Source organism: Helianthus annuus, chromosome 5, assembly GCF_002127325.2.
Source record: "Helianthus annuus cultivar XRQ/B chromosome 5, HanXRQr2.0-SUNRISE, whole genome shotgun sequence".
NCBI classification, from domain to species: domain Eukaryota; kingdom Viridiplantae; phylum Streptophyta; class Magnoliopsida; order Asterales; family Asteraceae; genus Helianthus; species Helianthus annuus.
Genome location: NC_035437.2, coordinates 29,548,802 through 29,620,890, shown reverse-complemented (window position 1 = coordinate 29,620,890; position 72,089 = coordinate 29,548,802). Strand labels below are relative to the sequence as shown.

At 38.4% G+C, this 72,089-nt stretch overlaps 2 protein-coding genes and 1 long non-coding RNA gene across 3 annotated transcripts; 1 reads left to right on the top strand and 2 right to left on the bottom strand.

Moving 5' to 3' along the window:
• Positions 1–40,514: 40,514 nt before the first annotated feature.
• On the bottom strand, positions 40,515–40,894 carry LOC110938863. The gene is made up of 2 exons (XR_002591762.2): positions 40,832–40,894; positions 40,515–40,749 (listed from the first exon to the last, which is right to left on the bottom strand). It is a non-coding gene; the product is annotated as an uncharacterized LOC110938863 (long non-coding RNA).
• A 7,485-nt stretch (positions 40,895–48,379) lies between these two features.
• LOC110940633 (probable WRKY transcription factor 17) lies at positions 48,380–49,739 on the top strand. The gene is made up of 3 exons (XM_022182184.2): positions 48,380–49,026; positions 49,129–49,257; positions 49,378–49,739. The coding sequence occupies exons 1-3, from the start codon at positions 48,518–48,520 to the stop codon at positions 49,529–49,531; spliced, it is 792 nt and encodes a 263-aa protein (XP_022037876.1). The 5' UTR covers positions 48,380–48,517; the 3' UTR covers positions 49,532–49,739.
• Positions 49,740–50,985: 1,246 nt separating this feature from the next.
• LOC110943185 (putative glycine-rich cell wall structural protein 1) lies at positions 50,986–51,813 on the bottom strand. The gene is made up of 2 exons (XM_022184940.1): positions 51,682–51,813; positions 50,986–51,171 (listed from the first exon to the last, which is right to left on the bottom strand). The coding sequence occupies exons 1-2, from the start codon at positions 51,811–51,813 to the stop codon at positions 50,986–50,988; spliced, it is 318 nt and encodes a 105-aa protein (XP_022040632.1).
• Between the last annotated feature and the right edge of the window lie 20,276 nt (positions 51,814–72,089).

Here is a 72,089-nt window from a genome sequence, read left to right as displayed (position 1 = left end):
TTTCACGTGCGGAATCCGTGAACGAACGTGACCGAACACACGATAACGTACTACTAATGTGATTCCATTGCTAAATTTGACGTGTACGGTACAAGAATCACAAATACACAACTTTCTCTCTCTACTTTCTCTCTCTAGAAAGTCTTCTCCAAGTCTTCTACTAAAATCTCCAAGAACTTACTAAAACTATGACATAACACCCTATTTATATGGTCAAGGCTTTTAATGAAAGTTCACATTAATTACAAGTTTGCCACCTTGCCATTTCTAACTAAATATGACGTTATGCACTTGATTCCTTCCGGCTTTTCACTACGACTCGGATTGACGAAGGCGATAGACAAAATATGCATCAACAGAATGCAACCCTTGGAAAACAAGGAGACATTGCAACCACCATACACTCTTCTATAAAGGGTAAAAAGGTCCAAATCACGCCACAATCCATCTCCGAAGTCTTTCAACTCGATGATCAGGCAGGTAAAACTTCCTTCACTAAAAACGAGTTGCACATTGACTTCATTGAACGAGGGTATGAAGCCACAATGATGAAGAAACTTACCTTAGAAAAAGGTTATTTTCATCCTGCAACCAGATTCCTATTTCATACCCTCCTACTATGTGTTTCAAACAAAACCACTACTTTTAATGAGATCCCTATAAAGATTCAAACTCTGGGATATGCAATTCTTCAAGAAGAAAATTTTAACTATTCTCGGGAAATCTTTAAAGATTTGGTTAATAATGTTGAAACCAAATCATTCTTACTGTTTCCAAGGTTTTTAAGTTACTATTTTGCAAAGAAATTCAGTAAGGATGATTTAGCTTTAATAAACCATGGTGAGATAACTGTAATAAACTGCCTAACATCTGAAACTTTTTCACGAAAAGTTTCACCTTGCAAAACACAAGCAGGGGTGCCTGAACAGAATTTAGCAGCTACCACTGCTCCTCAGGTATCTGCTGCTGAGCCTACTGCTCTAGGTGATCAAAGCAGCAGACCAACTGTTTTGAAACCCACACCTACTAATCCCAAAAAGCAAAACAAAAAGAAAAATCCAAAACCCCCCAAACCAATCAAAACGGCAACTCTGGAGGATGAGATACCAGAGTTAATGCCTGTGACAACACAAATGTCACAAGAAACCACTGCTGCTCCTTCCTCACAGCAGTTGGTATAAATATCTCAACCCATAACCATAACTCCTCCTGCTTCTTCACAAAAAGAACAGGTTGTACACAAAGGGCCACCACATTATGATGCTCTGGATACACTCGTTTCCATTATCCACAGCTCAATGCCCGGGGAAAATCCTTTTTCTACACCCACCATCACATCCACAATTCCACCAAAAACACAACTACTGTTGGATGCAATCGATTTGAACCAGGCATTACCCAATCCTTCTCAATCACCTGTTAATGAGAATATACCTCAACAATTGACTGAGCCTGATGTATCATTCTTTGCTAACCCACCAACACAACCTGAGGAGGTTAAACCCCTTGAGTTACAAGTAACTCTTGGTGGTAATCCAAGTGAAGCAGCCACTACAACGGTTGAACCCACTGGTTTACAGTTGGACAGTGGTTACATCAATAAGACTTCATTGGAGGCAATTCCTTTTATAGCACCTCTGCCAACCACCAGTGGATTTATTTATCCTCCTGGCAACATCAAAAGGTTGTCAAGTGTTGAAGGAAGAAGACCCCAGTACCAAGAAAAAGGGGCATCAGTGGTTAATATTTGGAGTAAACTCCCTACCTCTACCACTGATAAAACCACTGTTAGTGGGAAATCAGATGACCCCATTAAATTGGGTGATGGTTTAAAGTACCAGAAATTGACGGCTCGTGTTGAAAAACTTGATAACTCTGTTGCAGAACTCAAAGATATGCTACAACAGTTGTTACAAGTACAAAAGGTACAATCCACTGCTGTTCCATCTCCAGCACCTACTCCACAACAGGCATCTGCTACCAAAGAGCTCTGGAATCTATTTCAACCTTTTCTCCATCAACAAGCAAAAATAGCAGATCAGCAACATGAAAAACATGTTCAACAGCTGCGAAATGCAATGGAGTCAAGATTCAAAAACACCCAGGCAGATCTAAAGGCTCTCAAATCTCAGATCCTGCACACCACTGGCACTGCTCCTCCACTAGTTTTCTTCATTGATAAACTTCCCGAAGATAATGCCAAAAAGGGGGAGAAAATTCAGGAATGGAGAAGAAAGGGAATAGAGGATGGCCTCTACATTGCACCAGAAAATTCAAATATGACCAAAAAGATCCCTCTGCCAGATGGAAGCAAGAAAATTGATGTGACCACAAATGCACTTGCAGAAGCAGTTGCATGTGTAAAAAGGGATAGAGAGGCCAAAAAGAAAGCCAGGGTTGATTATCCGGATCAGGGTACTTCAGGATCAAGAGATGATGAAAATCTTATTGATGAAAAGAAGAAGCCTACAAGAAGAATCAGGCTACCCAAATCCATTCCAACCAGACGTTCAAAGTCTGCTCCAAAACCACCACCTAAAACAGCTGTTGTAACTCCTGTTGTATCTACTGTTGTTGGTACTTCAGTGGTTTCAACATTTGCTCCCACTTCAACACGCACTACCTCAACACACACTACATCCACTGCCTTATCTCCATCACCACCAAAAACAAAATCACCTCCTGCCAAAAGGCAGAAGACAGCAGCTGTTATAACATCTGCTGTAAAGACAACAGTGGTTGGAACACCAGTTGTTTCAACAACTGTTAGTCTATCACAAACCACTGCCACTACAACCACCATTCCATCCAAAACATCATCAGTCCCTCCTTAAATAAAGAGGAGAAGGCTAATTCTTAAAGATGATGTCACTTCACCATCCCAAACTTCTTCAAAATCTTTAGCTCTTGTCACAATACCAAAACCAGTTCCTCTTTCTTCAGTTCCAATGCACAAGCCCTTACCTCCTGCAGGTGTTCAATTTCCTCTTGAACTGGAAGCTGTTAGAGAAGAAATAAAATCCTTTTATTATGAGGATGACCCTGCCAAAAGGAGTTTGCCATCAATCAAAGGATATCCCTGGCCCAAAAATGTTGATGAATATTTGAAGATAAAGGCCAAGCAAGCAGAGGATCTCTCGAAAAGAAACACACAAGGGAAATCTGACAAAGAAATTTCTAGATACTACCAATATCTGCTACACAAGTCAGTTCCCTAGAACGTTTTGCAAAGAATGTCAGTCAACAAATTTCAGAAAGAGCAGCTGAAACTTTGAAGAAAGACTACATTGAAAGCATTATGATTCACAAAAGATACAAAGGAGAGAGACACATGTACAAAGAGTGGACTGTTCCTGAGCTTGAAATTGAAGCAGCAAGAATTTAAGACATGATAAAAAGGAAAGTCACTCACACTCCTCCTGATTGGGCAAAGTTTAGAAAGAATGTACCTGACAAACAGGTAGAACTGAAAAGAATGAGAGAAGAACTGGTTGCTGCTGAATATGGTAACAAAAGACAAGTTGCAAGATGGAAAGAAGATGTGGTCAGGACAACCTACAAAAGGTTGGAGGAATTAAGAAAGAAAGATCCAAAAGTTCCTCAAAAGCCTGACTATCCTGAAGCAGAGGTTTCAAAAAGACCATCAAAGCTGCAAGTCAGGAGAGCCACTGCTCCAACTGGTACTGCCATCTACAAAAGAAGGATACACAAACAGTTGGGAGCTGAAACCATCCAAGAGTTGATAAAAGGAGATGACCTTGTAAAAGAAGGCATAAAGAAAATGATCATAGAAACTCTTAGGTTGGGTCAATATGCACAAACTGCTCAGCCAGTGATGAATAGGCCAGCCTCACCAAATACTTCAGCTAATAAACATCTCCCAAGAAACCCACCAGGCTCAAAAATACAAAAGTGGGAAACTGACAAACAGACCTGCGTATTGACTTTACTCAGGTCTGGTGGAGAAGTGAAGAAAATATCAAGGGAACAAGCTCTTGGCCTGAGTCTTGAAGATTTGCAGGATCTCCTTGATCTTCCACTTAGCAGGGATGATGAAGACACAGATGCCCTTGACTTTGAACTACAATTTAAAGGTCAGATAAGGGAGCTGTTAATGAGGCAATAAAATATCCACAATAATGAAGAGTTTTGGCATTATCTGTTCCAGGGGGAGATTGTTGGGATTGAACCCTATCAGAGGAACAGATAATTAAAGCCAAAACTGGATCAGAGCAGTGGATCCAGAATAAGCAGATGTTTACATACAAGTCTCTCCCCTTGAAAGTGATTACAACAACTGATGACCTCCTATTTGCTGATCTTGCAAAGTGCTGACCTACAACTGCTGCTCAAGTAAAAGATCTGATGGAAGACTAAAGTCCTGCTGATTCAATCTACTGCTTTGAGTCAAGCACTGCTAATCCGGACAAGTGCTGCTGGGTTCATAGCAGTAGAAGGTTGCAGCAGCTGTTCTAGAGTCTGTTTTGTAATAGAATGTATTAGCAGTAGTTAACACAAGCAGTGTCTGTATAGATCAAAGGTTAGAGTTTGTTAGGAGGTTAGATGTCACTTTCATGGTGACGTCAGCTAAGATGCTCAGTAGTTTGCAAGTGCCTATAAATAGTTCAGTACTTTGTACTGTTCTATTAGCTCTTTTGCATCATTCGTCTTCTTTGCACGAACAAACAACTGAGCTCTGGCTGAGGGGGAGTTTGCATTCATTCATCAATCATTGTAATCGTTGTTGAAATAAATTCAATCTTTCGGTTCATTGTGTAAAGATGTTTGATCAAAGTATTACTCTCGTTTGATTGTATGCAAAGTTTGTTTTCATCTTAATTCCGCTGCACACTCATCCACTCTCATCTTAATTTCAAACACAAAATACAATCAAAATCAAACTCAGATCCAACAGGTGGTGGTCTACCGGTACTGAAGTGGTCAAAGGGTCAGTGTACTATCCTGATGACCAGCATACAAATGGTGGAGGAATGGGCTGCCACCTACCCACAAGAGGGTGACACCGGTGCCGATGCTCCGGCGGGATATATCACTCTGTGGGCTGAGTTTTTTAACGATGGCAGCCTCCAATTGCCGGTGACGGTGTTTGTTGCCGAGGTGTTAGAATACTATCACCTTCATATTTCCCAACTGAGTCCATTTGGGATGTTTCGAATCAGGAACTTCGAGTACACTTTCCGTGCCCTTGTTTTGGACGTTACCGTTGAGAATTTTCGGCGGTTCTACCAGTTAACGGTGAACAACGGTTTTTTCTCTTTCAACCAAAGGTATGGGAGTCCCAAGCTGATGACCCCTCCGAAGGGTCTTACCAAGTGGAAAAAGAGATTTTTCTATGTTAAAGCCTGTGCGGTGTATGCCAATATGACCTTTAGGAACGTGAATGTGGGCGTTACCGCGGAAGATATTGCTCTCCCCACCGCGAAGACTGTAGATTGGTTCTCTAGGCTGCGGCCTATTGAACTTAAGAAATTGGACAACAATCAGTTGTGGTTGATGATGCTTACCAGGCCGGATAGGAAGGCAAGGCCTGTTATGCGGGAGAAAAGTGGTGGTAAGCATTATCACCCTTTATTCGGTTTCCTTGCTTCCTTTTCTTGTTTTACTAATTTTGTATGTGTTTTATCAGAGAATGCGGTCGGCCTGTGGAGGATGTTTGAGCCAGATTTCGAGGGCAAAGTTAATTTGGAGATTGTTGGCAATTTCCGCATTCCCCCACGTAATGTGTTGAACGCACCGATGCCAGAAGGCAAAGGTATCTTCTAAAATTTTCTTCTTAAAGTTCCCCCTTGGAATTTGGTTGCCTGATTGTTTAAATGTAGGTAACCTTGGGGATTTAGGGAAGTCTGAAGTGAAAACTAGTCCTAGGAAACATGTGGATAGGAAGCAAGTCAAGAAACCCGCGCAGGGTCGCGGTAAGGGAAAACCTGAGGGTTCTGTTGCCCCTCCTTTGGTGCCACAAGCCGCAGGTATCTCTCGTTCTTGTTACCGCAGATATACCGATTACGTGGTAGTATCTGACACCCTTGAGGGTTTGGGTGTTCCAGGTGGTGGTGCGGCTGCAGGTGGGACTGCTGCGGGTTCCACACTTGCTGGTGAGAAGAGGAAACCCGAGCCGAAAGTTGCTGGTGCTGATAAGGTGAAACGTCAGAGGCTACAGGCCAAAAGGTCCATAGGTCCGACGCAAAAGAAGCCTGCGGTCACTGCTGGTAAGTGTATAACTTTTGCAAGTGTTTTGTATGCACAACTTGTTTTCTGATAGTTATTGCTTTCTTTGTTTTGTAGAACCGCAAGATAAAGATTTTTCTATCTTTGACGCTTCTTCGTCTCCCCTGCGTACCACGGCTGCGGATGCGGGGGTTACGAAGGAATCTGCGGCACCTTTTGTCAAGGTGGTGCCTGATCCGACCGTACAGGCGGAGAAGACTGTAGAGAAGATTGCGGCCTAGATTTTTTATACCGTTTATTCCTCTAACAACCTGATCTCTCCAAATGATGCTGATGATTTGGATTTGAGGTTTTCTGATGCTGGGAAACAAAAATCTGGTGCTGAGCCGCAGAAGTCTCCTGCTGCTGAGAAGGTTTCTGGTTCTGCTTCTGGTGGTGCGGGTTATGATGGGCCTCCGATTCAGCCTGGGGAGTCTGAACTGGAGTATTATTACCGCACCTATACACAGGATCGGAGTACGAGCTATCACCGACCCCCCTGGACTGTTATGCAGGGGGATGATATTTCGAATGATTTCTGCTTGTAAGGAGATTCTGGGTGGCCTGGGCACCCCATTTGAAGCTGATTGTGCCCGTTCCGCACCCCGTGAACTGCGCATCAACCAACTTTCCACCATGCTTGTGGGGAGTTCCATAGTGGCGAATGCCATTCTGGAAGACTACAAGGTGTTGGGCCGCAGGGAGGAGGAAGCTGTGCGCTTGCGGGCCGAGGCGGAGGAGTTGGCGAAGGTTGCTCGTGTGGGTGCAGAGCAGCTTGAAAAGGATAGGGCTGCTTTTGAAAAGCAGAAGCAGACCGAGGTGTGGGCTACGACTGCTGAGCTTAAACAGGTTCGTACTCTTGCTAAGTTACTTTCTGATGAACGCAAGAGTTGGAACGAAAAACTTTCTGATGAGCGCAAGAGCTGGAAAGTATCTTGGGCCAAACAGAATGAAACATTGTTTCGTGTTCGTCAGGAGTTGACGAATGCCAAGGCAGCGAATGTTGCTTTGGGCAAGGAGAAGGCTGCAGCCGAAGTGATTGATGTAAAGGTCGTGGAGGCAGAGGCCCGGTTAGCAAAGGCGCTTGAAGAGGCCAAAGAGGCGGGGGCCCGTGCTGCAAAGGCTCTTGAAGAGGCCAAGGAGAGGGAGAGCCGCGCTTCTAAGGCTCTTGAAGAAGCGAATGCTGATCGCGGCCACTTGAATCAGATTGTTGGGAGCCTTCAGGTATGAGTAGCCTTTTCAGTTGAACTTTCCTTTTACTTTCTGAGTATGTTTAGTGATTTTGTACATACTGTGTTTCTTGCTTTCGAAAGGCTGAGGTGCAGACTCGCGAGGCCCAGCTTGCGGAGATTACTACCCGCGTGACAGTAGCTGAAAAGCGGGCTAGCGAGGCTGTCGAGGCTAGAGATGGGCTTACCTCTTCGTTTAACCAGCTTGAGGCCGACCGTGAGTGGATGCGGTGTCACGGTATTGCACATGTAAGTATCTGGTGCCTTTGTATTTATTTGGGTTAGCACGTGATAATCTTATTGCTTTTTTGTTGCAGATTGTTAAAGCTATCCTGGATGCGCCTAAGACTGCAACTGGTATAGACTTGATTAAGCAACGTGCCCGGGATGCTGGTTTTAAAGCTGGTTATAACCGCTGCATCGGCCATATAAACATCTTGTCTAAAGGCAGCTACACTAATGAATGATCTGGGTTTCGTGATGTGGACACCGAAGCGCTTCTCGAGGCGGCTTGTGCATCGTTTTATGACATGTTTATCTCTGCTGTTGAGAAGCTTGATGAATGCTTAGAGGCGGCAGACTATGTAGACCGCTTATGGATGTTATATGCTGATGCGGAAGAGTTGGAAGAGGAAAATACTGCTGGTGACGGCCAAGATGGCGCGGGTACCAGTGGTATAAAATAGGACTAGGTTGGCCTGCGTGCCCCTTTTTGTTTTCCTCTTTGTACATGTTAGACCTTCATGTAAATCCGTTGTGCACAACGTAGGTGCATGAATTTTTTGAATATAAAGTTTAACTGTTCTTGCTCAATCTGTAGAAGTGTTTTTACTTCTTGCATGTTTGAACGTGTGTATGCAGAACTCTACCCGTTGTAAACGGGGTTGAGTGTACTCTATACCTTTGTCGTATGAGTATTAGTCAATTCCGTTGTTCGCCCTGTTAGGGTTTAGGAACTGTGTAAGTTTTGTAAAACCCGTGTGTGTATCCGGCCGGATAGACACTTAATATTTTGCCTTTGCTGGCCTATTACAATATTTGTGTGTGGTTAGCACTTTGTGTGGGTATCGCGAATGAAGATTTTGCCAATCTGTTTTTGCGGATACCGCAAAGTGGAACACGCATTTGTAATAGTAGTAACAAACAATATTGCATTAAATCGCTCGTTTATTTATATGCAAATGGCCTGCGGCCCGATAGGATACATGGAAATGTAAAGAACATGGCTTACATGTAACAGCGTCGAAGCTGTTGTGCATTCCATGTGCGTGCGATAGTTTCGCGTTCTAACGTTTGTAGTTTATACGCGCCTTTGCCCAAGACCTCTTTGATGAGGTAGGGTCCTTCCCACTTGGGGGCCAGTTTTCCCGGGCGCTCAGCGTTAGATGCTTTGTTATCGCGAAGGACGTAGTCTCCCGGGTTAAATGTACAAACCCGCACACGTGAATTGTAGTATTTTTCAAGCTTAGTTTTGTACTTGGCCTCGTTGATGGCAGCGTTTTCGCGCCTTTCTTCTAGGAGGTCCAAGTCAAGTCTACGTGCTTCATTGTTGGCTATTTTGTTGATAGCCAGCATTCGAGGTGAAGGAAGACCTACTTCCGCGGGGATTACCGCTTCTGAGCCATAGACCAGGCTGAAGAGTGTTTCCCCGTTGCTTGTTTTTGGGCTTGTTCAGTGAGCCCATAAGATGCTTGGGAGTTCATCGACCCAGCCACGCCTGGCTGTTCCCAACCTTGCTTTGATGCCTTCGACTAGACTTTTGTTGATACTCTCAACTTGGCCATTCCCTTGCGGGTGCGCCACGGAGGAGAATATGTGTTCAATATGTAGTTCTTCTAACCAATTTCGAAATTCGTCAGCGGCAAAGTTGGTGCTGTTATCGGTAACGATGCACATTGGTAGACCGAAACGGCAGATGATGTGTTCCCAAATGAATTTCCTCGTTATCATCGCAGTGGTTGAGGCAAGTGGTTTTGCCTCTACCCATTTTGTGAAATAATCGACAGCTACTATGATAAATTTGACCGCCCCTGGTGCGTCTGGGAATGGTCCGACCACGTCAATTGCCCATTTTTGAAAGGGCCATGCGGTGGTGACCGGGATCAAGTTGTTCTTCGGGCGCAAGGTCTTGGGGCATGCCGCTGACAATTAATACACTTGCGCAATTCTTTGACGGCATCCAGGTGTATGCCAGGCCAGTAATACCCAGCATTCATGATTTTAGCCACTACCATGCGTGGCCATGCATGTATGCCACACATTCCCTCGTGTATCTCTCTGATGAGGTATGTGGCATCTTGGGGGTCGACGTAGCGTAGGAGTGGGCCTAGGTATGATTTACGGTATACGATATCGTCTCCCATTTGATAATGGCACGCTTTGTATTGCATCTTACGTGCCTCTGACTTGCTTTCGGGAGTCACACCTGATTGCAAGTATGCAATGATTGGTGTCATCCAGGATGTTGTGCCGTACTGGATGACATTGACTTGGCGCAGGGGTACCGAGGGATTCTACAGAATTTCAATGCGTATCTCCTTTGCCAAGTGCTGGAAGCGGGTGGATGCGAGTTTTGATAATGCATCCGCGGATTTATTTTCACTTCTGTTGATATGACGAATATTGAAGGAAGTGAATTTTGATTTTAGTTGCAAGGCTTGCTCGAGGTAGAGGATCATGATATCCCTTTTTGCGGTATAGTCACCTGCGCACCTGCCCTGCAACTAACAAAGAGTCGACGTGTGCTTCCAAATGTTGTACGCCGAGCTTGACTGCTAGACGTAGCCCTGCCAATAGAGCCTCATACTCTGCCTCGTTATTTGTGCTTTTGAAATCAAGGCGGATTGCATAGGTAAGCTCTGGGCCATCGGGGCTGACGAGTCGCAGACCTGCGCCCGCACCTTCTTCGTTGGACGCACCATGGGTAAAAAGTGCCCACTGAAGAAGATGGTGGTGATGCAGGGTTTTGTTCTTCTTCGCATTCTTGGATGCGATTTGCTGGTACCTCGGTGACGAAATCTGCCAGGACCTGGCCTTTGGTTGCGGGGCGCGGCTTGTAGTTTAGCGTGAGTGCACCCAGCTCAATTGCCTATTTTGCTAACCTCCCAGAGATGTCAGGTTTGGATAGGATCGGGCCGATCCTGTTGTTGGTTAACACCGTGATGACATGATTTGCGAAGTAGCGTCGCAACCGTCTTGATGCATGTACTAGTGCTAGTACCAACTTTTCCATTATTGAATATCTTGTCTCTGGGTCGTTGAGCATCTTGCTGATGTAGTAGATGGGTGTTTGAACTCCCTCCCGCTCCACTATTAGTACCGCACCTACCGCATTGTCTGCGGCGGATAGGTATAATATAAGTGGTTCACCTTTGCGTGGTGCGGTTAGAGTTGGGAGTTGTATCAAACACTCCTTCATTTTCCGGAAGGCATCTTCAGCCTCTGCGGTCCATTGGAATTGTTCTTTCTTTAGACAGTTCCGCATGGTCTTGATGAAAGGATAAGACTTAGCTGCATGGTTTGCTAAGAATCTATTTAATGCAGCTAGCCTGCCGGCTAGTCGTTGCATCTCTTTCATCGTTGAAGGCGATGACATGCGCTCGATCGCCTGAACTTTTTCCGGGTTTACCTTACATCCATCTTTGGTTACAATGAATCCAAGGAATTTGCCTTCTTCCATTCCAAATGAGCATTTCCCTGGATTGAGCTTCATATTGACGCTTCGCAGAATTTGGAATGTTCTTTCGATATCAGTGAGCATGGTATCCTCTTCCATGCTCATAACGACTAGGTCGTCCATGTAGATTTCGACACTTTTGCTGATTTGCCCGCGGAAAGTGTCGTTCATCAGTTTTTGATAGGTTGCGCCCGCGTTGCGCAACCCAAACGGCATTTTTGTATAGCAGTAATTTCCGGTAGGGGTGCGGAATGCCGTTTTGTCTTCATCCTCGATTGCCATATGTACCTGTTGGTAGCCTTTGTAACAATCGAGGAAGCACTTCCATCGAAATGGTGCGAGGTTATCGACCTTTTCGTCGATTTCTGGAAGTGCGTAACAATCCTTGGGACAGGCTTTGTTGGGGTCTTTGTAATCGACACACATGCGCCAGCCCCCGGATGGTTTTTCTACCATGACTGGGTTGGACAATCAAGTCTGGTACTTGACTTCCCGCAGGATGCCTGCGGAGAGCAGTCCTTCGACCTGCTCATGCATCGCCTGGTTTTTTGCGGATCCGAGGTGGCGTTGGCCTTAGATCACCGGCTTGATACCTGGCAAGGTATTCAAGAAATGTTGCGCGATTTTGCGTGGGACCCCAGTCATGTCTGCGGGTGCCCATGCAAAAATATCTTGGTTCCTGAAGAGAAGCTGCTTCAGGTGCGCTCTGGTGTTGGGGGACAAGGCTTGGCCCAACGTGACCTTTTGTTCTGGGTACCTTGCGTTGAGGACCCATTTTTCTGGTTGGTTGGGTGTCGGCCTTGCTATCTTGGTCGGACGCAGCTCGTCCGACGTCATGACTTCCCTGCGTGCATAGATTATCGCGACCCCTGTTTCGGTTGGGAACCGATTGCAGAATGGGGTACGGACGTAATCATGTTGAAATCGCCTTGGGATTCTCTCCCAAGGAGCACGTCATATTTGGAAGTATGAGGTAAAACCATGAAGTTTACCTCTTCTGTTCGTGTGTGCCTTCCGCTGGTGAGGCGCACAGGAAAAGTAATTTGGCCCAGGGGAAAGACAGTTTACCCTGCGAACCCAGCCAACGGGTAATCCACTGCTTGCAACCGATCTTTGTCTTCCTGATCGAACTGGTTGAAGCACTGCTCATATATGATGTCAGAGGTACTGCCCGGGTCGATGAATAATCGCTCGGTGCAGTAATGAGCTAGTTGGCCTGTAATAACGACGGCGCGTCTGTCGCGCGGACCGCCTTGGACTTTTGGGAAAACGACTTGCTCGTCTTTCCAGTCATTGTCCAGTCTTCTCGCCGCCTTGCGCGGCCTTCCTTTGCCTCCGTTGATCATATGGGTTGAGGCCACATACATGGTCCTCTTCCCTGAGGAGGTGCCCTCGCCATGGGGGTGATGCGTTTGGTGGTTTTTTGCCCACTGGGCAACAAGTGTTGCAGTTTCCCCTCCTTTAGGGCTCGCTCAATCTCCAGTCGGAGACTGATGCAGTTGTTTGTTGTGTGGCCCGAGTCCTTGTGATACTCACAATAGAGAGTGAGATCTTGATTTTTCTTGGACTTCATTGGTTGGGCCGGTCGCAGGTACTGCGCGTCCGTAAGAAGGACTTCGCTTGGCGACCTAGTGATCTCGGTCCAGTTGTGGTCCCGAGATTCTTTCTTTGACGCCCGGTTATCCCGTTGGGCGTTAATTGTTGCCCTTGCGTCAAACTGGTTGGTACGCGGGAAATAAGGTTTGGAATCGCTGTCGTGATTCCCTGTGTCCCGGTTGCGCTTGGGCTCGTAGCGGGAGGTTTGACCTTCCGCTTGATGTTGTGCCTTTGCGAGGTGCGGTTTAAGGGACCGCTGAGTCTAGGCGTATGTCTTGACCGCAGTCATGACATCTTCCCATTTCTTCGGCAAGCCGTCTTTGCCCGAGATAGTCATAACCATCTGTTCATCTCTGACGGCTTTGATGAAGTGGTTATGTGCCATTTGGTCAGCCACGTCGCCTATCTCCAGGCATTCTTTATTGTACTGAACGACGAATGCTTCGAGAGATTCGTCGTCCCTGCGCAAGATATTCATGACGTCCATCGAATCACGTTCGTGACATCGCTGCTGGCTGAAATGTGCGAGGAACTTTGCATGTAATTCCTCAAATGAGGCCAGTGATCCTACTGGCAAAGAATCGAACCAAGCCCTGGGCATACCCGTCAGGGTCTGGGGGAAAAAATGACACCAGGTGGGCTCGTCCCACCTTCCGTTGCACCCTGCGCCCATGAAAATGTTCATGCGATCGTCCGGGTCGGGCGAACCGTTGTATTTCCCAATGTTGAATGGGAATTTTGTGGTGGTGACATGGGCGTGGGCGATTCTTGGGGCGAATTTAGAGTTTTCGGCCGCGGCTCTTGGCCTGTAGGGTTGGTTCTCGAGGCGCTTTGCAGCGCGGAGGTATGTGTTTCGGGGGTGAGTGGGAGGAGAATAGTTGCGTCCTCCCGGTCTGCTGCTAGTGGCATGAGAATCCCCGCAATATGTATGGTCGTCGGGTCGGTACGGCCATATCCTTCGTGTTGGGGCTGCGGTCCCAGCCGGCTTTTGATGCCGGAACCGCGGTGGACTGTGGATTGCCGCCTGTTATCGCCTTGGGGGCCCAAGCGGCTTTGTATTGGGCCTCTGGTACGAGACCCATATGAGGAATCGTCCGCATTAACTGTGCGGACCTCACAGTAAGAGGATCTGCGGTCTTCACGCCTGCTTCTGGAGGCTGGACGTGAGGGTACCCTGCCATCGTATTGTAAAATACGACCCGCAGGTGTATGTGGTGCCGGGGTAGGCCCGGCCTGTAGTTGTGCTTCAGCGCAAGATCGGTTATATGTTGCGGCCAGCAGGGCTGCCTGCTGGTCATACCAGGTATGAGGGCCCATGTCTGGAGGGATCACAGATGCGTACTGTGATAGGTCGTGTCAGAACGTTAGGGATGGACCCCTTTGCGTTGATGTGCCAATGTGGCCAAGATTTAGGTATGGGGGAGCGGTCCCCACATTCCCTGGGTTGGTGGGGTTTAAGTTATCCCCAGCAGTGTTGTTTAGTCGATCTGACATGATCTTTTGAGAGGGAGAGGGATGGTTAAAAAAAAGTGCTAAGAGTAGAGGTGGGCGCCAATGATGAAACAATGGTTAACCGGGCAGGGTTAACACACTGGTCTCGTCAAGAAGGGTTAATCCCTTCCTCTCGAGGATCGCTGGCTGGATCGCCTGCTGGTTGATCTCCTGCACAAGGAAACAAACCGTGACTCGCAACAAGGAGGATGGGGTGGGGGGTGCTCCTTGTTACCACTCTCCGGCGTGAGAATCAGTAGTCTGCTTGGGAAGCAAAGTATGATAGTAGTAGTAGTGAGAGAGTTGTGAAGAGATACCTCAAACCTGGTTTGGGGTTGGTATTTATAGCCGAGGAGTGAAGGAGGAGGTGGATGGATAGACTGACGACATGCTGCACCTTTGCAGGTGTCTCAGGCCTGTCGGTTGTGGAGGTGAAGCCACATCAGCCTGTCGCTTACGTAGACCTGACAGGCGGCTGCCATTGGTGCTACTTGCTCTGCAGTGTCAGTCCCACTTGCTGAGTGTACAGGATGCGGTGCGGGCCGCATCGCTGCTTGCGGTAACTCTAGATGTTCCCGCGTCTCATTCTTTTGATCAAGAAATACGCGAGATGCGGTGCCAAGCCGCATCGTCGCCTGTGGTGACTGTTGCTGTTATCCAGCTCCCTTGTATTGATAGAAGTGTTCACTGGATATGGTGCTAGGCCGCATCGCTGTGAGTACTTCCGTTTTCATACACCAGATGCGGTGCCATGTCGCATTACTATACCGTTCTCATATTCCAGGTAAGTCCTCCTCCATCATTGGGCAGATTGGATTCAACCACTGTGTTCGCGCGTTCCCGCACGGACACAGGTAAGTTATTAGCTAGTGGGGGTTTTGATAAGGGTAATGGTCACTCGCGGTCGTGCTGACGCGAGATCTGGGACCATACCCCTTCACCAGGCTTCATAGCAACGCTGGCTGGGCAACGCCAAACCAACGCTGGCACGGAGTGGGCTAGCCAGCGTTGGCTGGCTTCCCCCACCCAACTGAAGGAGATCCGAGGTATAATTTTTTTTACTTTTATTTCATGAACCCGGTTCATATTATTTATGTGTTTATTTCGTTACAAGGATTAGTCAAAACATTTTTGACAAATAAAAATACATGTATATATATGTCATTCAAAATAAACTTTAACTAGTTAAAAATATATATACATTTTTAAGCAACGGAAGCGTGTGTAACAAAATTAACATGAACACTTTTATACCAAGGAATACCCGTAATGGAACAAGATCACCAACATGCAAACACGAAATAGAATATCAACCATAAGGGGGTTTAGATATACCTTCGATTAGTGAATAACCGGTTGAGACACCGAGGTTCAACGAACGAATGCTAGTTACACGAACGAGAGATACGCGAATGTGAGCCGGGTCTCGGCGGTGCAGGCGGCGGCGACCGGCGGAGAGCGGCGGCGGCGGGCGGTGGTGGCCGGTTTGGGTGTGTGAGTTGAGAGAGTTTTTTGCAATCTTGTGTTCTCTTCTCTCAAAACAAGACCCACATTTATATAGGCCATGGACAACTTGTATGCTCGCCAAGTGTAAGACATGCAAAATTGCATGTGTTTTGATTGGCCACAAGTTAGGTGGATGACAAGTGGTGAGAAGATTCCTTGCATGTAATTCCATTGGCTGAAATCTAGGTGCTCGCCAAATGGCGATGCAAGAGAATTCTTATCCCACCTGATTTACGAACCCGTCTCTCAGTTCAATACCCGCGTATCGTTCGTAGTTACCAGTTAAATCAGTTAAGTGGATTTTAGTTCGTTGACCACGGTGTAACTCTTACGGGTCAAGACCCGGTCGGCAGCGTTGACTTATCGAACCGGACATAAATATCCAACAGCTCCCACTTGGACGGTCTCTGATAAGATCTCAACGCAGACAGCCAGCGGTGCTCTAGCTACACATAGCTGCCCCCAACAGGTCATGACACTTTAAAGTCACTAACCAAGGTATCTTCCCTTCAGCAACGGCTTGCTACTTGAAGACAATAGACTTATGGCAATCATTGTCATCTATCCCTTCTGTAAAAGACATCAATTGAACAATGAGACATGGATCAAATTCAATCTCATATGGCGTTCAATCATTATCGTTCTCGTTCAAGAATCAAAGTGGTCCAATCAAACACACAGTAAGTTTGGGTAAGGCCTTACACTTTGCCAGTTTGAATCAACGAGGGCGCCCAAATGTCTAACTGTTACATATAATGTAAGAGTACAGAATCCCATCTTGACTACATACAACTCCCACTGAACTTCAGAACCACTCCCAACCAATGCCTTTATGACTGGCAGTTACGCGACAGCGGTTGACACTGATCAAAGAATAGTCTTTAGTAAACAAAAGTTCTAGTATGTATCTCAGGTCAGAGGATACTAAATGAGTATGCCCAAATCAAAACATCTTATGACTAAGATCCATGAAGATGATTTGATGCGAGTTACATCCAGCGTCATTCATAATGAAGCCTGTGAATTTGGAAGCCAATTCCTTGAGTCCAAAATCAGAATAGTCTTAATTCAGAGTCGTTCCCACGAGTCTGATCGACTACGGATAATTTAGAATACAAGATTCACGGATTAAACGTATCAAAATCGAACACAGTTGTAGGATTCAAGAATTACATTTAACTAGTAAATCAAAATGAATACAGGAATACAACTGTTCGATGTTTGTACATCCAAATACTAAATCAAAACATTTCACTAGCTAATCTAAGCCCAATAGCGTCCATATGACCGTCATGTTTCTCTTGAGTCATTGGCTTAGTAAATGGGTCAGCTAAGTTTTGATCCGTGTCAATTTTGCTTATAACGATGTCTCCACGTTCCACAATCTCACGTATGTAGTGAAACTTTCTCAAAATGTGCTTGGCTTTGTGATGTGATCTAGGCTACTTGGCTTGAGCAATAGCACCTGTGTTATCACAAAATATCTGGATGGGTTTCATGATACTTGGAACCACATCGAGATCAGTTATGAACTTTTTCATCCAAGCAGCTTCCTTTGCGGCATCTGATGCGGCAATATACTCGGATTCCGTGGTAGAATCTGCTACAACACTCTGCTTGGAGCTTTTCCATGAGACAGCTCCTCCGTTGAGAGTGAACACGAAACCCGTTTGTGAGCGAGAGGTATCTCGATCAGTTTGAAAACTAGCATCAGTGTAACATTTTACAGTGAGCTCCTCATTGACTCCTCCAAATATCAAGAACATATCTTTTGTCCTTCTCAAGTACTTAAGTATGTTCTTAACTGCAGTCCAGTGGGCAATTCCAGGATTCTGCTGGTAACGGCTGGTCATGCTCAAAGCATACGAGACGTCTGCTCGAGTACATACCATAGCATACATGATAGAGCCAATCGCTGAAGCATATGGAACTGCTTCCATTTTCTTTATCTCTCGGTCCTCAGAGGGAGCTTGCGATTTGTCCAAGACGGTTCCGTTAGTCATTGGAACACCTCCTTTCTTGGAGTTTTCCATCTTGAAGCGTCTCATTACTTGATCTATGTATGTGCTCTGAGTTAGCCCAAGAAGTCGCTTAGATCTATTCCTATAGATCTTGATTCCTAGAATGTAAGCAGCTTCTCCAAGATCCTTCATTGCAAAGCAAGATCCCAAACAATGTTTAATTTCCTTAAGCATGGGGATGTTGTTTCCAATGATCAATATATCATCTACATACAAGATAGAAATGATATAGCACTCCCACTAGCCTTTCTATAAACACAAGGTTCATCTTCGTTCTTGACAAAACCAAACTCTTTGACTTTCTGGTCAAAACGAAGATTCCAGCTTCGAGATGCTTGCTTGAGTCCATAAATGGACTTGTTTAGCTTACATACCCTATTAGGATATTTTGGATCGATAAAACCGTCAGGTTGAACTATATAAACATCTTCGGAAAGATATCGATTAAGAAAGGCGGTTTTAACATCCATTTGCCAAATTTCGTAATCATAGAACGTAGCTATGGCAAGTAATATCCTGATCGATTTGATCATAGCAACGGGTGAGAAGGTTTCATCATAGTCAATACTTTGAGTTTGAGTGAAACCTTTCGCTACTAGCCGTGCTTTATAGGTTTGTATATTTCCATGCATGTCGGTTTTTCTCTTGAAAACCCATTTACTCCCTACTGCCCGAGATTTGGGGGGTAGCTCAACCAAGTCCCAGACTTGATTGTCACGCATGGATTGCATCTCGGCTTTCATGGCTTCTAGCCATTTCACAGAATCTGGATTAGAAATAGCAGATTTGTAACTAGTAGGCTCGTCATCAGACTCGGCTACTGTCAGGACTTCAGAACCCTCAACATGCCAAAGGTATCTATCAGGTTCTTTACGAGTCCTGATGCTCCTGCGAAGGCTTGTGTTCGGGTCTGATTCGGTATCAACAATTTGTTGTGGTTCAGACATTCCGACCTCGTCAACAGTTGTTTGTAGTCCTTGAACTTCTTCAAGATCTACTAAGTTACTTCCAGTTCCTCGATTAAGAAGTTCATCTTCAACGAACCTTTTAGCCTTCCTTTTGATGGAAATTGTATTTGCATCAGGATGGTAGAAGTAATAACCGCATTGGTTATAGTATCCGACGAAAACAACCTTTTCGCCTCGAGGGTCGAGCTTGTCATTAGAGTCACTTGTGATGTAAGCATCACCCCCCATACTCTTAGGTAACTTAAATTCGGCTTATGCCTACGCCATATCTCATGTGGAGTTTTGTTTACCTTTTTGGTCGGCGCTAGATTTACGAGTCGAGCAGCAGTCATAAGAGCAAAACCCCAAAAGGAGTGAGGTAAATTTGTTCTACACATCATCGATCGAATCATATTTAGTAACGTTCGATTTCTCCTTTCACACACGCCATTAAGTTGGGGTGTGCCTGGTGGAGTGGGTTGTGAAACTATTCCACGTTCCTTTAGATGATCGAGAAATTCCAAGCTGAGGTATTCACCGCCTCGATCTGAGCGAAGCATTTTAATCTTTCTATTAAGTTGGTTTTCAAGTTTGTTTTGAAACTCTTTGAACTTTTCAAAAGTTTCATGCTTATGCTTAATGAGATAGACATAAGCATATCGACTACAGTCATCGATGAACGTAACGAAGTATCTCTCGTGATTCCTAGTCATGGTTCTAAAAGGACCACATACATCTGAGTGTATGAGTCCTAGTAGATCACTGGCTCGTTCACCAACATGGGTGAAGGGATCCTTGGTGAGTTTGCCAGCTAAGCAAGACTCGTAATCATCAAATGAGTCCGTTCCGGTGGATTCAAGAATCCCCTCATATTGGAGCCATTTTACGCGTGCCGTGCTTATATGGCCAAGTCTACAATGCCATAGGAATGAATCACTAGTACCATTTTTCTGACATTTAGAAAGGTGATATATGTTACTGCTAGGCTGAACATTAATTTCATAGATACCGTTTCGAGGTTTAGCCTCAAAATAGTAAATACCATTTAGATAAGCAGAAATAGCAATACCGTTAAAAACTTATCTAAATCCTTGTTCAAAAAGCAACGAAACTGAAATGATGTTCCTGGTTAAACCAGGTGCATAGAGACAATTGTTCAAAACAACAACAAGACCAGAAGGACATGTAAGATTAAATGTGCCAGTTGCCAAAACTGGGACTCTTTTCCCATTGCCAACAATGAGCTCCATGTCTCCCGGCTTCAGTTTCTTCCACTTCTCAGGCTCCTGCAAGACATTAATGATGTGATAACCATACCCGGTATCAAATACCCATGTATTGCTTGAAACAGTGAAAAGTTCGATAACATATATTAGAATACCTGAAAAAGTGCCTTCTCCATTAGCCTTCTTCACTTTGAGCTTGGCAAGATACTCGGGGCAGTTACGTTTCCAGTGCCCCATCTTGTTACACTCATAGCATTGCCGCTCTTCTGGAAGAGGGGCTTTCACAGCTTGCTTGCTCTTGTTGGTGGCAGGTTTGGCAGCAACAGGAGCCTTTCCTTTGTTTTTGCTGTTATAACTTTTCTTCTTTGTTTTGGGCTTTTTAACACCACCAGATCGAACCATTAACACTTGGCTTACTTTGTTGGAAATGTTCATCTCCGCTGTTTTGAGCATCCCGTGTAGCTCTGGCACTGTCTTTACCCAGTCATTCATGTTAAAGTTCATAACAAATTGATCATAGTGACTGGAAAGAGAGTTGAGAATGAAGTCAACAGCCATCTCATCTTGGAGAGGATAACCAAGTTTGTTTAGTTGGTCGATGTAGCCTTTCATCTTGAGGAGATGAGCACTAACTGAGGAACCCTCTTGCATTTTACAGCTTATGAGTTGTTTCATGGTGTCATAGCGTTCCTGACAGGCTTGTTTTTGAAACATGCCCTTAAGTTGTTCAATCATGTCGAAGGCATTCATGTCTTCCATATTCTTCTGAAGATCTGGAGACATGGTGGCTTGCATGAGGCAAGCAACTTCCATGGCATCTTCTTTATGTTTGTCAAAAGCCTTCTTCGCAACCACAGTGTTGTTCTCGGGTGCGGTTGGGATCGGGGTTTCCAAAACATAAAGCCTTTTTGCCATCTTGAGAACGATTCTCAAGTTGCGGTGCCACTCAAGAAAATTGGTGTTATTCAGTTTGTCTTTCTCAAGTATGGACTTGAGAGCAAAAGAGGAGTTGTTTTCAGATGACATCTATTAAGCAAAAATTATTTAATTAGTATTTTCAATGTATTTCCTTATTTAGTGAGGTGAGACGATAAGGAGCGAGAATCCGGTTAGAAGCTCTTTCTAAAGGCAGCTGGGGCATGCAACATTAGCAAGAGGTTCAAGCGGACTGACAACGATTGTCAACTGTGAGAAAAGCACAACTCCCGGGGTTTATGAGGCTGCGAGGACAATCTTTTGTCCTTGCATTGATACGTTTGGCCTCATCTATGCCACTTTTGTTCTCGAGACGGCTGGGGCACGCAACACGAGAAGAAAAGTAATAGTCGTCCTAAAACAGTCACATGTGGAAGGGCCGGATGTGTCGACGGAACCCTTGCACCTTGGAAGGATAAACTAGACACCAAGTGTCGTGCTGTGGCTCCAACACTGATGGTGCGCATTATGCCCCAAGTGTTACTAGTAGTAGGATGGCATAGACCATTGATTTTAATTTTTACCAAATAGGGTCGTTATAGTCGGTTTTAACTTAAGTATTAAATTTGCGAAATAACCAAAAAGACCCTTTCACCTCTCGGGACAATTAGTTTTAGATAACCTCTAAAACTAAGTTTGTCGCGACTTGGAATAACCAATTAAAGTTAATAGTGAAAACTATTAAGTTTATGAGTTTTAAAGATGTGAGAAAAAACATGTTATAAAACTCTAGTGGTTATAAATAATATCCAAGTTGCTAGAACTTGCTTTTTCCGATTTCCTTTTTTTTAAAAAAAAAAACTTTTAAAGAATGCGTTTTGGTATTAGGTTGAAGTGTGACAACATTTATCAAAAGGCAACCATAATAGCAAAAATGAATATGTAAATCATATGGGCATGAATATGATCTTGCTAGAGCCAAGTAGCAAGATCAAGGGGTCACGGTCACAAAACACAAAACAACCACAAGGATGGACTTGAGTGCATCTTGTTGTCTTGAGCGACTCCCACTAACTCCAAGACTCCTCTTGGCATTCGGTTTTGCTTCGGGTTTGCTTCGGGTCTTCGCATCAACAATATTTAACAAGTAAATATAATAAAGACAAAGAACCTTATCTATTACAACTTTGAACCAAAAAGCGGGCCAAAACCATAAACTAATCTATTACAACTTTGAGCCGCAAAACGGGCCAAAACCATAAACAAAACCAAATATAAACACAACCATGAAGTCGGGCCCGATTTACATATTCAACATAACCAAAAGTATGTTTGGACAATTTTTGGTTAACAAAATACTAACTAAAATATGACCAAAAATATATATAGCCCAAAGATAAAAATAAATCAAAAACTTTAGACTTTTAAAGTTTGTGATTTATTATTCCGGTGAAAAAAAAAGACCGGTTTCGATTTGCATGTGGTGAGCATCGGCTCTGATACCACTGAAGGAGATCCGAGGTATAATTTTTTTTACTTTTATTTCATGAACCCGGTTCATATTATTTATGTGTTTATTTCGTTACAAGGATTAATCAAAACATTTTTGACAAATAAAAATACATGTATATATATGTCATTCAAAATAAACTTTAACTAGTTAAAGATATATATACATTTTTAAGCAACGGAAGCGTGTGTAACAAAATTAACATGAACACTTTTATACCAAGGAATACCCGTAATGGAACAAGATCACCAACATGCAAACACGAAATAGAATATCAACCATAAGGGGGTTTAGATATACCTTCGGTTAGTGAATAACCGGTTGAGACACCGAGGTTCAACGAACGAATGCTAGTTACACGAACGAGAGATACGCGAATGTGAGCTGAGTCTCGGCGGTGCAAGCGGCGGCGGCGAGCGGTGGTGGCCGGTTTGGGTGTGTGAGTTGAGAGAGTTTTTTGCAATCTTGTGTTCTCTTCTCTCAAAACAAGACCCACATTTATATAGGCCATGGACAACTTGTATGCTCGCCAAGTGTAAGACATGCAAAATTGCATGTGTTTTGATTGGCCACAAGTTAGGTGGATGACAAGTGGTGAGAAGATTCCTTGCATGTAATTCCATTGGCTGAAATCTAGGTGCTCGCCAAATGGCGATGCAAGAGAATTCTTATCCCACCTGATTTACGAACCCGTCTCTCAGTTCAATACCCGCGTATCGTTCGTAGTTACCAGTTAAATCAGTTAAGTGGATTTTAGTTCGTTGACCACAGTGTAACTCTTACGGGTCAAGACCCGGTCGGCAACGTTGACTTATCGAACCGGACATAAATATCCAACACCAACCAGCGCCACCACTCCCCAACAGTCTTACAATAGGTAAAAGAAAGTTTTTTGTGATCTTACTTTGAATTGGTATTGTATTGAAAGTCGTATATGTCACCCACCCAACCAGCGACACCACTCCCCAATATCTTACAATAGGTAAAATACATATACACAACACACAAGTAAAACACTAAATGTTAGGGAACCTTTAAAGGTCATTTGACTTTATATGATATATGTGAATTAATTATGAACTATAGTTTTCATTTGAACACAAGACTCTATACATATATAAGTTTCTTTTCAATACAAAACCAATTTGATCAGTAGAAAGTCATAAGAACGAAATAAGCAATTGCTACTCAATTGGTTTTTGATTGAAAGTAAACTTATGAATGTATACACTCTTTGTTCAAATCAGTGAATGTAGGAAGCTATAGAATGTCATAAATTTACTTCTTTTCGAAACCTAACTACATATTTAGCTTAATGTTCTTTCTTTATAATTTAATATTATATCTTTGCAATAATTTACGTTTGTTAATTTTTCTAAACCTAAGTACGTAGTTAGCTTAGTTTTTTTCTGCAATTCCATATAAATTTTGTTAAAAACAAATTTGTATTTAAAATGGAATATTTATTAGGTATCGTAAAATGGTACGATAACGATGAACTAAACTAATTATGACGATTGGTGATGGCGGGCGTCAAAGTGATAGTTGGGGGTGGCAGCGGCCAATAGCCAATAGTTTGGGGTGAGAAAATCCAATAACCCTTTATATTATCATTTACTTCTTTTAGTTGCAACAGTCGACTTAAAAAAAACCTAGTTATATATATTTGGCAAATGATTCCAGCCCAGCTAGTTGATGCATTGGAAATGATGGGGAAGGACTCAGGTTCAACTCTTGATCCCACCCGAGTTTTCTACTACAGTGCATTTACTCCAGATGGTCGGCTCTTGTGGAGGGTGCAACTCTTGTCATGTGGCAGGAGGCTGGAAATTTTCTCGGGGACAGCGTAACGCCCCTCTCGACCAGGCATGAGTCCGGTTAAGACAACGTCCTGTTATAAGTGGTGGCGGGTCTGCGTCTTGCAGGTGTGAATTAGCCGCCTGTTGTGAAGTTCACCTGCGAAAAAAAGTTATATATATCTATATATGGTGGGGTGGGGAGTGATAGAATATATATATCAAATTGGTCACGTGGGCACAGCCGGACAGCCATGCAGAAACTGCATGTCATACGCGTTTGCGCTGACAAACTGAACGTTGAGTGCATAAATAACTGGAATTTTAATTTAACACCACATATATTAAACTAATGTTAATTATCTTCAACGCCAATAAAAGAATTATTATACTTACTGTAATCAATATCTTTTTCATTTCTCTTTAGAACGGCGACTATAATCAATAATTCAATATTATTGTCGTAAATTGTTAGACCTTTAATTATTTCAACTAAAGTAAATAATAACCGCATTATTTGTAAAGATAAAAAGTACAAACTAAATTTGTTTGCACATATATATTTAAATATTTATAAACTGTGATTTCAAAATAAGTTAACGTTATCATTAAGGACATGAATCACCAGGTAATTAAACAATGTTATAATTAAAAAAAAGAGATGGTGTAAGCATTGGAGCAGACATCGGCACACCCCCCTAATCCATGTGGGAGACTTGCACTGACTCATGTATAATATAAAAGTAATATGAGTAATGATATGTAACATGTCTTGTTTTATAATTATACTAGGTTAGTATAAGAAATGAAAATTGTATAAAACTTCTTAAAGATCTCTTTCAACTCTGAATGAATCTTTTTTATCTTACTGCAGTCTGCATGTAAAGTTTATATTATGTGTTTAATGTATAACAACCTCCTTTACTGCAAAATGCTACGCGAAATTAATAAAGATAAAAAGGTTAGCACTTACTCTGTCATGTACCACAAATAAATCCGAAAATCTCTAGTGGCATTAAGTTGGTCTAATAATATGCCACTTGTAAATGAATTGTCATGACAAAAAAATTTGTTAACTTTTTATGCAATAAGTGGTAAATTACTTTACTAAATAGGACAAAAGTAGCGAAAAGTTATAATCTCTCTCTTTTTATTATAAACGCTAAACGGGTAATATATTGTGTTATATTACAATCATTTTTTTCATTAACTTTTTTTAAATAAAAAAAAGATGCAAATGGATAAATATGATGAATAGAAAAAATGTTCCAGTCACACAATTATGACATGTGAAGTGAAATGTGAATATTTTGTATATTCAAATTCTAAAGAAAATTAAAAAAAAGTTTGCATTCAAAGTACAACTAATTTAGCTTCAAAGTAAAATCAAACGGCTGCAGTAATAAAAACACAAAGCGAAATGGAAGTGTAACCATAAAACAACAGAAACATGAGACTCGGCGTTACATCTTAAATTTAGTAGCTTCGTTGACAATCTAAAAAAAAAAAGAAAGAATAGTGAGCTAAATGCAAATTGTTTTGATATGAATAACATGGTGGAGCTAAATGTATGATTCATTCTAACTGCAAAACGTGATATTCTGCTTGGAAGAACTTATTTATATCATCACAAAATTGAGTTTACCAATTCATTTCAATTGTCCAAACTTTAGTTATTTTTGTCTATTTGACCCAATAACAATCACACATGACCCATATTAACACGTTCAAATGGTACAGTAGATGAGAAAATAGTACAAATACAAATTAAATGAATCCACTTGGTGACGCTTTTATATTCCTTCAAAATAGAATCACAAAAAATAGAGATGTTAAGTGGAGTGATTATGTGTGTGTGTATAAATATATATATAATCACAAAATTGATAGAAAACTACGAAATGTAAAACGTACCTATATATGTCCATCATGTGCAATCAATATGTTATCGGGGTTTGGAGCTCGATGGACAATTCTTAAAGTACGAAGGTATTCAAGAGCAAAATGTATGATAATTAAATGTCAAAATTTGAATCTAATAAAAAAAACTTATTGACAAACCAGTTATGCAATATGAATGCACGCAACGAATTTGACAACTGTGACAGCTTATTAAAAGTTCCTCAGGCTCACGGCAACCGCACTGGTAACAAACTGGTACTGCTGGTGGTCTTCTTTCATGTTTCCAAAAATAATTTGAATGCTTTTGCAAATTTCAATATCATTTTGGTGATTTTCTAAGTGTTTGTAACCTTCGTCTGATTCTGAAGATGATAACTCGTTATATGTATTTTTATGTATCAGCCTGCGATTTCTTCTGGAAACCGCCATTTGCACATACTGTGGAGAATTCGTTTGTGTTATCCTTCTTGGTGAAAGATGGTGGGTTTTTAATATTATCATTCAACACGTGACACGAATCGATTTCGGAGAACGTGTAATCCAGAGGTCGGCCTCGGGTGGGCATAAGATCCGTGGGCCCTATTGTCGGATCTGAGACTCCATGGAAGATGTAATTAAGGTAAGCGTGCCGTAAAGTTGCATCTTTTAGAGAGAGACCTTGAAGTACGGATCCTACAGCAGCATTTGGAATAAGAAGTCCAACAGTTTGTTCATTATCTATTGTTGTCTCAATGCCCACAACACAGAGTCGTTGATGGGCTTTGCGGGCCTGTATTCAATATAAAGTTTAAATTTATCGTTATATAACTACCGAAGCACACCAATTCGTTGAAACCACATATTCGTGTGTTGCAGTTTGGAAAGATGACCGAATAGAAACTAAATGAATTATGCAACGTTTCCGCATTTTTTGCACTGTCTTTCATTGCAAGATCTTTATCTATCATGTCATCGACCAACCACTCGAAATCCCTTTCATTCTCGGGCTCGCATTCGAAGATCCTTGCACTGGACACAACACACTAAAAAATAAACTTCAAAAATTTTAAAAATAATACGATACACCACGATACGCTATAATACGATACTTAACGATAAAAAAATAATAAAGATTTTAAAACTCATTAAAACAAAAATAACAGATGATAAACACCAATAACAAACCCAAAACACCAAAAACCAAACACAACACACCAAAAAAATAAACTTCAAAAATTCAGTGTCTTAATACGCATCGTATAGGCCTATACGATGTGTATTAGGCCAGCCGCCAGACCACACATGTACTTGTCAGTCTGCCATGTCTTTTACTTTATTCAATACTCATTGTATAGACTTATACGACGCGTATTGAAAAAGTAAAGTGTGCGAATAGATAATTGGGTGTGCCAATAGAATTTCCCATGTTTGTCTTGGTTAAACAAACAAATTACCCTATAAAAATAGCATTTTTCCACTTTAGTTAGACGTCGCACTTGATGAACCTTTATTAACTTTTTTGGTAATTAAAAAACCATTTCATATGTAAATTTTCGAAATAAACTCTTATCAAACTCAGGTATTTTAATAGAATTAAATGGAACTTTCAAATAGAAAATTCATTCTCTTAGATTAGACTAGGTGTTATGGGCTAACGCGCCATTTTAATATAACCTTCTTTCAATCCCTTGTACACAACACCAAGGGATGTTTTCGCCGTCATGAAGCTTCCATGCGTGAAGCCCTCACGCAAGTAATTCTCTGTGGCCATCTTTTTGCTTGATGGATTAATTTCATGGCCCAATAAAAAAAAAATCCACATCACCGTTTTTCACACTTTTCCTGTTTATGTTTCACTAGAATTTAGGTACTGCGCTTTGTGGCGAAACTATTAAACCGAAGAGTAAACTTCTGTTTTGCTTCATGTGGTTTGGTCACTTTAACGATTTTGTCCAAAACCTTTAAAAATAGTCATTTCCATCCAATAGTTTGCTATGGTTTTTCCATTTTACTCCCTGCAGGGAGCAAAATGAAAAAAACAGACAATTTGGATGGAGTTAGAAGCGAGGAGCAAAATAGAAAAACCATAGCAAACTATTGGAGGAAAATGACTATTTTTAAAGGTTTGGGGCAAAACCGTTAAAGTGACCAAACCACAGGGAGCAAAACGGAAGTTAGTGAAAAGTAAACTAAAAATGTGCACGCTCGTTGCGGTGTGTTAACACACAAAATGAGACCCAAAATGTAAAGCATAGAAAAGACTAACTAAGTTGACTTAGGATCAATGTGTTGCGACAGGATTGTTAATCAAATAAAAATATACTTAAAATGTTAAACTACACATAAACGTTGCAGCGTCAAACTGCAAAATTTAAACAAAAACGTTAAACATAAAAATTTATAAAAAAAAAAATGAAAGTATAAGAGACCAAAGTTGAAAGTGAAAATGGATTGGGTTGAAAATGAAAAATATTTCGTGATGAATTTGTAATTGAAGTAAAGTAGAGAGGGGTTAAAATATAATAGCATACAGAAACAAAATCTCTTCGTCGTTAAAATTTAGGGTGGGGTTTGGCTACAAAGTCCAAATTTTCTAAAAAGTGTAAAAAGTTAGAAAATACTATAATTTTAGCCATAAAAACACACCTAAAACCCACAAATAACAGAGTGAAGACCATTAAAACACCATATTCAAACCATAATAGTGCATAAAAACTTGAAACACACAAGCGTATAACTATGAGCATAAAACACAACATGCTAATCAACATAAAACACAATGATGTTTGTCATTCGATAATCAGAGTCTTATCATCCGAAACACAAACCACAACCCACGCATCTAATGTTTTAGTAATCTTCATTTTGTTATTTGTGGGTTTTTGGTGTGTTTTATGGTTGACATTTTGGTGTTTTATGATTTTTTACACTTTTTATGAAATTTGGACTTTGTAGCCAACTCCTAACTAGAGTAATTTGTAAATTAATAAAGGGATAATTTGTTATATAATTTAAATATTATTTTAATGGCTGATAAATAACGTAAAATACAATACCTTCCAGCACCTAAATAAATAATGAAATGTCACTAGGATCTGATGAACACCATGGACTTGTTTCATGAATTGCTCGAGAGATAAAGATAATATTATTATTTCTCTTTTGAAACTATTTGATACATAAAAATCTGCAGCTTGCTAGGCATAAGTTGTGCCACTGTCTAGAAGCATTCCATTCCATGCTTCCCTTAAACAAAAAGGAAAAAAAAAAAAAAAAAAAAAAAAAAAAAAAAAAAAAGCTTTAACAAAAAAAGAATTTATTTCCTCATATTCACTAGAAAACCTAAATCCATTTGATTTTTACCCAAAACCCAATGGGCTAGCCCCCAGAATGTAAAAATATTAATTGGGTTTAGTTTTGGGCTTTACTCAATTAATAAAATTGGATACACTGATAGTAAAATAATGGATTCATGGGATCAGCCTTTTCCAAAAGTCTTGGATAATTTTGGTTCTTGGTTTTTAACTTCAATACAAACAGAGATTAGAGACACTCTCCGTCAACACTTGAATGTAATCATCGTCAATATTTCTTCTCATTTTTTTCTACAAACAAAAAGATCTTGGCCTTGTTTTAGGCTAAGTTTCTTTTTTTTTTTTGTAGATTTTCTATTTCGTAGGATTCGGGCTATTTTGTCGGGAATCTCCACTCAGCACCAAGCTATTCAGGTTCATTTCTTGTTTGCTTCTTCTAACCTAAAACTCTTGAAAAAAAAATTATTGGTCGGACTGGTAAGACAAAAATATAAAGTATAAGAGGAACTCGTCAAAAGGTAATAAAAGGGCCCCAATTTAGGGATTCGTTTTAGGCCTAGAAAAAGGTTGGGTTGCGCCGGTTGTTATCTTTGTTAATATAATCATAAGAGCATACACTCTCATTGGGGAATTTTATCAAACACTTTCCCTGACAAAGTAGTCATCAAAATTACAAGAAAAAAAAAAGAGAATATACCAAAAAGAGAACTAGATAAATGGATTCACATTAACCAATGTAATGTTTGAAATCACAAGGTTTAAACATTATAATATAACAAGTACGATTATTTGGTATTTTTATTAAGAATTTTAATAGAACTTTTTAACAAAACATACAAGAAAGCATCCTAGAGTGCCTCAAAAAGGTGATGTAGCAAATAAACTTCGGGGCCCTATTTGTTTACTGAAGTAATGGGCCTCCGGCTTCTTCTAACCACTCAACTTTTATAATGGGCTGCTAAGCACTACCGATTGACCCATATTGGTTTTATCCACAATGCACTTGTATTATTGTATATATACTAGTGGGATTTCTCACGCTACGTGAAGGAATTTTGATCGGTATCAACTCGATTTGATATGGTACAGACACTCCTTATAATTACATAAAGAAAAGAAATCCAAAAAATAAGTCATAATATGGTCAAAAAGATATCAACACGTAATTTACATCGATCGAAAACCATAAAAACAAATATTGATACCGGTTCCAATAATACCGATACTAGTACCAATGTTGTTCGATCAGAGTTGGTTCCTTTCATTACGGAACCTGTACGTTAATGGCGATGATGCAGATTACGATACCAAAAAAAATACTTCATTTCAAACGCATCCCTATTTCCAACAAGTTTAAGCCGGAAATGTCTAAAAAATAAACACATTCGCGTATTTAGTTTTTTTAAGCTAACAGACGCAGCTAATAAGAAAAAAAAACATAACTAGTAAAAAAATTATATTATATACTAGACGGGTGTCCACAAGATGGGCGGGAAATACAGACACTGCCAGGGTGTGCATGGTTCGGTCGATTCGGTTATTATCCTCAGCCGAAACAGAAACCGAAGTCATCTGTTAGTCTATTTTATTAACCAATCAGTTTTCAATTAATTGAACTGAAAGGGAGATCCCTTCCGCTGTCAGGGGTACCGTGCAACTACCCTTCAGTTTTCAGTTAATTAGTTAACCACCACAAGTGGCCTAGTGGTGGAGTGACTTGGGTTCTCCAATGGAGACCCAAGTTCAATTCCCATTAGTGCCACTTTGGTGGCCACCGACACCCGCTTTAAAGCCGGACCGAGGACACTCGAGGTCTCGGGTTCGAAACATGTTTCTTACCCCTCTTTGATGGCTATGGGTATATGTCGCCAGGGATTCTTGTCGGGTGGTGAACTGGGAAGGGAGATCCCTTCCGCGGTCAGGGGTACCGTGCAACTACCCTTCAGTTTTCAGTGAATTAGTTTGGTTCATTTAGTTAGATTGATGTTTTTTTGAAATACATTCACTGGAGATATAAAAGCTAGAAATATATGAAAATATGAATGGTTTAGTTCGGTAAATTTTGGTTAAAGGAGGGTACAAAAAAACTGATAACTAATTCTTGGTTAATTCGGTTTTTAGTTAATTCAGTATTTGGTTGATTTCGGTTTAGTTTCCTCTGTTTTCAATTCGGTTTTGGTTAACGATTTAGTTATTGCTCACTCACTCTTAGACACTATTAATCAACCACGTAATATATCAATATTTTATTGTTAAAATAATTACATAAGATGTCCTTTTGTTTGAATCGAATTGTTAGTACTGTCCTTTAACTAACAAAATTACACAAGATGTCCTTTTTGTTATTGTTTCTCATCGGGCGGTGTCCGTTTACCCTAAAACAGTTAATTTTTTATGTTAACTCTTAACATGTGTCATTCACATGAGAGCATAATGATCATAATATATATATATATATATATATATATATATATTCAGATTTTAAAAAAGAGTTCAATAATATATTCAGATTTTAAATTATAAAATCCTTGATTTTATAGCATATTTTGAGAAAAGAAAAGTTAATATATATTTGAGGGTAAAGAAAATTAGAAAAATCCTGGAACTAGGTTCAAACAAAAAAAAATTAACGAAATATGCTTTTCTGTTTGTTTCACTTTCAACCACTTTTACTTTTCTTATTATTTAGAGTGTTGCCACAGTAACTTAGATCTTTTTTACAACCATGTGTATATATGGAAAGCAAGATACAAGAAAGTTTTTTTATTATAATTAAGATACGAGAGAAGTTTTGGAGGTTAAAGCCTAAGCTTTTCTGTGCATCAAATATAGAAGGAGAGCATGGCAATTTAATTGGACATCTTGGTATATTTTTGGTTTCTAGTTTGTATGTCTTGTATTTGCCTTTTATCTATTGAATTGCTAAATAGAGCCATAGATGTTAGAAAATGGCATTTTCTTCAAATTAATTGAAATTGGATTTTGGTAGATGAATTGATAGGTAAACAAAGGATTTGATTGTCTGAAGTAACACCACAAATGAAAGTTGATAAGTCACGAAGATCAATTTGAAACTTGAAAAATAGGAACAACCAAACAAATGGGTAGAATCGTGTTTTCTGTCACTTTTAATCTCTTATGCTTACCATCTTTCTCTTTTTATTTTTCCTCCTTTTTGTAAAGTTTCTTAGATAATAACAAAATTAAAATGGGTAGAATTGTGTTTTTGTCACTTTTATATTTTAATCTCTTTTGTTTACCATCTTTCTCTTTTTATTTTTCCTCTTTTGTTATAAAGTTTCTTTGGTGATAACAAAATTAAAAAGATTCTTCCAACATATTTGTTGTTATAAATTATTTCGGTCTCCTGATTTTTTAATGACAAGATTATAATAATTAAATTTGATTAACTCGAGAAATCAAACCTTTTTAATCGATGAGGAAATAAAATGGTTTTTTAAAACATAAAATAAATCCAGTGTATATCTGTCTCTAAGACCATGCGTAATAGTTGGGGTGAATGATGCTCCACCCTTGGGCGTTGTTCGCCACGTGTCGTCCTAGTCAGCAAAGGGACGTTTTTCTAAAATAGGTGTAGTGGGGATGTGGGCATTAGACCATTGGGTATGGTTTGGTTAGTCTCTTTGGAGACCACCCGCCACGTAGGCGCCACATCACCAAGGGTAGGAGGACCATTCCCTTGGAGACTACCCAAGGGTGTGGAGGACTACCCACTTTTAATAAAAAATCAATATATTAATAAAGGAGATAGAGAGAGAGGGGCCCACCAATGAAAACTCAACCAACCAAATAGCTCGTCGCCTCCGTCTTGCAGAAGTCGCCGGAGACGCGACGCCAAGGAGGGGGCGGTGTGGGACGCCTACGAAGAGCCGGGACGGGGGGGAGCCGACCCCCATACCGCATGGTCTTATGTTAAAAGGGATGTAAAGAATTAAATAAATAAAAAACCATGAAAAAATTGATTGGCTAAAGAAGAAGAGGGTTACATGTGATTGGACCATTAAAATGGGGCTTGGGCGTTCTATTTACCATGCCTCACAATAAAAAACCACAAAAAACGCCCAAGGGGGCGGAGAAGTGGGCGTGGAGTGGCGTTGTGTGGCTCAAAAACGCCCAAAAGAGGCACGACTACGGACGGTCTAATCCATCTTTGACCAGAAATAAACTGCTAAATGGAAGACCCAAATAAATAGTTTTTGTTAATACTGATTTTCTTTATTTACCAACTATATCATTATAAATAATGGATTTGATATGACGAAAAGATTGAGGAAATGATATGCAGGCACAACATGCGAAAAACAAAAATTCCAGTGTATTTTAATATTAATAGTGTGCAACTCAAATGGTATTGTTTGTATCATGTCTTGTGAATGACTTTCTGCTAATTTAGTTCATATTAAATTCATTTAAATGTTTAATCCAACCAAATAAGAATAGTTAATTACACGGATGTTTAAAGTGGTTGGATAATTTAAATGTGTAATGCAACCAAATAGAAAGAGCTAATAACATGGATAGTGAGCCATGGATATCATCTATATAGATGTTAAAAAAAGTGTATTTAAATCAATTTTACAAATACAAGTAGATAAAATCAACCAATCAAGATCTTGAAGCACGCTCACCAACATGGTGCTCCCTTGACCGATTTCGTTTTGTCTGGGGCCGTTCCGACGTGTTTGTAGATTCTAAACGAACTACAAAGTGGAGACCTTTTTGTAAAATTATCATTTTCAACGTAGTAATTGTAATAAGTGATACATACGATTTCGGATTTCAAATGATAAATTTTTTGAATATCATATATAATATATAGATATTAATAGAAAGGGTTATTGGATTTTATCAACCCTAACTATTGGCTATTAGCCGCTGCCACCCCCAACTATCACTTTGACGCCCGCCACCCCCCAACTTAACACTTACTTCATTCTGTCACCACGTCGTTAACTGATCACTAATTTTTGAGCTTGTTACTATACTTTTGGGGGTCTCCAAAGATCCCTAAAACCTTCCTAAGATCCCTATGACACCTCCAAAAGTATAAAAACAACATCAAAAGTTAGTGATCCATTAACGACGTGGTGAAAGAACACAGTAAGCGTTAAGTTGGGGGTGATGGGCGTCAAAGTGATAGTTGAGGGTGGCAGCGGCCAATAGCCAATAGTTAGGGGTGATTAAATCCAATAACCCTAATAGAAAAGCTAGTCGTTAAAGTTAACCTAGCTTGAGTAATTGGCCCTAACTTTGCCCATAAATTCTCTTCCAATCCTGACAATGATTAACGTTAGTGATAGCTAATAACCTAGAAAATCGACAAAGCAGGTTGCGATGGGAGTGGGAACGATGATTGCGTCTCTATTTTAGGGATTTTAGGCGCTAATTCATTGAATTGGGATGGGGTCGAATGGTCGATTGTTGCTATAGTTATGTTTGTAGTTTATTTTTTAAACTGGGCCTTGAATGTGGGTCTTTTTTCCTAAATAATTTTTATCTTAGCTTCTTTAATAAAAAAAATGGTTTAGTTTTGGTTTTATTTAGGTCTAGTACATATACAATATATAAAACTTACTAAAAATTGGAGACCCGAAATTTTTTGTGGACCTATGCCCGTGCCTAGGTTGGAAAGCCCTTAGGGTCGGCCGAGCGTTTTGTGGACATTGATGTTTACATCCATCCTTATGCAATTAGTTATGTCCCACTTATATAGCAGCATTTAATACACTTTTACTAATTCGTTTTGAGTTTCACGATTTCAACGAGGGATTGACACCGACAACATAGGAACATCACAGATTTTAGGAGCAACATCACTGAAGATGGTCATGGAGGGGCGCTCGAGGGAGCGTAGGGGGGCTCGTAGGGAGACAACTGAGATGGTGAAGAAGGTGAACATGGGGAAGCGTGAAATGGGCGTATGGTTCGTGATAATCACAACAGGAAACACTATTCAAAGAAGGTGAACGATAATTGCTCCACACCACATAGTCTTATTTAGGGGACATCATTTAAGACACCTTTCTTGCATGAGAATTTCATCTTGAAATCCGACCAAATGTGTATTTACACATAGTCATGGCACAAGAACAAACACACTCGACTAGTCATAAACTTCCGTACAACTTGAAAAGATTTAAAGACCCAACGTGCTTCCCCAAAAGACTTAGGGGTTGTTTGGTAGCCTCTGAATGGTTATTAAGAGGCTATCTCTTAATGGAACCATTAAGAATTTTACCAATGAGAAGGTAGAAGAATGTGACATGTGATGATTTACCATTTAGAGGTTACCTCTTAACCATTCAAACTTGAGGTTACCTCTTATTCATTCAGAGGTTTTAAACCATTAAGAGGTAGCATCTGAATGGTCATTAAGAGGCTACCAAACAACCCCTTATTCTATTCCCACATCTCTAAATTCTTATTTCCAAATTCTTTTCACTTTATCTCTCTATATGTATCTATGTATATATAGAAAGAGATAGAGGAAAGGGTACTCGTGCAAAAAGTATAACATTATACATATCAAAAGAAACTCTTGATGAATAGTAATTTATATTTTTTTATTTTTGTTTTTGAGTAATAATCATTATTATTGTTATACAATTTATATTGTGGTTGATAGTGTTTAAGCATTTGTTTTTTTTAATTTTATTATTTATTATTCAATTTGATTTTTTAGTAATAACTTACATTCATTAACTTTAAAAAATCAAATTCGTATCTATGTTTATTTATTTTAACATTCCAAGTTATTTGATCGCGCGTTGTGACGGTACATTACCGTAGACATTGTATGGATTTGGTTCGTTATAGTACCTATACGATATATGCACTTGGTATAGAATCCAACACTTGATTTATATCATCCGAAAACGATATGACGAACATCGGTACCGACACCGATGGATCGAGCGATTTAGATTATCACAATACGCGTACTGATATTTATTTATTGTTGTAGACAGAGTTGTATAAATGATTTTCTTTTTGAAATTCGAAAACGATAAATGAATACAAGTATTGATATGCATACGTGTTGTTCAGTACAGTAGTGGTACGGTGTCAGTTTATCGAAATAATAACACTAAAAAGTATTAGTGTTACCCAAATCAATGTTGTTCATTTAGTTCACTACGGTAGTACCATGATATCCGTTATCAAACAAAAAACCGTTGAAATGAGTACATACAAGTACCGATATTATTTGGTTTGGTATGGTATAATACGATAACGATAGAGTGTCAGATTATTGAAAGCAAAAATAATAAAAATAAGTACAGATACCGATATATGTTGTTCAGTTGGTTTCGATACAGTTTGGTATAATAGTAGCACCCGCCGTGAAGTGGAGGAGAATATCACTATAGTATAAACTTAACATGTATTGGATGCGAGTACTTTTTTGTTTCATTTATTTTTTTGAGCGGACATTTTTATTTCTCTAGAAGTTGCCTTTGAAGTACAAGGGGTAAAATTGGAAACGGAAATTATGAACATAGAAGTACAAGTATCAAACCATTGACTTCAGAAAAGGTCCATTTTACATTAAGTAATACTTTTTCTTTAAGAAAACGTTTTCTTGGATGCCATTACCTAGTAGATGCCTTCTTTCATTATGTATGTTCCCTTACAAAAAAGTATTAATTTTTAATAGCAATAGTTTTGTTTTTGCAACTAGAATCAATCATTTATAAAACTTCTAATGAATATATACGTAATAAAAGCAATTTTTATCTTTTAACCAGTTGTATTTTTTTTTAACGACAACCAATTATATTTAGTATATTCAGACCAAGGTTTAATTCTTGGGAGATGTAAGTATATACTCAATATATGTTCAGTAGTCGACACGACAACATCTCATTTGTTTTTCGTCCACTATTTTAACCAAGTATCTCATCTGTTCTTCTTCCTTATGGAGCTCGCCCATCACCTCAGTCACCTCACTCCATACGCTGCCGCAAATCCCATTGTTCGAAAAACCAAACACTATGAAAAGGTAAAGTTCTTCCCATTGTGTTCGTGTTTTTTCGCTAATTATCTGACTCTATTGAGTTCAATTATATGGCATCGTGAGGGCTGATGAATCGATTGTCGCTAAAATGAAGGTTGCAAGAGAAATTGACTATTTTTTTTGGGTGTTTAGGAATTCGGATATCTATATTACTATCTAAATGGATATTCGAATTTGATCATCCCTATATATAACAATGTTATTCCTATTTCTATTCCTATTCCTATTATTTATGAAATATGAAATGAAAATATCAATATAAAGTCATTTTTTGTATATCCAAATTTAAACACCCCAAACATGTCCTATAATGATTCCTAGTCAGTAAAACTCAAAATCATTTTAGATATTTTATATGTCGCAGAAAAAAGAAATGAAATGCTGATGATCTTTTTTGCTATTCTATTCTGATCGGTTAGGTGGATGGGGCCTACCGTATAATGGATTCAACGCAGTGGAACTATTAAGTATATATTATTTTTATTTATTTAATTATCTTGAAATTAATTCAGATATATCTGTTTTGGAAAAAAAATGTCGTGACAATTATAATAAACATATATAGTTACTAGTTACAATGTTTATTCATTCTTACCTGTGAAATTGTATTGTACATTTTGCCTTAACGTATGAGCATACGTAATGATAAGTTCGTAAGTTATAAGCCCAGAAAGAAAATCTCGCATGTTGAAAAAAAACCCAAAGGTCACGTGTTCAAAAAAAAGTCGCATGTTAGAAAAAATAGAAATTTCGTATGTTGAAAAAGAAGTTGCATGTTGTTCCAAAAAACAAAAATCGCATGTTCAAAAAAAAATCGCATGTTGATACTGCATCTCGTACGTATCATACGTTAAAACAATTTGTACAATATTAACCGGCCTCATAATAATAATAATAATAATAATAATAATAATAATAATAATAATAATAATAATAATAATAATAATAATAATAATAATAATAATAATAATAATAATAATAATAATCTAAGTGATGACAAGACACCAACAAACAACAGTGATCAAATATGGTGATGTCGCGATGATCAATTTAGTGGATTTAAGGGGCACAAACAAAGTAGCAAATAGCAAAATTATGTCACTCATAGCGACAATGTTTGATAAGAATTGCTTTTTTAATGCACTTTTGTTGAAAATTTAAAGATCTTCACATGAATTAATATCACTAGGGGGAATACCCGTGCGATGCACGACATGCATAATAGTTATTGTTTTTTCCTGGAACGACGACTGATATAGATAGTGCGTGACACGGTACGAAAGTGCGAATATAGTATAGATTTTTAAAACAAAAACCGGTTTTTTTTAAAGTTAGCCGTTTGACCATGGTTATTTTGACCAAAGTCCACTCCTCGTTCGGCGCTTTGTGGTAGCACTACCAGTCAAAAAAAGGCCCAAAACGCCCGAGGGTACAGTGTTCCCCCGCGTTTTTAAGACGCTTTGAGAGAGGTTTGCGCCCCACCACATGTGGTCTCACAAAACTTCAATTCTATGGACGTGTGGTTTCTCAACCCTCTTCAAAAGACGTCACAGTTTTCAAATTTTTTTTATTTTTATTTTTTCTTTTTCATTGTTTTAGATGGTGTAAAATAGATGTTAAATATATATATTATACTACATACACATATACATATAAATTCAGTTTTGACATCTAAAAGTCAAATTGCAGGTTTTGTTCCCTTTTATAGATAAGAAAGCAGTTTATTATTTATTACTAAAATGTTGTATTAACTTTATTCTGCAACATATTCTTTATAAACTATGCTTACCTTGGCATAACCTAATAGCTATATTTCCTTATTAGAAGTCTCTTATAATTGAAAATTAGTACATATTATTATTACCTTGCTGGTGAACACATTTACTCTATGTTTAGGGAACAATTTGATTAGGTTGCTGATATTGAATTGAATATCACACCAAATTACAATAGCAGTTTATATTGCTACTATTCACCCAAATCAAGCACCTTAAATAAGTCAGTGTTTCTCTATATTCAAAAAACGAACTATAACTGACGATTATTAAATTGCAACAGTCAATTCAATCCAAATACTGCAATAGAAACATAAAATCTACCACAATTCGTTGGTTAATCACGTATAGTTCTTAATCGATTAGAATCAGAAAAAAGGAAATTGACTTACCGTAACTTAAAATCAGGAAGAAGGCGAACAAAGGGGCGGAGTTTTTCGAAATCAATGACCCCTGTCTTTCATTGTTATTCCTTGAATGAGGTAAGCAAGACCCCATACTACACACTACATACACATACATAAAAATTGGGTTCTATATTATTTGTATAAACACCGATTGGAAACCCTCACATTGCATTTGATGAAACCCTAATCAATATAAACACACACACTAACACTCACAAATCGAATCGAATTTATAAAAGGAAAAATTCGGGCTGTTTTTACCTCTTGCTGCTCCAAATCTTCATTACCATACATTATCTTCATCTTAGAGATATAGATATTGCACTTAAAGGTCTCAACCATCAAAATACGATCCAAGGGCTAAAAAGTGGTTCCTAATTATGCAATGGTTATCATTTGAACCTTATTCCATGAGACTTGAGGTAAGATGCAAAGAGCATTCTTTTGAGTTTTAAACCATCTGTAATTAAGTTCATTATTTAATCATTATTGTTGCAATTATTAGGTATTATAGATAATAATACCCCATGAAATTACCTTTTAGTAATTTTCGTTTCTAATTGGTTAGCATCTTTTAAGTTTTAAAACCATTTATAGTTATAATTAAATTCATAATAACGTTGATTAAGTTTTTTTATATTTAATTATTATTATTATTATTATTATTATTATTATTTTTTTTTTATTTCATATGATGTTCATCAATTATCTGATAAAATTGCAAAAAAGGTTGTAACCTTATTTGTATGATGTTTAGCAATTACTAAACCAAATAATAATGACTTAATTATAAAATTCAATCAAGTAATCGGTTACGGAGAACTTGAAATAGAAAAGCAATGTAAATATGAGGAAGGTGATGATGTTCAACTAATTCAAATGATTTAATTCTTTATCAAGTATTTAACAATACTTAATTTATAAAGTTATCAATTTAATTGTATTTATCAATTTATACTCATGTAGAAAGACTAATTCCCTTTACTAACTTCATTGAGTTGTTGTACTATAAGCATAATATGTTGCAATTATTTAAATTTGGTTGGAACCCTTGTGAAATGCTTTATACGATAGTATAGATAAACGCAATCAATTTAAATCTTTTGCGCGGGTTGAAAACATCCGAGCCCTTAAAGTTTGCTGCCCAATCCTGTCAAACAATACCTCCTCAAATATTTCCTCTGCATCTATATTGCCTATATATAGTATCAATTAAATCACACAAAAGCATCATATGTTTAAAAAAAATAGTAAAGTAGAAATTAAAAAAGGAAATACCAATAGGCCAAATAAATGTCTATCTCCAAATGAATAACTTTTCTCGTACCCACCCTTTTACACCTCCATATACATGAAGCTGCAAAAAGGAAAAAGACTATAAATTTATGAACAATTAAACAATACATTGGTAAATGGTTCCAGATACTATAGTCATGCAAGGGTACCTTGATGAAGTATGAAGTGTCTGTCTTTTTGTATCCAATAACCTGTGTGTATACTTTATATGTAATATAAAATCATAATTTGAAAAAAAAAACCACTAAATCACCAAAAACATAATAAAACATCAATATAAACTCATAGATTATGTAAAAGAAAACTATTATCCCATTTGAATATTTTAAGAAAGAAACCAAAGTTTTTTCGAATAAATGTTGAAATGGGTATAAAAGAACACACCTTTCCACCAAGATAAATAAATTTCATATCAACTTATCTCTTTCTTATCTCTTTCTTTTCGACTCTAACTCGCACAATAGTAGACAAAGGAGTTGATGTTGAGTGAAATGGTGAATTTATAGCAATGATAGGAGATTCCTTAATCGGTCAAATTTATTACATATTGATTGAAATTGGACATTTGGAGTGCTTTTGCGGTTTATCCCAATAGGTTTCGTTTATTAATTGCATTTAAGAACCGAACTTATTATTGTATTATTATAATTAATTGTGATTATATTCTCATTTAATTATTTTTTTATTTTTTAATATTAATGTAGAAAGACCATTTCACCCCTTACTAACATCATTAAGTTGTTGTACCATAAGTATAAAAGATTGTAATTACTTAAATTTGGTTGGTATCCTTATGAAATGCTTTATAATATAGTATAGATAGATAGATAGATATAGATAATTATTTTTTTTTATTTTTTAATATTAATGTAGAAAGACCATTTCACCCCTTACTAACATCATTAAGTTGTTGTACCATAAGTATAAAAGATTGTAATTACTTAAATATTGTTGGTATCCTTATGAAATGCTTTATTATAATATAGTATAGATTAGGTTCTAGCATTAATGTACTGTACTATATGTTAATATGGTGTTTCATGCATTGCTTTGTTGCAAATTGTGTTGTTTTATTTGTAAATTATTATTATTATTATTTATAATAATCTAATTAATTTAGCCAAAATCTTGTTAATAATATATTAGAATATATATATATATATATATATATATAGTTATTTTAATACTTTTATTATTTTAATATTATAATAATAATTCCTTTTTTTTCTGTTTAACTTTAATTTAATGATTTTTTCGTATCACGGGTGGGATAAGCTTGGTGTCAACCGGTACTGGTATCGAAAATACCGGTACGGTCTTGTTTGGTATCGGTACAAATAGTAATTTTAATATTTTAATAATATATATAGTTTTTTATATATTTTTATTATTTTAATATTATAATAATAATTCTTTTCTTTACTTTTTAACTTTAATTTAATGATATTTTTATGATACTTATGATCTTTCGGTTTAAATTTTATCTTAATCTATTAAATTCTGATACTAATATCATGGATAAGTTCTTAATATTTGATATCATTTGGATCCCTTTACCTATTTTTTTTATTATATGTTTTCTTTGAAAATATATTGTTGTGTTTTTATTACGAATTATATTTGAGCTACTTTTAATATATTAGTTACTTCGAAATTTAAATTTATGGTTACCTTGTCAAAGATCATTTTATAGAATAATCATAAGTTTGGAATAATTATCTTTAAACCAATTATTAAAACAAATTAAGATCAAAGTTAACTTTAAACTAATCTACCTTTATCTATAATATATTATTTAGTATAATGTGTTATTGATGATATTAATTTTAATGATTATTGATATATAATTATTTTATTTTATTTTTTTATCTTATCTCTTATTTATTTAATATAAATTAAATGCAATTAATAGGATTTTTATAGGATGATGCATTTAAAACAACCATAAATTTTGGTTTTAAAATAGAACATATAACTAAACTTTAGAATATATATAGATATAATAATAATTCCTTTTTTTTACTGTTTAACTTTAATTTAATGATTTTTTAGTATCACGGGGTGGGATAAGCTTGGTGTCAACCGGTACTGGTATCGAAAATACCGGTACGGTCTTGTTTGGTATCGGTACAAATAGTAATTTTAATATTTTAATAATATATATAGTTTTTTATATATTTTTATTATTTTAATATTATAATAATAATTCTTTTCTTTACTTTTTAACTTTAATTTAGTGATATTTTTATGATACTTATGATCTTTCGGTTTAAATTTTATCTTAATCTATTAAATTCTGATACTAATATCATGGATAAGTTCTTAATATTTAATATCATTTGGATCTCTTTACCTATTTTTTTTATTATATGTTTTCTTTGAAAATATATTGTTGTGTTTTTATTACGAATTATATTTGAGCTACTTTTAATATATTAGTTACTTCGAAATTTAAATTTATGGTTACCTTGTCAAAGATCATTTTATAGAATAATCATAAGTTTGGAATAATTATCTTTAAACCAATTATTAAAACAAATTAAGATCAAAGTTAACTTTAAACTAATCTACCTTTATCTATAATATATTATTTAGTATAATGTGTTATTGATGATATTAATTTTAATGATTATTGATATATAATTATTTTATTTTATTTTTTTATCTTATCTCTTATTTATTTAATATAAATTAAATGCAATTAATAGGATTTTTATAGGATGATGCATTTAAAACAACCATAAATTTTGGTTTTAAAATAGAACATATAACTAAACTTTAGAATATATATAGATGTTTGCAAGTAGTCTAATAAATTATCAATAATACGTCAACAAAAAAAAATATAATATATATCTCTATCATATCGACCTACTCATGTTTTAGTCGTTTTATTAGACTAAAAAAATTGCTCACCTTTTAAAAAATCCAAAGATAAAATCAACACGATTTTTTTATGATTTCTTGTAAATTTTATGGTTAGTCTTTTTTTACACTTATATGATCAGTCCCTATCGGTTTTTGTAAATTATAGATTCCGTCCTTACACATTATCATCTTTTCTCTCCCCTAGTCATCGTGATCTGTTCTTCCCTCTTCACACGCACCAACCTCATCATGTATTCCATCTTTTCATGGATTCGTTGACAAATATTCATAGATGGAAAAAGAGCAACATATATATAGAATATATTCATGTTGATATTTGTAGATTTAGGTTTTGTGCTTTGAACATGATAACAACAGTTCCTTATGGTGTTAGAAGGTTGAAGAATGAAGATGACTCAAGAAATTTATAATTCTTGTTAAACTACAATAGTGGTTTTTATAACTTCCTTTTTGCAAGAAAAATAGAAATACAACTTTTCTTATAGACATAACTTGCATTTTTTTAAGTAGAAATTAATTAAATTAGAGGAATTGTAATCGAATAATATCTTGAGAACCCTATCTACTTTAATAAGAAACATTATTTCTGATACAAATAGATCGCAAAAATATCATGGTTTTGTGGAATGTCACATATCACTAGCAACCAATTTGGTGCTTGATGATTGAAGCATGCTACATTATTTTATTAAAATTCTGCACATATAATTAAATAATTGACTAGCTACGAAAACTTGACACGATTTCGTGTTTATTGTATATTCAAATGTCTTTTAGCATAAATGTTATGAGTTATTCATGTGGTATTATTAATTTTTTGAATTATTGTCAAGTTGTGTGTGCACATACATGTTTATTGTATATATACACACACCCTAGAAAACTTCGAGGAAGAAAAAACAAGATTTCTTTTGTTTCTGTTTAGTGACGAAACTTAAAATTTCTGATCGAGGGTCGAAAACGTATATACCTAAAAATTTATATACGAAAACTACGTATTTTCCACTACTAAACGAAAAGTTCGCGAGATCGGCCGCCACTCCCGCCCACTAGAACCTGCGCCCCTGTTTCTATTTTCTATTCATTTTATATTTTATTGAACTGATTAATATTACACTCTACTAGGCGAAATCTTTAGTGGCAAAAGTATGTTGCCAACCATATTCGAACTCAGGTGCTTCCACTACAACAACAAACATTTAACCAGTTGAACTAATAGCATTTTTTTACTAGGTTATAACCTCGTGTATTATACGGGTTAAATAGATGAATTTTATATACTAAATAATAAAACAATATATTTTTAAAAATCTCCGTTATTACACGGGTTTAATAAATTTAATTTTATATATTAAATATTAAAAGGTTATATCTATAATAACCATATGTATTGTATAGGTTGAATAAATGTAATTATATATACCAAGTGATAAAAAAATTATATCTTTAAAACCATGTGTATTACACGTGTTGAATAAATGTAATATTGTTTATCAAATATTTAGTAATTAAATATTTAGTAATTAAATAAATAAAGTAGTGGTATGTGCCACATAAACAGTCACATCAGCCAATAGGGCTGTAAATGAACCGAACGTTCAGCGAACAGTTCGTGAACCGTTCGGCGGGAGGTTCGTTTATGTTCGTTCGTTTAATAAACGAACGAACATGAACAAGAAATTCCGTTCGATTAGTTAAATGAAAGAACATGAACAAATGTCTCGTTCGTTCAATTATGTTCGTGAACGTTCGGTAAGGTGTTCGTGAACATTCGTTCATTTGCGTTCGTTTATGTTCGTATGTTCGTGTTTTAATTAAAGATTTTTATACTTTCATATATTTTATCTATAATTTTTATACTATTAAAATTTTATTTATATCATTACCCTAACAACTAAACTAGGAAACCTTCTTTCACCTTTTTTATGCACCATTTCCCTTTCTTTTCTCATTATTTACATCGACGAATATGATCTACCTCCGTTCCACAATAAGGGATTCAAGTTCTAGTGCTACTCTCTGGACCATCCACCTTTATCCTTCATTGCGTTCGCCAAATTTATTTGTGTTCGCTTGTGTTCGTGAACCGTTCGTGAACACGCTCATTTCCTTAATGAACGAACACGAACATAAAATCTCGTTCGGTAAGTGTTCATGAACCGTTCGTGAACACATTTATTTCCGTAACGAACGAACACGAACAAGGTCTCGTTCGTGTTCGTTCGGTTCGTTTACAGCCCTATCAGCCAATAATTAGATTTGTGTCACGTCAGCAAAAAACTAACTGGGTTATAATACCATTAGAAAAAGGATAGATAAGAGCCAAATTCTTATAAGTTGGGATTATAAGACTGGACGGTATGGGGCACGGCCAAGGGCCGGCGAGGCACGGCGCCGCCCTGGAACACCGCCCCCTTGGCTCGTTCCCGTCTTCAGCGGCTTCTCCCATAGGGGTGTGAAATGACCCGAAAACCCGACACGAACCTAACACAAAATTTGCGGGTTTAGGTTTAGTATAAACGGGTTCGGATCAGTTTCAGGTTGAACCCGCGAACTCGTTTAGTTTAACGGGTCGGGTTCGGGTCAACCTGGTCGGGTTGGCGGGTTGACCCGTTACACATTTATACTATATTATATTTTTATAATATATTTTATGTCATAAATTAAATGGGGTGTGTATTTTTATGCCATGATTATAACTTAAAAGAGAAATTAACGTAGATTTTATAATTTAAATATGATATTATTATATATATATTTGTGTTTATTAAGTAAATTTTAATTTTAATATATTAATTTCAGGAAAAAATAAAAAATTTCGGGTTGAACAAGTCGTGTTCGGGTTCTTATGTATGATACGATTTTCAGGTTCGGGTTTGTGTAAAATTTTCAGGTTCAGGTCGGGTTAAACCCACCAACCCGCAAACACGACCCGTTTAGCACCCCTATTATCCCAGACGAACTCGACGGCCCACATTTAAAAAACATAGCCGTTACGACGGACGGCTATATTATCCCTATTTTAAATTTAAAATTAAAAAGAAAAACCATTTTTCTATAAAAATACCCCTCTTTCACAATTTTCTTCCTACCTTCAAACCAAAACACTCTCATTTTTATACCCGTATTTTATAAAAAAAGTATCTTTTCACCCACAATGCAATCTAATTCTTGGTGGTACTCGTCTTCGAAGGAAGGGGAGATGTTTTACGCAAACACTGTGCTAAGGGCGGTGAAGATTATTATTGAGGAGAAAGAGGAAGAGGCCTCGTCTGAAATACAAGCCAGGCAACAACGGATTAACAGAGACCGCGAAGGTCTATCATTAATAATTTTTTTATATTTATTCGTTCTTTCCTCATATATGGAATAACGCAAACGGCGGGGACGGTGACGAAGACGATAGCGAGTAGTATTTATGTTTGTGTGTTTTTTTAAATCTAGTCTTTTTTATAAATTTTAGGTGGTGTAATTTTTTTTTTCTCGGTTATGTTATTTATGTTTGTGTGTTTTTTTAAATCTAGCCTTTTTATAATTAAAGTTGTTTTTATAAATTGGATAACAAAAAAAAAAAAAAACATTAAGTGGGATAGGCCCATCCTCCACCCCTTGATTTTGCTTGGAGGGCCATCCTCTGAAGGATGAGGATGTGTCATCCTACGTGACGGCCCATCCCCAGGGGAATAACCTTCCCCATACCTTAGGGTGGAGGGTATGGTGAATCACTCGAAGGTGATTGAGTGAAATCCTACCCAATAATATTATGCCATGTCAACTCCCCATTCCACTCCCCATTTTGCACTCAATCAAGGGGTATGGTTAATCACTCTAGGGTGTTTGAGTAGGTTAAAAAATAAGAGGCAAATTGGAAAATAATAATCTCATCTTTCTGAATTTGACCAATAATAATCCCAACTCAGGATACGAGTCGATTAATGTAAAACTTACCCTGAAATTGTGTTCGAAATGGCTTGAATTTTGTTAATTGGAAGTTAAACACTCGAATTGAAGCACCGTTTTCGTGGGTTGGGGGCAGTATTTCGAGGTAAGTTTTATATCAATCGACTCGTATCATCGTTCTGATCAAAAGCCCAAAAACATCGGTTTGTAATTCGAAAAAACACTTAACTCCGTTAAGCTATTTTAATGGCGGACTATTTTACAAAAAAAATTGGACGAGGTCGGATTATTATTGGCTAATAGCTGACTTGGGATTATTATCGGCTAATTTCAGAAAGATGGATTATTATTTTTCAATTTGCTAAAATAAAAAAATTTGATTGGTTTGGTACACTCTCTCCAACTCACCGCATAACTCAATCAAGTGGGTATAGTCACCAATCAGTGACTCCCACTCCCCGCACCACTCACCGCACATTATACCCTCCACCGTTACAGTCTAAAAGAAAATTTTAAAATAAAAGAGTTAGAACTTAAAACATGCCTAGGTAAATTCAACAATATTATAGAACCAGAAGTCACGATTTCATACGAAAAAACGTGTAACGAGGGTTCTAAAAAAACAAACAAAAAACAACCAAAAATAATATTATTTATTTCAACGAGAGGAACCATCGGTTTGAATGTTGATCAAATTTTCAAATCTCTTCTTCTTTTTTTTTTTTTTTTAAACAAGTGGCCACCAAAGCATTTGTCCTATTTTAATCAAAAAGGTCAAACCATATCATCTCCTTTGACTCCCAATTTCCTTATAACCCCCACCCCCATTTCATTTCTCTCTTCCATTCAACCTCCATTAGCAACTTCAAAGAACCAAAAATGGCAGTAGATTTCGTCGGAATTCAATCCGTTCAACACCTTAACCGCATCTTCCAGGTAACAAATCACGAATTCGCCGTATCTTCCAACTGTAATCCTCCAGTTTCCGCCATAAAACGTACCGGTCACGCCCGCTTCCGTCGTGGACCATCACCGGCGCTCTCTGATTCTCACGCGCCCTCCACTTCTACACAATCGGCACCGGCTTTTTTCCGGTCAGGTGAGTGTGATTTTACTAGATCGGTGACGGATACGACGTCGTCTTCGTCTAGGTCAACGAATTCATCCTCGTTGTTATCTCCGTTAACTGGAGGAATAGGAGAAGAAGCAAGTGTTTCGAACGGTAAACAGTTCGCCGGATTAGGTATAGTCGCTCCGACACCGGCGTTTTCCTCGAGGAAACCGCCGCTTCCATCGTCTCACCTGAAAAGGTGTTCCGTTTCGTTGTACGGATCTAGATCTGACAATCACTCCGGTTCACGTAACAGTTGTCACTGCTGCAAGCGAAGGTACGTGAATCACACGCGCCACCGTTTCTGCAACATATTGCATTTTCCGGCAACTATAGGAATCTCTTCACCGTCGATTAACATTTTGTTCATTCGTTTCAGGAAAATCTCAGCAAAACGTGTAATCAAAAGAGTTCCGATCACCGGATCTAAGTTCGCAAGCGTACCGGCGGACGATTATTCGTGGAAAAAGTACGGCGAGAAGAGGATCGACGGTTCACCAAACCCTAGGTACTCAATCATCAAAAATTACTTGAATTACACACATTATATTACTGATTTTTACTCGATAAACGTCGATAAATCGAAAATATATGCATATATTGATTTGAATTTGTGTGAAATGTGTAGAGTTTACTACAAGTGTAGTACCGGAAAAGGATGTCCGGCGAGGAAGTGTGTGGAGTTAGCGGTGGACGATTCGAAGATGCTGATTGTGACGTACGCCGGAGAACACGTTCACCGGCGGGATACGGTGGAGATAGTGACAGGTTTGACCGGTTGAGTGGTACAGTCAAAGTGAGGATTGGGAGTTGGGACCGCTGTAGGATATATCACAACTTTCTATATAGTCAATTGTTGCAGGCCAAAACAGGCTTTATTATTATTGTTTACTTTAGTTTTTTTTATATATATTTTTAGTGGTGGTTGTGATTTGTGAATTATAAAAATGTAGATTAAATTAAATATGAATTTGAATGGGAATTGGTTTCCTTGATGATGTCAATTTCGGAAAAAAAGTATTTGTTTTGAAGTATCCAAAGTCAAATTTCACGATTTTAAAATTATTAATGTTGTTTAATATGTGAAATATAATACGTTTTTGTGTGAACGTCTAATTTTTCAGTTTGTCCGTGGCAGGTTTTTTTTTTATTTATTTATTTTGGTTAAATATTTTATCTAATTAAACGGGGTTTTAATCGATTATTGGGTTAAAAAGCTAAAAACAATACACAGGTCTTTGATGATTTTAATTGGAATATATATCATACAGAATTAACTAACTGAGCTTAACTAATAGTGTCTTTGTTTATATAATTGGTATTTTAGTAGAACATATAAATGGTTTTTCATGTCAGTGGTGTCAATTGTTTTAAATAAAACCAGTAGTGTTAATCATAAAAAAAAACAGAACATTGACGTCTGAAAATTCTCTATTACACTTGTATAGAAACCATGAAATTGATTGATGTCGAATAATCTTATTTTGGTTTTGCATTAGTAGTTTGAATAATATAATCATATTAATTTATTGTAAAGGCAAAGAAAAAAGTGCCATAGGGTTTAGAAAAAGTCAAAAAGGATCCGTGTTAGACGTCAACGTGTTTAGTTATTCATACTTTATCATTTGAGCTTCTTGTATACACCAATTGTATGATATAATATTATCGAAAGATTTATGCAGATTTCAGAATAAATTCATTCGGTGTGAGTTAGCTTATAAAAGGAGAAAAATGTCCGGATAGTCCCTGTGGTTTCGCCTTTTTTCACCTATAGTCCCCAACTTTTTAAAACTACCTGAATAGTCCCCAAGTTTTCATTTTTTGTTCCCGGATAGTCCCTGGGTCTAACTTCAGTTACTTTTCTCTATTAAAATGATGTGAAATGACAAAAATACCCTTTCCTTAAAAGGCCAAACCATAGGGACTATCCGGGCATCTTCTTCATTTTTATTTATAAAACCCCACCACCACACTTCATCTTCAACCTCCACCCTCTTCATCTTCAACCTCCACCCACCAGCACCCTCCTCCACACTTCATCCCTCTGCTCAAACTGAACCGCCCCTACATCCCCACCTACGACCACCTACAACCACCACCATCACCCACCATTACAACTAGCAATCACCAACCGATCACCACCACCAACGGTTAACAAACACCAGTCAACATACACACAGATTATCCCTTTCTCTCTCTCTCTCTCTCTCTCTCTCTCTCTCTCTCTCCCTGCTCTCTATTTGGTACGGTCGTCGCCATCACCACCCCCGCCACAACCACCACCACCGCTGTCATCACCACCCTCGCCATTACCACCATCTATCCACCCCACTTCTCCGTAACCACCGCTGCCACAACCACCGCCACTGCCATCATCACCACTACCATAACCACACTCACTAACAGCTTGTATAGGACATCCCTGCAACATAAAACTAACAGCTTTAACAACAAAAAATTACTTCCATTGCTGTAAGTTGTAACATTAAATACAAATTTTATAATCATATAATTTGTGCATAGAATAAGCAATCAAAAATTCTCATCAGATGCTATCTTGTAATCCATGAACATTTAGAAACAGATTGATTTCAAACACATATCAAACTTCCGTATGAACAGATCAGGTTAAACTACCCTAATTGGCTAATTCCTACAAAAAAAAAATCAAAAAACTTGAGAAAATTGATGTCAATCGTATAGGATAAACATTAATTACAATACCTAAATTGAGATGTTGGGTAAACAATAATAATCTGAATCGCAAATTCTCAAAAGAAAACCGGGGAATAAACATTAAAAAAAAGTGGAATCGGAAGCAGAATTTTCAGTTTTTGACTGAAATTCTAACCTGCATCGCCGCCGATTCAGGTTAAAGAACATAAGTGAGGGATTACCGATTGAACTCGATTGACTCGGATCTGAACCGAACCGCGTGAGTCGAAACAAACCGAAACTCGAACCAAAACTGAACAAGACTCGAAACCGAGCCGAAATTCGAAACGTGACCACCGCCGCCGTGGGCGGTGCTGCTGCTGTCGGTGTCTACGGCCGCCGCCGACATCATCTTCTCTCTAACTCTCCCTCTCTCTCTCTCTCTCTCTCTCTCCGCATCTGTGTAAATGGTGGTGGCCAGTCGTTCGTTCAAACAGAGGTGTATGGGTGGTGGTTTAAGAAGAAGAGAGGGGTAAGGGGGTCGTGGTGTCTGTCGAATGATCAGTCGCCGGAGAGCCGGCCGGAATCCCTACTCGCCGGTCAGTCTTTGGGGGGAAATAGAGAGTGAAGATGATGATGCTTGTATGTGTTTTATTTGGTTTGTGGCTTTTGTGTGTATGAGTGTTGCTTTGAGTTGCAGAGTGACTTTGGCGGTTGAAGATGAAGAGGGTGGAGGTTGAAGATGAAGTGTGGTGGGGAGGTTTTATAAATAAAAATGAAGATGATGCCCGGATAGTCCCTATGGTTTGGCCTTTTAAGGAAAGGGTATTTTTGTCATTTCACATCATTTTAACAGAGAAAAGTAACTGAAGTTAGACCCAGGGACTATCCGGGAACAAAAAATGAAAACTTGGGGATTATTCAGGTAGTTTTAGAAAGTTGGGGACTATAGGTGAAAAAAGGCGAAACCACAGGGACTATCCGGGCATTTTTCTCTTATAAAAGTAAATAATATAAAAGAAATTAAATCTAATTTGTAATATGATTAGTAACAAATTCTTCCATTATTAGACTAGAAACTTGCGTATTACACTAGTTGAACGAAAAATTATTAAATCATTAGTAACGAAGATTTAGATATTATGGGATGATGGTCAATTGGCAAAGGCAAAACCTTTAAAAATCTAAGTTTGGGAGGTAGAAGAGAGGTTTTGGGTTCAAATCTCACATATGATAGAGATTAAAAGAAATCTGCCGTTAAAAAAAACGATATTTTGTGATAAGATACGATTGATATTACATGTAAATAGAATGCTATAGTTATCATTTTACGATTAAGAAAATAGAACACGGAGGATGAAAGAATATTAGGATCAAAGAATTGTTGCAAGTGACACAAACGGTTACTTATGTAGAGAGGGTAGAATACAATAGTACCTTATCATGCGAAGATACGTGAGCAGGAGATTGAGACGCGTGTCATTCCTTATTTTTTTTTATAATGTGTATGATTATGTATATAACATGCGTAATTGGGGTTTTGAAACAACCCATGTGTAATTTTGAGTTTAACATGCGTAATTTTCATGTTTGGTGACATGCGGGTTTTGATTTTTTTATAACGTGCGTAAGTTCGCAATTTAGAAATCCTTATAACATATACCATCCATGCTAAAGCCCTCTTTTGCACAATAATGTTCTTCTTTCTTCTCCAGTAAGCAACGCTACTTGCAGGTCCGATTGAAGCTTCAGGACGAAAATGGCTGGGGGGTTCTGGAGGATAAGACCCGATGACATCTACATTGACCCTAAAGACTATTATGGTACGTTTTTTTTCTCTGTTTTTTGAAGTTTCAAGTCGATTTGAACATGAAATTGAAGGTTTAAATTGTCTACTAGGAACAGAGTGTCTTTGAGTTGTAATAAAATTTTGTTTATTTTTGGGTTTGACAGACGACGATGAACCTACAAAGTGCAGTATTAAGGTGTACCACGGTGGTGAGTTCAGTGACAGCCCTTGTCGATCATACGTGGGTGGTAAGTATAATTTCATAGATTGTGCTGATATTGACGATTTTGGCATGGACGTACTAGAGGAAATGGTTAAGCAGATTGGTTATTCTGTTGACATGGTGTTTTACTTCCATTTTAAAATTCCGTATGTATGTTTGGATTTGGGTTTGAAATGTTTGGCTAGTGATGGTGATTTTTAAGCTTGTTTGAGCATGTCAGTGGTAGAGTAAAACTGATTGAAATTTATGTTGAACACTGGACGTCTTGTTTGTTGATGACATCTTGTGATCAAGAAGTCATCACACAGAGTTCCCACTGTCCTCCTCCTGAAAGCCAAGATGCAGAAGTGCATGATGCTCCCTTTGTTGATCTGTTTGAATATCATTACCATGATTCTGAAAATGTAGATGAAGATGATCAGGAAGAGGGTGATCAAGCATGTGAGGTTAATGAGGAAAATGATTATGAGGGAAGTGATGATCAGAATTTTGATGAAGATGATGAAGAGGAACCTGTTTTACAAGGAAACGAGCAAGTAGATCAATGTTCAAGATGTTCAAGATGATACTGATTATTGGGTAAAAGAGGATAATTGCAGAAATTCAGAAAGAACGTTGAGTCTGATGTAGAGGAGAATGGAAGTGAGGAAGATGTGTTTGAGGATGACCTCCCATGGATCTCAATGACTTTGAAACTGATACCGAAGATGATGATCAAACAGTCTTGGATAAGGCAATGAAAAGATTGAGGAAAACTAGGAGATCTACATTGAAGTCAATAGGTCCTGATGCAGCATGTAATCTGTTTTTCATCGGGCAATTAATTCCTAATAAGGCAAAGCTTGGTAACATGGTCAGAACATATGCTCTTCAGTCTAGGAGACAACTGCATATTACCAAAAATGATAGCCTGAGGTTTAGGGTGGTGTGCATGGGGAAAAATCCTAGTTTGACAACTCCTCAAAACTGTGAGGACCAAAACAGTCAACAGAAAACTTGTGTGGTAGGTAGGAAAAAAGAAGGGCATTGAGGAAGCAACCCAAAAAAAAATTAATAATAATAAGGAAGAAACCATCTAAACCAACCTGTCCATGGGCGATGCAAGTAAGCCGACCCTCAACTGAAGATTACTGGTGCGTTAAAACATTGAAACATGCACACCAATGTCTCCAGACAAGGGAGGTTGGTCTGTACACCATGAGTTTCATTGCTAAAGAGGTGGAACCATTCCTACATGCAAATCCGGACATTCACATGATGGTTATTTAAGATATACTTGAGAAGAAACACCAGGTTAAAGTGTCACTACCAAAGTTGTGGAGGGCTAAGAAGATTGCTATGGAAAAGTTAAATGGGAACTATAGGAATCAATATGGCCAACTTAGGCAGTAATGTGAGGAACTTGTTAGAGCCAACCCTGGGACCACTGTCAAGATTGATGCATGTCGCAACCCCCGTCCCCTAACAAACCCGAGAACGGGCGGCCGCGGCCAGTTTGGGTGGTATCTTTATTTTATCCATTTGGCAGCGGAAATTACATCAGGACCGTAGTTAGGAAATATTTTATCAGAGTAAAATACCACGCTTTTATAATATTAAACACATGGGAAAAATCCCAAGTTTCAAGTACACACATTTTCATAGGGGTAAACCCTATTTTATTTAATAAAACATCTCTTAAATTTTAGGTAACTTTATTGCCACTTTTCCAAGCCTTCAGTGCTGTCCAGCTGGCTTCTATTTGGCTTTCACATTTTGTTACCTGAAACGCGTTTAAAAACATTTCGTCAATGGAAAATACTGGTGAGTGAATCCCGGTTTAATAAAGACCATTGTACAGTATTGAGGGCGGTCACGCAATTACATTTGTTTCCATCTATTCAATTGCCACCCACGGTACTGTCAACCCGACTTGTGGAAATGTTACTCCTCGCAAGGTGGTAACAAATTTTGTATACAAAACCCCAACATACCGACGATAATTGTAGAATACAAATACTCAATAACTGTTTAATATAATATTAATTGTGTGAGGTTTTGTAAAAACAGTTTGCAAAAAGGAGACTACTCACATTGCTGTCTTAGGTTTCCTTTAAGGGTTTCCTGGTAATTATCTATAATTTACACAAATGCAGATGTGTTAGTATAATAACCCAATATTTATATTAATGATACCCTCCCCGAGACGGCATTCCAACGACTACATCGGGCAGAACCACGACAGCCGTTACGGAACCCTAGATCAATCGGGCAGCGTATCTAATACGTAACCGGGGTTATGATACTTACAATGGGGCATAACTTCGTTAATTTAGGGGGTATTATGCCTAAGAATAGCTTATACTATAAGAAAATTCGAGAGAAAGAAAGTGTGTGAGCGATCGGAGACTGAAGCCGATGCCCTCAATTTATAGGGCTGCAATTGGGCTTTGTCGCGCCCCGCGTAAACTCCAGCCAAGGCCTTCGCGGCCCGCGTGGCTCCCTAGGGTAGGCCCTAGGGTTGCTGATTCGACTCGTAGCCTTCACACGTGGCGTCCTAGGGTTTCGGCCTGATCTCCTTGCTGTCGCGGCCCGCGTAGAAGACGACTAAGGTCTTCGCGCCTCGCGACGGACCCTTAAATTTTGTTTTTAATTAATTTTTATAAAAATAAAGGTATTTGGGGCCCGTTTTCGCGTATAGGGTGTATTTTAGTACATATTGGGATATTTTAAAATATATTAGAGTGTTGGAATATATTTTAGAGGGTTGTTATATCCTCCCCACCTTGTTTTAGAGCTCGTCCTCGAGATCTACTGGAATAAGTGTGGATATTTATTTTGCATTTCCGATTCAAGTTCCCATGTGTATTCTGGTCCTCTCTTGGAATCCCATTTCACTTTGACCAGAACTAATCTCTTGTGCTTGAGGTTCTTAACTTTCCTGTCTTCAATTTATAGAGGTCTTTCTACAAATTTTAACTGCTTATTTACCTCTATATCTTTAAGAGGTACCATCAGTGATTCATCAGCTAAGCATTTCTTGAGATTAGATACATGAAATACATCATGTATCCCTGCCATTTCCTCTGGCAGTTGTAGCTGATAGGCTACAGGTCATATTCTTCTAATAATCTCAAAAGGTCCAACATACCTGGGACTTAGCTTTCCCCTCTTGATGAATCTTACCACTCCTTTACAAGGAGAGACTTTCAATAATACTTTGTCTCCTACCTGAAATTCTAGTGGCTTCGTCTGTTATCAGCATAACTCTTTTGTCGATCACGTGCTGCTTTAAGTCGTTCCTTGACTTGAATGATTTTGTCTGTTGTTTCTTGTACTAATTCGGGTCCAGATAATTGTTTTTCTCCGATTTCTGCCCAGCAGTGTGTGTGTGTGTGTATATATATATATATATATATATATATATATATATATATATATATATATATAATCGTCCATAAAGTGCTTCAAATGGTGCAACATTGATACTTGTATGATAGCTATTATTATAAGAAAATTCGATTAATGGTAAGTGATCGTCCCAATTACTTCCGAAATCAATTACACAAGCTCTAAGCATGTCCTCCATTGTTTGAATTATCCTTTCACTTTGTCCGTCCGTTTGAGGATGGTAGGCTGTGCTTAGATTCAACTTGGTTCCCATTGCTTTTTGGAAACTTGCCCAAAAATGAGAGGTAAAACGACTATCTCTGTCAGAAACAATTGATAAAGGAATTCCATGCAATGAAACTATTTCATTCACATATAGTTTAGCTAACTGTTCCATACTGAAAGTTTCCTTCATCGGTAGAAAGTGAGCTGACTTAGTTAGTCTGTCTACAATCACCCAGATTATATCATTACATTTCCTTGTTTTGGGTAATTTGGTAACAAAATCCATTGTTATTAATTCCCATTTCTAAACTGGCATCTCTAACTGCTGCAATAAACCTGAGGGTTTCTGGTGTTCAGCCTTGACTTGGGAACAGGTTAAACATTTAGAAACATAATCAGCTATATCCTTTTTCATTCCTATCCACCAAAAATTCTTTCTTAAATCCTGATACATCTTATCACTTCCAGGATGTATCATATACTTAGACTTATGAGCTTCTTCTAATATACAGTGGCGTAGGTTTCCTATTTTAGGTATCCACGTTCTTTTCTTATGGAATCTCCAAATTCCATCTGTTCCTTGTTCTAATTCCTTAATCATACCTTTCAATTTTCAGTATCATCCTTGATTACTGATTCTTGTGCTTTTCTAATTTGATCATTTAAATCTACTTGCGATTTAATTTAAGAGAACGTACCCTTTTTGGTTTTTCATGATACTTCCAACTTAAAGCATCAGCCACTACATTCGCTTTTCCTGCATGATACTTGATATTACAATCGTAATCACTAAGAATCTCCATCTAGCGTCTTTGTATCATATTCAATTCCTTTTGCCCGAAGACATATCTTAACTTTTATGATCAGTGAAAATGGTGAACTTACTGCCGTAAAGGTAATGTCTCCAAATCTTAAGGGCAAAGATTATGGCTCCTAATTCCAAATCATGGATTGAATAATTCTCTTCATGATTCTTAAGTTGTCTAGATGCATAAGCTATAACCTTTTGACGCTGCATCAACACACATCCATAACCTGACTTAGAAGCGTCACAATAGACTATAAAGTCTTCAGTTCCTTCTGGTAACGCTAGTATGGGTGGATGGGTTAATCTTTGCTTAAGAATTCTAATGGCTTCTTCCTGTTTTGGTCCCCATTCAAACTTAACATATTTACAAGTTAACTTAGTTAAGGGAATGGCTATTCTAGAAAAATCTCGAATAAATCTTCTATAATAACCGGCCAGTCCTAAGAAACTTCTAACCTCGGTTGGTGACTCAGGGGTTTTCCATTTAGTAATTGCCTCGATCTTGGTGGGATCCACATGAATTTCTTCATGATTGACTAGATGTCCAAGAAACTATACATGTTCTAACCAAAATTCACACTTTAAAAACTTAACATAAAGCTTTTCTTTCCTTAATAAACTTAGAAGTGCGTGCAAATGCTTTGCATGTTCCTCTTTACTCTTAGAGTAAATAAGAATATCATCTATAAAGACAATTATGAATTTATCCAAATAAGGCTTACATATTCGGTTCATCATGTCCATAAATGCAGCTGGGGCATTGGTTAAACCAAATGGCATGACAGTAAATTCATAATGGCCATACCTTGTTCTAAAAGCAGTCTTAGGAATGTCCTCTTCCTGTACCTTTAATTGATGATATCCTGACCATAAATCGATCTTAGAGAAAAATCGAGCTCCTTGCAATTGATCGAACAGATCATCGATTCTTGGTAATGGATACCGATTCTTAATCGTCACCTTGTTCAATTCGCGGTATTCGATGCACATACGCATAGATCCGTCTTTCTTCTTAATGAATAAAATTGGTGCTCCCCATGGTGATAAACTTGGTTGTATGAATCCTTTCTCCAACAATTCGTCCAACTGTTTCTTTAGTTCCTTCATTTCAGCGGGTGCCAAATGATAAGGTGCTTTGGCAACTGGTGTTGTCCCTGGTAGTAGGTGGATTCTCGGCGTTAGTCCTGGTAATTCTTCTGGGAATACGTCTGAAAACTGAGATACTACTGGAATATCTTTTAGTTCTTTTCCTTTAATGTTAGTGATTATGGAAACCAAATATACTATAGATCCTTTTCTTATACAACTTGCTGTTTTCATCACAGAGATGAATTTCGTGGATTTAGACGGCTTATCTCCTTTAATTGTGATCTTTTCACCCATTGGTGAATTTACTTGAATTGACTTTTGATCACATAAAATACTGGCTTTATTGGCTATTAACCAATCCATTCCTAATTGATGTGCACAAAATGCAACATATAAATTACATCAATTGTGGCATAAAACTAACCTTTTTTTAGTACTAATGTTGGAAAAAGTGTGTTTTTGTCTTCCTTTTGTATTTTCAGGAATAAATGAGCTCAAATGAACAAAAGAAGCAAAAGGCAACTAAATCTAACATAAATACAAGAAAAGGAACAAACGTGGCATGCCCGACCCCCCCACCCCCCCCCCCCCCCCGACAGCATCTTCCCAAGCAAAACAAGAGAACAGAAGGCTGAACACGCCCCGTGCTCAGTGAGCACGGGGGCGTGCCCAAGTGTCAGCAGAAATGACAAAGTTGTAGAAGCTTCTATCGCCCACCACGGGGTCGTGCTCAGCGGACACGGGGCCGTGGTCAACTATAAGATTCGCAGAATCCAGGCAAATCTTGATAGTACAGATACGCTTCTTCACACGTGGTCGTGCTCAGCGGACACGGGGGCGTGGTCAACTAATGCAGACAAACTGCAATTAATGAAGAAAGAGAGAAGGATGGACACGGGGCCGTGCTCGAGCTTCTGTTCAGCCTATAAATAGGAGTGGTTGGATCACTTGCAACTCATCCCTTGGCACACCACCTCTCTCACACTTCACCCACCACCATCACAACACCATCATCCACCACTATCATCCATTGTCCATCATAGAGTGTGTGAGTCGTCTCGGGATCCGAGATTGATCATAAGAGTTCTTGACAATCAAAGGCCATGTTTGCCTAAGTCTCTTACATCACTTGGTGAAGACAAGTGTTTAGTGTAATACTTTTTATTTTTAATCTTTTCGCACTTTTTATTTGGTTATGTATTAATGACTTTAATAACTAGTTTCTTATGTTGAAGGTGATTCTTCCTTATCGTTTGTCCGTGGTGTCTTGGCATTATTTTACTGTGTATATAAAATAAAAGATTTTCACCATTCATATCTCCACGGTCTATATGGAGATATGTTGGCTACCTGGTCAGGGGTTAAGGGAACGGTTTGGTAAGAGTCTTGCCATTGTTCAGTGTATAGATCCTGCAAAGGACCTGGGTCAAATTTAGTAGGACCTCCTTCAAGGGTTTCCTGGTAATTATCTATAATTTACACAAATGCACACGTGTTAGTATAATAACCCAATATTTATATTAATGATACCCTCCCCGAGACGGCATTCCAACGACTACGTCGGGCAGAACCACGACAGCCTTTACGGAACCCTGGATCAATCGGGCAGCGCATCTAATACGTAACCGGGGTTATGATACTTACAACGGGGCAGAACTTCGTTAATTTAGGGGGTATTATGCCCGAGAATAGCTTATACTATAAGAAAATTCGAGAGAAAGAAAGTGTGTGAGCGATCGGAGATTGAAGCCAATGCCCTCAATTTATAGGGCTGCAATTGGGCTTTGTCGCGCCCCGCGTAAACTCCGACCAAGGCCTTCGCGGCCCGTGAGGCTCCCTAGGGTAGGCCCTAGGGTTGCTGTTTCGACTCGTAGCCTCCACACACGTCCTGACACGTGGCGTCCTAGGGTTTCGGCCTGATCTCCCTGCTGTCGCGGCCCGCGTAGAAGACGACTAAGGTCTTCGCGCCCCGCGACAGACCCTTAAATTTTGTTTTTAATTAATTTTTATAAAAATAAAGGTATTTGGGGCCCGTTTTCGCGTATGGGGTGTATTTTAAGACATATTGGGATATTTTAAAATATATTAGGGTGTTGGAACATATTTTGGAGGGTTGTTATAATGCAGAGCCTGCATCTAATCCCAATAGTCCCACAAGACAATTCAAGAGAATATATGTATGTTATGGTGCTTTGAAGGAGGGTTTCAATCTCATTGGGAGGGAGCTCATTGGTTTGGACGGTCCTTTATGAAAGGACCATACCTGGTTCAGATCCTTTCTGCAGTTGGAGTTGATGGAAACAATGGCATTTACCCACTTGCCTTTGCCATTGTTGAAGCTGAAACAACCAACACATGGTCATAGTTTTTTAGGATACTGGAGATGATCTTGAGTTACCAACAAGATGTAATTTCACTTTTATCAGTGATAGACAAAAGGTATAAAATCCATTATGTTAACTCAATTAACCTTTCTAGTTCCTTTATAATATTAATTATTATCTATGGACGTAGTAATGTTATGACCCCGAGATCTATGGACGTAGTTTTTAAAAGGCTTAGTTTTGCTATTCAAAAAGGGGTAGTGGGACAGCTTATTGCCCGTTTACCAACTATCTCGATGTAAATTTAGTATCATTTGTATAGATATTATAATGAATTAATAGTTATTCTTTAAATTAACGATTAAACGTATTGACAGTTGAAACTTTAAAAAAATATATCTTATTCTATAAAATTGTAGGGTTTGTTGCCTGTAATGGCCAGGGTCTTCCAAACTGCTGAACATAGGTATTGCGTGAGGCACATTCATGAGAACATGAAGAAGACCTGGCGAGGAGATGTGTACAAGAACCTACTATGAGATGTGCAAGTGCAACTATCATGCCCTTTTTTGATAAAGCAATGGAGGATGTTAAGGCCTTAGACAGGAAGTTGTATGATTGGCTGAAGGAGATCCCGACAACAACATGGTCAAGAGCCTATTTTCAGGAATGGCAAAGTGTGACATGCTATTGAACAACATTTGTGAGGTGCTTAACAAGCAATTGGTCAGAGCTAGAGACAGGCCCATCATCACATGTTTGGAATACATCAGGGAATATTTGACCAAACGTATAGTCAATGTGAAGAAGATCATAACAAAAAGTGACGACCCATTAACTCCTGTTGCTGCTTCAGTGTTCGAGACTATCAAGAATGGTGCTTCACAATACAACGTGTTGATGACAGGTTCTTCCAAGTACTAGGTAAGTTTTGAAAAGTTTAATAATTTTCTACCATTTGTACTATATTTGATGCCTATATACTTATACTCTTTTCTGTGTAGGTTACTGGTCCAAGAAACAAGACAGTAGTTGATGTACAGATGAGAACATTTTCATGTAGGAAATGGGATCTGACAGGAATGCCCTGTAAGCATGAAGTCGCTGCCATTTGGAAGATGGCTGAGAATGGTTTGAGTCCAGGAGTTCTAGAGAGTTGGGTTGATCATGTGTATTGGCTAGACAGTTGGAGGAAAGCATACATGCACACCATTAATCCAATTGTCGGACCTGAAATGTGGCCTCTGTTAAGGTGCCTGATGCGTGTGTAGTGTAATATATTTTTAATGTATAATTAAGCCCTTTTTTACACCTTTAGCCAAGTTTTAAATTTATAAAACACGATATTCACTAACACTAAACACACATATGGGCAAGTGCACCCATCGTGGACGTAGTATAGTGTTGGTAAGATACCGAGGTCGTCCAAGGACACAAGAGCTTTTAGTACCGGTTTATCCTCAACGTCTAATCAAATCAAAAAGTTAGAAAAATGTTTTTAAACTAAGAAAATAAAAACTAACTAAATGCTGAAAAATAAAAGTAAAATAAAAACAGATAGACAAGATGAATCACTTGGATCCGACTCGTGTATTAATATAACCTTTGATTATTTTCGCACTTTTGCACTTGTTTAAGAGATTATCTTAGTTATTGTAGTAGGCCTCTCTTTTGAAGGCGACGTTACCCTTAACCCAGTAGTTTGAGTCAGCAAGGATACAATCCTAAAGGGTTGGATTATTGGAAGATAATGAATTAAGTTATTAATGCGAATTATGGTATGCCCCGCTTTTGGCGGTGACGTTACCCTCGGCTAAGTAGTCTGAGTCAGCAGGGATACAGTCCTAAATAGCCGGGTTATAGTATTAATAGTAGTTAACTTATGAGGGGGTCAAAGAGTTTGGATCCCCGCCATCCAATACCTATGGGCATTGAAGGAGATCCTACTAAATTTGACCCAGGTCCCTTGCAGGACCTCTAAACGCTGAACAAGGGCAAGACCCTTACCAAACCGTCCCCTTAACCCCCGACCAGGTAGCCAACATACCTCCATATAGACCGTGGAGATATGAATGGTGAAAATCTTTTATTTTATACAGACAGTAAAATAATGCCAAGACACCACAGACAAACGATAAGGAAAGATCACCTTCAACATAAGCAACTAGTTATTAAAGTCATTAATACAAAACCAAATAAAAAGTGCAAAAGATTAAAAATAAAAAGTATTATACTAAACACTTGTCTTCACCAAGTGATGTAAGAGACTTAGGCAAACATGGCCTTGATTGTCAAGAACTCTTACTATTGATGTGTGTCGGTGTGTATATATTTTTGATGTATATTTAAGCCCCTTTTTACATTTTTAGTCAAGTTTTAAATTTATAAAACACGATATTCACTAACACTAAACACACATATGGGCAAGTGCACCCATCGTGGACGTAGTATAGTGTTGGTAAGATACCGAGGTCGTCCAAGGACACAAGAACTTTTAATACCGGTTTATCCTCAACGTCTAATCAAATCAAAAAGTTAGAAAAATGTTTTAAACTAAGAAAAATAAAAACTAACTAAATGCTGAAAAGTAAAATAAAATAAAAACAGATAGACAAGATGAATCACTTGGATCCGACACGTGTATTAGTATAACCTTTGATTATTTTCGCACTTTTGCACTTGTTTAAGAGATTATCTTAGTTATTGTAGTAAGCCCCTCTTTTGAAGGCGACGTTACCCTCAACCCAGTAGTTTGAGTCAGCAAGGATACAATCCTAAAGGGTCGGATTATTGAAAGATAATGAATTAAGTTATTAATGCAAATTGTGGTAGGCCCCGCTTTTGGCGGTGACGTTACCCTCGGCTAAGTAGTCTGAGTCAGCAGGGATACAGTCCTAAATAGCCGGGTTATAGTATTAATAGTAGTTAACTTATGAGGGGGTCAAAGAGTTTGGATCCCCGCCATCCAATACCTATGGGCATTGAAGGAGATCCTACTAAATTTGACCCAGGTCCCAAGCAGGACCTCTAAACGCTGAACAAGGGCAAGACCCTTACCAAACCGTTCCCTTAACCCCCGACCAGGTAGCCAACATACCTCCATATAGACCGTGGAGATATGAATGGTGAAAATCTTTTATTTTATATAGACAGTAAAATAATGCCTAGACACCACGGACAAACGATAAGGGAAGATCACCTTCAACATAAGTAACTAGTTATTAAAGTCATTAATACAAAACCAAATAAAAAGTGCAAAAGATTAAAAATAAAAAGTATTATACTAAACACTTGTCTTCACCAAGTGATGTAAGAGAATTAGGCAAACATGGCCTTGATTGTCAAGAACTCTTACGATCAATCTTGGATCCCGAGACGACTCACACACTCTACGATGGACAATGGATGATGGTGGTGGATGATGGTGTTATGGTGGTGGTGGGTGGTGGATGAAGTGTGAGAGAGGTGGTGTGCCAAGGGATGAGTTGAAATGGCTCCAAGCACTCCTATTTATAGGCTGAACAGAAGCCTGGGCACGGCCCCGTGTCCGCTGGACACGGCCCCGTGCCCGTCTGACACTCTCTCTCTTCATTAATTGTAATTCACAATTACAATAAATGCACCTGCAGCACTCTGACCACGCCCCCGTGTCCGCTGGGCACGACCCCGTGGTGGGCAATAGAAGCTTCTATCACTTTGTCTTTTCTGCCAGGGCTGACCATCCTGGACACTGCCCCGTGCTCGCTGAGCACGGCCCCGTGTTGAGCTGGACACGCCCCGTGTTCAGCTGGGCACAGCCCCATGCTCAGCTTTCTTCTTGTTTTTGCTTTGGGAGATGCTGTCGAGGAGTCGGGCATGCCACGTTTCTTCCTTTTCTTTGTATTTATGTTGGATTTGGCTGCATTTTTGCTTCTTTTGTTCATTTAAGCTCTTTTAACCCTGAAAATACAAAAGGAAGACAAAAGTACACTTTTTCCAACATTAGTACTTAAAAAGGGTTAGTTTTATGGCTCATTTGATGTAATTTATATGTTGCATTTTACTCACATCAAATACCCCCACACTTGAATCTTTGCTTGTCCTCAAGCAAAACTCTTTAATATGTGGCTTACACTCCCAAATGGAATGGGTAGAAGAGAAGGTTTTGGGCTTGTCTTGAATGTCGGGAATCCAAGATCTTTATTGGGTTTTATTTGTATACTATTTACAATCCTATTCGTTGTGATTTATTTAGAACGTTTCAAAAGAGAAATTACTTATTTGGGCATAACATGCCTTTTTAAAATTTCATTTATATACAAGTTCACATACCTCACGGGGGATCACTCAACACTCGGCCGAAGGTGTATTTTTAGTGAATCACTCGAGAGCGGCATGGAACTTATTCCTACCATAAGCTTGCTAAGCAATCAATCCTCCTCCTTTTTAACTTTATACCTTTGTAAATATCAAGAGGACTTTTTGGGTGAAGGGTTAGGCTTGGGCTAAAGGTGGGTGGTTGGGTTAGTGGTTAGTAAAAGGGCGAAAAGCGTAAAAAGCGTCGGTTTTCGTAAAACACTTTTTTTTTCTTCACTTTTTTTATTCTAATGAAGCATTTTTCAAACAAGGTTTCTTTTGATGAGCTTGTTTGTTTATTGCTAACTTCATCTCTTTTTTTTTTTTTTTTTTTTTTGTGTCACAAGAAAACCGAGCTTTGTTACTAAAATAAAGGGTTTAAAATGAAAAAGGTTTTGGTGGGTAAAAGGTGTTTGTTTTGGGGAAAGAAACGAAAAGGTTTAGGCTCAAAGGGGTTAACTAGGGGGATTTTTGGGTAGGTGGTAAAAAAAGAAAAATTAATGGTGTAGAAATAAAAAGGGGTTAGTCCTAATGCCTCCATCATTTACTTACTCGGGTTTAAGTTGGTAAGGACCGGGAATGTATCGTCGTGGCAAGTTCTAGAGTCGTAAGAACCAAGCGGCTATTCACACAAGAAACGAAAAATGAGCATTTAGTTTAAAGATGTATATTTGTATGCTCAATAAAGGCTCAAAACTCACTTTTGTGGGAATGGGTTTTTATGTGATCAAGTATATATAATCAAATTTTAACTAAGATTGTCATGCCGTTTCATAATCTTCTTATTTGGTTCTTTTTATCACGACGCTATCGGTTGTAAATTTATAAAAATATAACCTTTTTAGAACTTGTTATTCCCAAATTAAACCAAGACAAGTAAAAAAAAATGAAAAGTTTTTTTGAAAAAATTTGGGGTGATTAGCGGTTCCAATAGAGTTTTGTGTAAGGCTTGTTATTAGGACTTGCAAAATTCAAGGTTTTAGCATCCCCCCACACTTAAATTACACATTGTCCTCAATGTGTCCCAAAAATAAGTTTTTCGGTTGATTAAAATGTGTAAAAGTGGGTTAAAAACAAGATTTTATGGTACTGGGTAGCTGAACACGGGGTGGTGTTGGCTGAACACGGCCCCATGTCCAGACTGCCAGTACCAAAAGTAAACAGAAGGCTGGGCACGGGGGCGTGTTCAGTGAGCACGGCCCCGTGTCCAGGTACCTGAACTGGGCATTTCTGCAGATTTTTAGGCACGGGGGCGTGTTGGGTGAGCACGGCCCCGTGCTGAACTTGCAGTAATGAAGAAAAATTGTCGAGAGGCTCTGTTTTTGCGCATGGGGTGTTGGTTCAAGCTTCCCTTAGTATCCTTCACCATCCCGAGTGTGTTTTATTCCTGCAAATTAAAACTAAACTAGAAAGCATAAAAGTTAAACTAATCTAAAACTAAGGATAGTTCCGCGGAATGCCTCCGTGGTGCGCCACGTTTATAAGGGTCCTTGGCTAGACCCTCCTTGTCGGGTGGTTCAGGCTCATCTTCAATTAGGGGGTCATTATTGCCAAAAGGATATTTCATTGAGCGCTCAAGATCTATGCTCCTTTTGAATGCCCCTAATTGAAGAGGTAGATTATTAAACTTCCGGTTTTTCAAAGCGTCATGAGTTTTTACAAAAGGTTTTCCCAAGACTAGAGGAGCGTCATCGAGGATGACAAAGTCGGTTGGAATAACCATTTGATTTGTTTGAACTAAGAAATCCTCAACTACACCGATTGATTTTATTACTTTCCGATCGGATAGAAAAATGGGTATTTGAAGTGGAGAAAAATCACTAAGACTTAATTTTTCGAAAATGTAGTTAGGTATTATGTTAACACAAAGATCTTTATCAATGGTGATATTACTAATAAAGGAATTTTGAAAGAAACATGGAACCGGTGTGATGTTAATTTCAAAAGGATCTTCTTTTATTAGCGAGGTTTGATCATTAGTTAACTTAACACTTACCATTTCTTTGATTTTAGCATTAGTGTTTAACTCTTTTAAAAACTTGGCATGAGGGGTTACTAAACAATGATTTTCGAAAGTAGGTGACAAGAGGTTAATTTCTTCAAAATTAGACTCTTCTTGAATTTTAACATTACCGGACTCACCCTTTTCGTTGTTTAACTCATGTGTCGGTTTTTCACTTTCTTGTTCTTCCATTTTTACATTTTCAACTATCTCTACGTTATTATTACAATTTAATTCTTCTCTTGCGCGGGACTCCTCTTCCCTTGCGCGAGATTCTTTTATGCAACGTTCGATAGTTTTAATGTGTTCTAATATCCTATTGGTCACTTCGGTGAGAGAAAAAGAATTTGGATCCTCAAAGCTTGAATCCGGTTGTTCGATCCTTGGCTCCTCATAGTACTCATATGAAGTAGATGGTTCACACCATTGCTCTTCATTGTAAGTATATGATGGGTAAGGGTCGAAACTTTGTTCTTCATAATACTCATATGAGGTGGGTTGTTCACGCCATGGTTCCTCATAATAAGAATATGAAGGTGGTGGCTCATATCTTGAATCTTCAAAGTATGAGTATGAAGGCTCATACCTTGGTTCATCAAAATATGAGTATGAGGGAGGAGATTCATACCTTTGGTCTTCATAGGATGTGTATGAAGTTGATGGCTCGTACCTGGGCTCCTCATAATGGTTGTATGAATTGGATGGTTGATATGAGTTATTATATTGAACCGAGCGTGCGTTACGACAATTAGTGCAATAATTACCCCTATAATCATCCTCATCATAGGTGTAGTTGTAACCTCTTGAGTATTGATCCATAAGAATCACTCAACAGACCACAACTGAGTCTCGGGACCAGAAAACAAAAATAAGACGGAAACAGAAGCTGGACACGGCCCCGTGTTGAGTGAACACGGCCCCGTGTTCTGGGTCTGTATCTGGGCGTTTTAATTAAAGTTACTGGTCACGTTGAGCACGGGGGCGTGTTCAGCGAGCACGGCCTCGTGGTCAGACTCTGTATCTGGGTATTTAAGTAAAAATATGCAGCACGGGGGCGTGTTCAGTGAGCACGGCCCCGTGTTCAGGCTACTGTAAATGCAAACTAAACTAAAATGCAGAAAAAAAATGCGCGCGTTTTAAAAAGGTTTTAAAAAACTGATTAGGCCGTCGATTTTAAGCTTTCTTAAAATCCTTGTGTCCCCGGCAACGGCGCCAAAAACTTGATGTGTGTCGGTGTGTATATATTTTTGATGTATATTTAAGCCCCTTTTTTACACTTTTAGTCAAGTTTTAAATTTATAAAACACGATATTCACTAACACTAAACACACATATGGGCAAGTGCACCCATCGTGGACGTAGTATAGTGTTGGTAAGATACCGAGGTCGTCCAAGGACACAAGAGCTTTTAATACCGGTTTATCCTCAACGTCTAATCAAATCAAAAAGTTAGAAAAATGTTTTAAACTAAGAAAAATAAAAACTAACTAAATGCTGAAAAGTAAAATAAAATAAAAACAGATAGACAAGATGAATCACTTGGATCCGACACGTGTATTAGTATAACCTTTGATTATTTTCGCACTTTTGCACTTGTTTAAGAGATTATCTTAGTTATTGTAGTAGGCCCCTCTTTTAACTGATTAGGCCGTCGATTTTAAGCTTTCTTAAAATCCTTGTGTCCCCGGCAACGGCGCCAAAAACTTGATGTGTGTCGGTGTGTATATATTTTTGATGTATATTTAAGCCCCTTTTTTACACTTTTAGTCAAGTTTTAAATTTATAAAACACGATATTCACTAACACTAAACACACATATGGGCAAGTGCACCCATCGTGGACGTAGTATAGTGTTGGTAAGATACCGAGGTCGTCCAAGGACACAAGAGCTTTTAATACCGGTTTATCCTCAACGTCTAATCAAATCAAAAAGTTAGAAAAATGTTTTAAACTAAGAAAAATAAAAACTAACTAAATGCTGAAAAGTAAAATAAAATAAAAACAGATAGACAAGATGAATCACTTGGATCCGACACGTGTATTAGTATAACCTTTGATTATTTTCGCACTTTTGCACTTGTTTAAGAGATTATCTTAGTTATTGTAGTAGGCCCCTCTTTTGAAGGCGACGTTACCCTCAACCCAGTAGTTTGAGTCAGCAAGGATACAATCCTAAAGGGTCGGATTATTGAAAGATAATGAATTAAGTTATTAATGCAAATTGTGGTAGGCCCCGCTTTTGGCGGTGACGTTACCCTCGGCTAAGTAGTCTGAGTCAGCAGGGATACAGTCCTAAATAGCCGGGTTATAGTATTAATAGTAGTTAACTTATGAGGGGGTCAAAGAGTTTGGATCCCCGCCATCCAATACCTATGGGCATTGAAGGAGATCCTACTAAATTTGACCCAGGTCCCAAGCAGGACCTCTAAACGCTGAACAAGGGCAAGACCCTTACCAAACCGTTCCCTTAACCCCCGACCAGGTAGCCAACATACCTCCATATAGACCGTGGAGATATGAATGGTGAAAATCTTTTATTTTATATAGACAGTAAAATAATGCCAAGACACCACGGACAAACGATAAGGAAAGATCACCTTCAACATAAGTAACTAGTTATTAAAGTCATTAATACAAAACCAAATAAAAAGTGCAAAAGATTAAAAATAAAAAGTATTATACTAAACACTTGTTTTCACCAAGTGATGTAAGAGACTTAGGCAAACATGGCCTTGATTGTCAAGAACTCTTACGATCAATCTTGGATCCCGAGACGACTCACACACTCTACGATGGACAATGGATGATGGTGGTGGATGATGGTGTTATGGTGGTGGTGGGTGGTGGATGAAGTGTGAGAGAGGTGGTGTGCCAAGGGATGAGTTGAAATGGCTCCAAGCACTCCTATTTATAGGCTGAACAGAAGCCTGGGCACGGCCCCGTGTCCGCTGGACACGGCCCCGTGCCCGTCTGACACTCTCTCTCTTCATTAATTGTAATTCGCAATTACAATAAATGCACCTGCAGCACTCTGACCACGCCCCCGTGTCCGCTGGGCACGGCCCCGTGGTGGGCAATAGAAGCTTCTATCACTTTGTCTTTTCTGCCAGGGCTGACCATCCTGGACACTGCCCCGTGCTCGCTGAGCACGGCCCCGTGTTGAGCTGGACACGCCCCGTGTTCAGCTGGGCACAGCCCCATGCTCAGCTTTCTTCTTGTTTTTGCTTTGGGAGATGCTGTCGAGGAGTCGGGCATGCCACGTTTCTTCCTTTTCTTTGTATTTATGTTGGATTTGGCTGCATTTTTGCTTCTTTTGTTCATTTAAGCTCTTTTAACCCTGAAAATACAAAAGGAAGACAAAAGTACACTTTTTCCAACATTAGTACTTAAAAAGGGTTAGTTTTATGGCTCATTTGATGTAATTTATATGTTGCATTTTACTCACATCACTATCAATCTTGGATCCCGAGACGACTCACACACTCTACGATGGACAATGGATGATGGTGGTGGATGATGGTGTTATGGTGGTGGTGAGTGGTGGATGAAGTGTGAGAGAGGTGGTGTGCCAAGCGATGAGTTGGAATGAAACCAAGCACTCCTATTTATAGGCTGAACAGAAGGCTGGGCACGGCCCCGTGTCCGCTGGACACGCCCCCGTGCCCGTCTGACACTCTCTCTCTTCATTAATTGTAATTCGCAATTACAATTAATGCGCCTGCTGTACTTTCGCCACGCCCCCGTGCTCACTGGACACGGCCCCGTGGTGGGCAATAGAAGCTTCTACAGATTTGTCTTTTCTGCTGCTTCTTGGGCACGGCCCTGTGCTGGCTGAGCACGGGGCGTGTTCAGGCTTCTGTTTTCTCTTCTTTGCTTTGGAGGATGCCGTTGGGGGTTCGGGCAGTCTACTTTTACTCCTTTTCTTGTATTTATGTTAGAATTAGCTGTCTTTTTGCTTCTTTTGTGAATTTGAGCTCATTTCATCCTGAAAATACAAAAGGAAGACAAAAATACTCTTTTTCCAACATTAGTACTTAAAAAGGGTTAGTTTTATGCCTTATTTGATGTAATTTATATGTTGCATTTTACACACATCAAATATCCCCACACTTGAACTTTTGCTTGTCCTCAAGCAAAACTCTTTAAATGTGGCTTACACTCCCAAATGGAATGGGTAGAAGAGAAGGTTTTTGGCTTGTCATAGAGTGTTGGGAATCCAAGATCTTTTTGGGTTTTATTTTTATTTATTTACAATCCTATTCGTTATGATTTATTTAGAACGTTTCATAGGATAAATTACTTATTTGGGCATAACATGCCTTTTTTTAAATTTCATTTATATACAAGTTCACATACCTCACGGGAGAAATCACTCAACACTCGCCGAAGGTGTATTTTTTTTAGTGAATCACTCGAGAGCGGCATGGAACTTATGCCTTCCATAGGCTTGCCAAGCAATCAATCCTCCTCTTTTTTAACTTTATACCTTTGTAAATATCAAGAGGACTTTTTTTTTTGGTG

What these genes read in the sequence shown, in the direction of transcription:
- LOC110940633 (XM_022182184.2), top strand. Translation starts at nt 48,518, where the DNA reads ATGGCAGTAGATTTCGTCGGAATTCAATCCGTTCAACACCTTAACCGC. An exon ending in TGTCACTGCTGCAAGCGAAG is followed by an intron (nt 49,027 to 49,128) that starts GTACGTGAATCA and finishes CATTCGTTTCAG; the next exon opens with GAAAATCTCAGCAAAACGTG. An exon ending in GACGGTTCACCAAACCCTAG is followed by an intron (nt 49,258 to 49,377) that starts GTACTCAATCAT and finishes TGAAATGTGTAG; the next exon opens with AGTTTACTACAAGTGTAGTA.
- LOC110943185 (XM_022184940.1), bottom strand. Translation starts at nt 51,813, where the DNA reads ATGTCGGCGGCGGCCGTAGACACCGACAGCAGCAGCACCGCCCACGGC. An exon ending in GGTTTGTTTCGACTCACGCG is followed by an intron (nt 51,172 to 51,681) that starts GTTCGGTTCAGA and finishes TTTATGTTGCAG; the next exon opens with GGATGTCCTATACAAGCTGT.